Raw genomic sequence first — 60,948 nt, forward strand, 5'->3', positions numbered from 1 at the left:
TAAAAAAACATGAATTTGTTACAAAGGAACAAATGTAAGTAATATCTACTGAAGGCAAGTTTGAAGAACCCAAGTGAAGTATTTATTCAGAACAAGATCAAATATAAAAAAAAGGCATGCCGTGGCCTGGATCTCAAAAAAAAAAAAGTGAACATAGACTTACAAACAGTGAATACAGGAACAATACTTGACAAAGACACACGGCTAACATGAGGGCTTAGATACACAAGACTAATTACTAGACAAGGGTCACCTGTAGACATAATCAAGACAATCAATCAAGGACAACATGACACATTCACATGAGGAACACATGGCAGGATCACATGACTATAACAGGACTGTAACAGACATGAAACAAAACCAAAACATGACAGGAACTCAGATAAAATACAAAACTTGTCTACAAAAAAATAAAACATTTACTGGAAACCAAACTGGTCTGAACAGCCAATCCCTGTTTCCATTGCACTTTTAAACTCCCTATAGGTATTCTTGACTGGAATTCTTAAAATAAGTAAACATGTGTTTGCAGTGGGGTACATTGCCAGTCGTTCATCACCCTCATGGAGGAAGGACAGCTCTGGCTGGGGTTGAAACCCCATTGCTGGAACCCTCTCCAATCCTGTGGCAAATATTAAAATATCAGGTAGAGAAATTGGAGCTGCATCTCCACCTGTCAAGTGATGAGAAATATGTATGATTATAAACTCTTTCGTTTAAGTACTTAGTAGAGCTGCACGATTCTGAAATCACGTTTTTTTTTCTTTTAAATAGATCACAATTCTCACACAATTCTGAAAAGACAATAAAAAAAATAAAAATAAAAGTAATTTACTCAAGGTTCTGACAAACTGTTTATTGCTGCAGTCAATTTAATAAAGTTTAAAAATTAAAAAAGAAAAAGTTTGAATGAATGATTCAATGACTCTCTTATTAAGACTTCACTTGTTTAATCACTGGATGAATCATCATTTTTGAACAATCTCTTGCATTAATGATACAATGACAAATACATTAAAGGTGCTATCAGTGATGTCACGCGTTTTTTAGGCTAAAACATTTTTTTCACATACCGCAAACATCTCATCACTATCCGCTAGCTGCCTGTCCTCTGAACACACTGTAAAGAAACGTGGTCTCTGTAGACAGCCCAGGCTCCACAAACACAGCTCAAACAAACTGAGCAACAAACAGTTCGACCTGTATCACGAAACATAACAGACTGTTCCAGCCAATAACCGACAAGAATGATGTGGGGTGGGGTTTAGGGGGTTATTGCACGGATGAGGAGGAGGGAGGGTCTAGCTAGCTTATGTTTGATAATAATTCAAACATCAACAAGAGGTTATGCCAACCGAGATCACTGATAGCACCTTTAAACAGTTGCTTGTCTGCTGTTGTAACAACGTAATTGATACAATCTTTATTTGAAGCACTTTTATTTGAAGTTACTTTCAAAAAGTGATTTACTCTATTATTTTTATCACTGTTATCCAAACTAAAAACTTGTATCGCAGTTCTTCGATTATCTATGATCATTTGAATTATTTTAACAAAAATAATTATACGGTGTGGTTGAAAAATACAATTTGTGAATTTCTGAGTTTGAAAACGGTCTTACCCTCCACCTCCAGAAGCCAGTCCCGCCAGAATGCAATGGTCCTGGTCTCTTGTCTCCTTTTATGGGAGCCTCTTGTTGAGCTGAATTGTGGCTTGAACAGCTCCACAATGTCAGCAGCAGTAATTTGGGCATCAGTTTTCAGAAATTGTTCTTGAAAAACTGTTGGGTGAGCCACAAGCTCATCTAGGAGCCCAAGGGCATTTAGACCTTCTTTGAACCTAAAGTAAAGATGGTAGTAGGAAAAATATTTTGTGTAAATACTAAATATATCACAGAGTAAACATTTTTAAACCTATTTGACCACTCAATGACATCTGGGTTCCAGAAAGTACAATGTGCAATTCTTTGAGAATAATTTAATATTAACACAATTGAAGAAATTTTCATGTATTTTCATAGAATTGCATGTACTATAAAAACAGTTAGTCCATTTCACAAGCACTACACTTATTAAAATCACACTACTGCTGTACGAAATTAAGAAATCTTATCATGGTAAAAACAAGCTCCACACACCCTGAATCTGAATGCTTTACAAGCTTCATTACGTCTCTTAGTTGGAATAAAGACTTATTGATGCATCTGCCACACAAAAGAATTCCTCTTCATCATTTTTCTTCATTCCTTAAACCATAACTTACTGCTGGAGTGCGGCATGAATACGGCCCTCTGTGTAAAACTCCAGGATTGCTGTCATCAGTTCGTCTCTCTGGGCCATGGAGTTTAGGTAGCATAAAGCTCCCATAAGAGACAGCTCATCTGTGGCTCCAGTGATTGCCTCTCTGGCCTCCTCTAATGTACCAGCACTTGCTATCTAGTATGAGAAGGAAGGAAGGAAAGGAATGTAAAGCACAACTGGAAGGCAGATATCTACATTTTCTGGAGAAAATGTGAGTGGTGCTTGCTGTGGCAAAACTCAGCAATCGTTTGTTAGGGTGCTTTACATGATTGCATACGAGCCAACAACCATGTCTGTACGATATTGTAGGGCTGAAATATGTTGCAATATGGTTTCTAGGTGGCTCTAAATGGTTGCTGGGGGGTGCTAGACAGTTTGTAGTTGACACAAATGGTTATTATGGAGTTTTTATAGACTTCTTAATATGTTATTAACATGTTAACAATAGAGGAGAATTTGATGCTTCACTAATGGGAAATTTCTGAAGTTATAACAAACTCTCAAATCCATTTGTCCTTTATAGACAATGGATATATATCTATTAAAACTACATATTTAATTAGTAATTACTACTATTAAAATAAATGCATGGAAACACTTTAACCTCTTTACATGTGTGATGTGAGAGTTACAGGTCCAGTTCATAAAAAGAGTCATATCTACAAACCAGTACATTGCCGCTTGACTGTTCTAACATTCTAATGATATTACAGTATAAAGTAATTTACAAACTTGCCTTGCGCAATTTGTCCTTCAACTCTGGGTCTGCCACCTCTTCTATGGAAGGGGCAAGCGGTGGAAGGCCACAGACTTGCCTGAAGAGCCGATCGGAGAAGAAGTGTGGAGAAACCCCTCCCTGAATTAGGCAAACTGCTACCATTTGGCCCACAAGCCTATATATCCCGTTGTGCAGAGCTATAGAGGAAAATTGTTTAAAATGTAAGGTCTTGATGCATTACCATTTATTAGTGTTTAGTGTAGGATACCCAGTGACTAATGTTATAATATAATAATATTAATATATTAATATAATAGTATTAAAGTGACATTTAAGATGATTGTGTGGAAAGCAAACATACCAACACTGTCTAGAGCCAAAGCTCGTGATTCGGAAGGCCCTTCAAAAATATGGTGCTCCTGGAGCTGGACCATGAGGAGACGACAGAACTCCCTTGTTGGCCCACCTTCATCAACAGCCCCTTCACCCACTCCACTCTCATCCACAAACACCACATCCAGCCTGGACTGAGGATCAAATGTGGACCGACTGAAAGCTCTCACCGCACAATCAAATTCCTCCCCACGGAGGACATTAACTTGATTGGCAGTGATAGCCCTCTGCCTCACCCTCGACCGCAGGCAAAGCATAATGTGAGTAATGTCCAAATGTCTGTATTGTAGATAAAAAATACATTGACATAAAGAAGGAATTAAATTACATATCTTTAAAATGCTCATATTCTGATACACAAGCTTAAACATGTTGTATAACACTTGGATGCTACTTTTCACCAGAATAAAGACTGGTAGATCTACAAAACAAGAGAATTTCACTTCATTGTTTTTTTCTTTTCTTGCAAGTTAGTTACTTGGCAGAATAAATATTGACCTACAAATGCAAGCATGTTGTGTTTTTAATTGCTTAAGAGCAGTATTGTCTGTGAAAGCATTAGAATTAGTAAGCATTCACTACTCACTCTTCAGGTATGCCAGGTGACAAGAGAGACATGTCGGAGCTCGGGGGTGAAATGGCGGGCCGTGGAGGTGAAATGACGTATAGTGGGGGAGAAATGGCGGGCCGTGGAGGTGAAATGACGTATAGTGGGGGAGAAATGGCGGGGCGTGGAGGTGAAATGGTGGGGCGTGGGGGTGAAATGGTGGGGCGTGGGGGTGAAATGACGTATAGTGGAGGAGAAATGGCGGGGCGTGGAGGTGAAATGGCGGGGCGTGGGGGTGAAATGATGTACCGTGGAGGTGAAATGGCGGGGCGTGGAGGTGAAATGGCGGGGCTTGGGGGTGAAATGATGTACCGTGGAGGTGAAATGGCGGGGCGTGGAGGTGAAATGGTGGGGCGTGGGGGTGAAATGATGTACCGTGGAGGTGAAATGGCGGGGCGTGGAGGTGAAATGGCGGGGCGTGGGGGTGAAATGATGTACCGTGGAGGTGAAATGGCGGGGCGTGGAGGTGAAATGGTGGGGCGTGGGGGTGAAATGATGTACCGTGGAGGTGAAATGGCGGGGCGTGGAGGTGAAATTGCGGGTCGTGGGGTTGAAATGATGGACTGTGGGGTTGAAATGGTGGGGCGTGGGGTTGAAATGGCGGACTGTGGGGTTGAAATGGTGGGGCGTGGGGTTGAAATGGCGGACTGTGGGGTTGAAATGGTGGGGCGTGGGGTTGAAATGGCGGACTGTGGGGTTGAAATGGCGGACCGTGGAGGTGAAATGGTGGGGCGTGGGGTTGAAATGGTGGACTGTGGGGTTGAAATGGCGGGCCGTGGAGGTGAAATGGTGGGGCGTGGGGTTGAAATGGTGGGGCGTGGGGTTGAAATGGCGGACTGTGGGGTTGAAATGGTGGGGCGTGGGGTTGAAATGGTGGGGCGTGGGGTTGAAATGGCGGACCGTGGGGGTGAAATGGCGGGTGAAAATCCAGTCGATGAGATGTCTGTATTTGTAAGCAATTCCTGAAATGATAACACATTCATCACATATATTGTACACTTATACATATATATACTTATACAATATTATATATATATATATAGTTGAGGGAGTGAAACCTGCCAATGAATGAAAAATATCTGTAGTTATTCAATAAAGAAAATAATAATGATAATGCACAGATAATTACTATTTGTAGTAATCACATAATAACACACATGTATCACATGTTCTTACCTGTACCTCATCCGAAGATAACCACAACACATAAAGAGTGGAAGGCCCATCTATGCCATGATCTTCTAGGGTACCTACTAGATTGCTATATAACGGAGTTGGTGAGAGTGGCAACTGCACTGAGAACACTTCACTTGCCATGTCATCAACACCAGCAAATGCAACCAGGTCCTGTCAGAAGCAAAATAAATTATCAGTAATTGAAACAACTTTCTTCAACAAATTAAAAAGTAGATAATAAAATAGCAATTAACCTGAAATGACTGAGAGACATTGAATCTCCTCTTCAGGATTCTCCCATCTGGGTATTTAAATTGTATCATAAGACCATCGGCCGGCTCAGGAATTGCTGATATATGCCTCCGGCGATCATCTATTGCCTTTTTAAAAAGTTAAACATTTTTAGTTACATACACAGAAAAAAATATTGTGGCCAAATTTTTGACGACATCATATTTGAATATACCTTTCTGCGTCGCCTTTCACACTCTTCCATCTGTCTCCTTCTTATCTCCTGTTACATTTGAAAATGTACAAACACAAAATAACATATTTTGAAGAACAGTTTCTTGTCGACATTGACTTCCATAGTATTTATTTTCCACTGTGGAAGTCAATAGCTACAACCAAGTGTCTGGTCACCAACATTCACAAAATATCTTATTTTGTGTTCAACAGATTTTTTTTATTTTTTTTTTATCATACAGGCACCAAACAACTAGTATTATTTGTATTATTATAGGCCTACTTACCCTTGCTCTGTCAATTTCCAGGGAGTTTTTGTACTCTATATCTTGTTGTTGCCTTAGGGCCCTCCATGCCCTTAAATCCTGCACAGATCCATATAAACACATGCTTATTTAAGAAAAAATAATATAAATGTTGATTTTGAGGTAGTAGTGCAGCATATAACACAATAAGAAATACTACTCAATTCTGTTTGTAAATAGAATGAATCCATGAATAATGAATGGAACTGATCTAGCGAACAACAGCTTGGTGTAACTCTGGTCTATTAACCTACTAATTGTAGTGAAACACTTTTTCATTTACATTTTTCCCCAATCACATTTTCAATCATAAAAAATTAGGTCACTCAAAAGCTTAAACACTCAAATTTCATCCTGTGAAAATCGCCAGAAGCTGTTCTTAGAAAAGAGTTTACAGTACACAAATATTACTTGCTGAACAAAAGTTTCCTTTTAATATCTTAAACAAATTGTTACATTGTCATCTTGCACTATAGCTTCATCCTCAGCTGGCTCCAAAACCTGAAAAAGATCAAAAAGCTGTTCTTAGAAAAAAACATATCCCTTGCTGTAAACTGCCACACATGTTAATCATGTATTGCTTTCAATATCTTAAAATTAAAAAATTGTTACATTGTCATCTTGCACTATAGCTTCATCCTCAGCTGGCTCCAAAACCTGAAAAAGATCAAAAAGCTGTTCTTAGAAAAAACCCATATCCCTTGCTGTAAACTGTCACACATGTTAATCATGGATTGCTTTACATTTTAACAATTGATAAATTTACATTGTCATCTTGCACTAAATCTTCATCTCCAGCTCGCTCCAGAACCTAAAAAAAAAAAATATATATTCTATCAAAACAAATTACTTGCTGAAGAAGTGTCATTTAATCACATAAATGATCTACTACAGTTTTTCTTCACTGCTTTTGAGCATTTCTCAGATCAGATAGGAAATTCTCAAAACTGATTGGTCAGATGCCACATCACGTTGACACTTGTGCAAAATGCACATAAAAGGAGCTGAGCTGAAAAAACATTTAGATAGAATCATACCCTTGGTCTAATGTACACAGCAGAACGTGAGTTCCTGAGTTCTTGGCAGGACTTTATGGTAGCGGGGCAAACTGTGGGGAGGATTAATGGGATAATCTGCCTGTGCCGATTTAATCGGCAGAGTGTGAATTCACACTGCTGCACTTCAGGAAATTCCTCCCTTATTTTTGCCACAAATTCCCTCTCAGACATGGAATGTGGGACAACCAATAGTTTTTGTGTTGTTCCAGCTGTAAAGAGGGGTAAAAAAAGGTTTAGGCAGAGCATGAGAAAGAACAATTTGATTGGTTACAAGATCCACTTTTAACAGCTGTTTTCAGAAATAGCTTACTGCACATTTAAAGGCCCCATATTGTTCACCTTTCTAAAGTTTTATTTTAGGTTTTGATGTCCTTAAGAATATATATTTGCTGTATAAGCACCAAAAAGCATCTCAATATTTATTTTACAGCTCCTTTCTCAGGAGCTCTGCCAAGAACAAGTCGATTTTGGTCTGTCTACTTAATATTCATGAGCCTCTCTTCTGATTGGCCCGTTGTTTTCTGAGTGAGCCACCATTGGTAGGGGTGGAGACTGAAGGCGGAGACTGAGTAGTTCTGACATCACATTTATACAGAAGTCACAATGGCTCCTGAAATGGCACAGCTATTTTAAAACAGTCGTCTGTGGATCGACTGTTTTGAAACTTATATTATAGTTTTACAGACCCTAGAGCTCTGTTATCATGAAGAAAGCCAAGGGATTTCAGTTTTGACAATATGGGACCTTTAAAATAATCTTGTCATGTACAAGTTATGTGAAATTTTACTTTACACTGTAAAAAATTTGTAACCCTCCCAAATCAAAAATTTCAATTGACCGATAACATCTAAATTTTTCAATTGGCCCAAGTGAAAATCTGTACATTTAATTTTAGAATTTACAGAATTTCACTTGGTCCAATTGAAAAATTTAGATGTTATCGGTCAATTGAAATTTTTGATTTGGGAGGGTTACAAATTTTTTACAGTGTAATAGTTACATATTTTAGCATAAAATATGCACTTACGCCTTGGCATATATATTGTGTCATTCCCATTTTGAATCAAACCCATTCTTATTCTTGCCAGGCGCACTCTCGGTGGTCGTTGTGTCGCAGATGTTCCCTGTCCCCTTTGGAACATCCTCAGTCTTATTCAACACAAAATACAGAACACATTACTTAAAAAATGAACAGGTATAACTTATCAAGAGCCCAACTAAAGCAGTCACTAATCACCATCATGGTAACTAAAACAATAAATCAACAACATCTAAACCTCTGTTAATTCTCAAACAGAACTGTAGCAGAACAGAAGTTAAGTCAGTCTGGTTAGTAATAAGTGAAGCTGGTAATGCTGTTTGTGAGTGTTGTTTAATCCTCCTTTGCTGAGATCTTGAGGGATTTTATGTTTTTTATGTTAATTTGATTTCATCAAGGCTGTGTCTGAAGTAAGATGTAGTTATTGTGTTTCTGCTCGTCGCTTCTCTCTTCTTTCTGTTCTTGTTATTTCTCTAAATTGACATTCCCAAAATTCCCTGCGTGAGACTTCACATTTAATGTTATTTCATTTAAATAATTATGTTTCTTCTTAGTTTTTGTTTTCAGTTATGTACATTTGGGGTTTATATTACATATAATTTGTTTAATTAATGTCTATGGCATTATTTGGAGTCATGCGTGTCACTATGATGTTGTTTTGCATTTGTAGACTGTACACCATCTTTACATTATCATGTACAATCAACTTATGGAAAACGAATGGTGGTGATCTTTGAATCATCACAATCTATTAAAGTTACTGCATTGTTATAGGCAGAGAAAGTTTGGGGGTTTTTTCTTGGAGTGTGCGGGTTTTAAGTATAGCAGAGGTTTTAAGGTGGAAATCATCAATATAGACTAGGCCTATTTATTAGCCTATTTAAATTATTGTTCATCCATAGGTAATTTTGATCAACGGCGAAGGTTTTACTGCAAATAATGTGGTAAAACCATGGTTAATTTTCATAAGGGTACAAATTACTAGTCACATTGGATAAAAGAATCTGATAAATGCAATGCAAATGTATCTGGGTCATTATACGAAAACGTGCCATTTCCCACTTTTAATGTTTGATTTTCAAAGTACTGTTTTGAAAATCTTTAAGCCCCTTTTTGGATGGAGTAGATCCTGCTTTTCTGATGTATCAAATACTTATGTCATGCAATAAAATGCAAATTAATTACTTAAAAAATCATACAATGTTATTTTCTGGATTTTTGTTTTAGATTCCGTCACTCACAGTTGAAGAGTACCTATGATAAAAATGACAGACTTCTACATGCTTTGTAAGTGGGAAAACCTGCAAAATCGGCAGTGTATCAAATACTTTTTCTCCCCACTGTATATTATGTAAATACTATTAGTAAGAAAAGTACGTCTGTGAAAATTCTCAGTCACCCAGGTCATAGTTATCCAAGAAGGGTTGGCTCAGGGGTGACAACCCCACAGAGGTTAAATACCTGGCACTCCCCATCAGTCATTTAGAACTGAAGAAACCCCTTGGATGAGAGGCAAAGCAAAGTCCAGTTGCCCTTGATTTAACCCTTCTTGGGTTTACAACATGGGTAAGACACACAAAAGCATACTTTCATCAACCCTGTTACCCTGGAATGATAACAGGGTTGACGGTAACAGGGTTGACGAAAAATGTTATTGGCTGCCATTACTAGCCATGAGGTATAGGTAATGACACCACATTATGTGCCTTATTGAGAGGCTTAAATGTTGTAATATATGTACATTTTTAAATATGTACAAATAACTTTTTAACCTATGCTTTTCTGGTAACAGGGCTGACACAATGAGCGTGTCCCTGTCTTTCAGACATTACATAAACATAAAGAAAATTCATTAAAAGAAGATAACACTTACTTGTTTTCTACCATCAACATCATGAAAGGCAGATGATGGCACTTCCTGGAACTGATGCAACTTTTGGAACAGTCTATTATCTTTAAAGAGGTGTTTTCATAAAAAGTAACAGGGTTGACGAGAACCTAGGGACCCGACTAAATTGTGTTTTTTTTCTAAATTTGACACATGTTAAGAATAAAATCCATTCATGACTAATGAACTGACACTTAATGCTTTATACAAGTATATGGTTTTTTATGATATTTTGACTTTTTTGGCCTCAATAGCAAGTAGAAGTAGAAAAATCATACTGAGGGACAGGCCATTTTCAACATTTCTGCAAGATGCTTTGCACAAAAATGTGATTAAAATCCTTTAAAAACAAAAGAAACAGAAATTAATTTATTCTTATATTATGAGACATATTATGGAAACTAAATTATAAAATATTTTATTTGTTTTATGGTTTATTAAGATTTACAGAGCTTTTTTTTCTGAGGGACACAAAATGGCACGTTTTCGTATAATGACCCATCTATTTCATCTGTTAACTGAAAATTAATGTAATAAAAATAAATTTGCAACTGCCATTGAGATTGGTGTACATTGCTTTTTTTTTTATCCATTATAGTGAATTTTGGTTAGCATGAGTAACTGATTATAAATCGTGGACCAACCGTGGTCCGCCAGAAAACACTTATTATAAACCAGCGGCACGATAGCGGACCACCGTCGGGAAAGCGTCGGTGATCCGCCGGTGGGCCGCCACTGGCCCGCTGGACTCATGTTAGCTGGGTAGGCTTTTTAGAACGTATGCATAATAATAATAACAACAATAATAATAATACCGTAATAAGAAAAAGAAGAATAAGAACCCATTCTACCATGCGAACCTACAAGTTAAGCAAGCATTACTAGGCTTACCTGTCGATTAGTCCTTCTCCTGCAGAATTTTCTCCGTCTTCTGCCAGTCTGTTTTGAATCAAAGAACTGAACCTATCTGCCAGAGAATTCAGCCTTCTGTGTCGCTCCATCAGCTCTCAAAGTCTCAATATCTTGATTGTCGAAAACGAAGACCTCAAATCACAAAATGGAGTTTAAATAATGCGCGGGCAGATTCCTAACCAATGGACGGCGGCGGCGTTTCTTAGTGCGAAATTTTGAATTCGAATTCTACCCATAATTCTTCTCAACGGGGCTATATGGCCTATTATTATTAATAATATTAATACTAATTGTTATTAATAATAATATTAATACTAATTGTTATTAATAATAATATTAATACTAATTGTTATTAATAATAATATTAATACTAATTGTTATTAATAATAATAATAATAATACAGGGCTTTTCTTGGGTCAAATTATAGTCTTCGGTGGTGGTCTTTTTTTAAGATGTGATTTTACCACTGGATTTCATAGCTTTTCATAGCTTTTCTATTTTGTTGACCTGATAATTATGTTGGTATATAATCATTAATATTAAAAAAGTAGATGGAAAAGAAGCAATGAAAAAGTTTATTTTGTAATTTAACTTTTTTTATTGTTCAACAGTCAAAACTTGGAGTCCTCACCATTATTCAGTAATCATCTTTGCAATTACACATTCAGCCAGTAGGCTAGCCACCATCAGTCAAACAAAACAAAAGCACATAAGAAATAGCCTAGTTAAGGGACCCGCACTTCACAATTAAATTTTCAGAGCCTAATGCAAATGCAAAAATTAAAAATTAAAACCAGACATACTTTTTCTTGTTTTTTCCAGTATCAATGGATAGTTGCCTTTTCTCCCCCTTTTTAAATTAATTGTGCTAAATTGTGACTTCAGAAACAAACATTTGAATAAATGAAATATAACAGATTTTCTATTTTTTCGTATTAAATTTGCGCCGTGCACTAACTTTATCATTTCATTGATGCAACGGCTTTATTTACACTGCATGCACGTTGAGAAGTTTGAAAGACGGAACACAGGACGACATTTTTTACCCAAAGTAGCAGTTTTTATTGTTAATAACTGCACTGTTAAGTGTTAACCCTTGCGGTAGCCTAAATTAAGGCCATATTCTGACAATATCATTTTCCATTAAAACAGTGTTGCCAGTATTTTACTGTAAAAAAAAAAATGGTAAGGTCTAACAGTCTGTGCTAACAAAACATTGAATAAGCTTGGTTGAGATAATCTAACATAGCCAACAACAACTAGGCTATGCGGAAAAATAATTCGTATTCGTAAAGCATAACAAAACAAACATAACATAGAACAAAGACGCTGCTTCTCTGTCTGGAACGCATCTCTCTCTCGTTTCTTCTCCTCATTGCCGTCAACCTATGAGAAAGAGAGCTGCGCGCTCATAGAGGCAGAGCGACACAGAAGGGAAACAGAAAGAAACATAACATAAGACATGGACTATAACCACCGACCGTAATAGCCTATATCATAACCTATAACAAGAATATCGTTGTATGGGTCTAAAGACAAAACCTCAATAGCTAATAGCCTATATGACATAACAAAAATGACATTTACAGTCTAATGATCAGATGCCGTTCATAATTCCGGTAGTTAGTGTAGTTAGATGTTCCAAACATATTTTCATACATAGCCTATTATCCTTTCCACTCAATTGCCAAAATGGGGACATGCAGAAAATGCTTCTTTTTTTTCTTTTTTTGTAGTTTTTATTATCCTAATGTTTTTAATTATATATTTAAAATTTGTAGTTAGCTTAATGGACATTAGGCTTAATAATAAAATGTATTTTAGAGTTATTTTTTCATGCAATTTTATTGCTGTTTTATTTTATTTTATTCCTGGGGACAGAAGAAAAGACATTCCCTTTCGGTGGAATGACTCATAGGCTATAGGCCTATAGGCCATCTGCGCATCTATACTTTACAGCTATTATATGGAGATAAATTTGCTGCCAACACTGATTAAGAATACACTATTAATAAACAATTAAAATGCTATGTAATTTTTTCAGACACATTTATTATCATTAGCCCACTTTTGCCGGTGCTTTGCGGCAATATGCATGCGCTTTGCACTCAGGATTGAATATAAACATGCGATTAGTCCGTGCTTAAATGAATGACCCTAGGAAAAATATTTAGTCTATGGCAACTCTAATCAATAGCCCATTAAATAGCTGACATGATTTAATTAGTAGCCTAATTAGTTCCCAGCTCTTACATTAAACTGAGTTAGCATAATTAGTTAATTAACTAATAAAATCACAAAATAAATTTTCATAAGATGCTAACATATAGCATTGCTTATTCCACCACACAAATGACTGTTTATAAGGTGACAATCCGTTATACGATTGTAGGCTGTATCTTGAAGATTTTTGTATTTTATTGTATCTTCGATCTGTTATAAACACGAAGATTGACATTTCGTTAATAAAATAAATAATAACACAATGTTGTAAAAAAATAAACAACTCTAAGTTCTGGCTATTGTCACAACGCGCTGAGTGGAAGACAGACTAGAACAGGATGATGAAGAAAGTTTCTTTAATACTCAAAATAATTTCCAGAACAGAGAGATACTCACACACATGTAGCCAGGGCCGTTTCTAGGCATAGGCAAACTAGGCAGTTGCTTAGGGCGCAAACAGCCGGGGGCGCCAGTAAGAGCCCTAGTCACACCAAGAGATTTTTTTCTCGCCCAAGCAAGTGGAAGAATTTTTTTTTTACATTTCCAATAACAGACAGTATATTTGCACAAAATTCCTGTGTTTATGACAAAAAGACACCTGCCACTAAATATCTACAGTGGGTAGGTCGTTGGGCGCGAGGTGATTGAAAGTAGCTTTTTTTACACATTATAATGTATAATGTGCAAAGTGTGTGTTGATATATATACGATATATATCAATCAGATTCACAAGGCTTAATGTGTTATCAGAAGGGGCTCTCTAACAAATAATGCATAGTAGTTAAATTATAAAAAGATGCTTTAGAAATATGCTACAGTAGGAGTGTAGGCTACATGAAAATACAATTTGAAGGAAATGTGTAATATTATCCTAACACAACTTCTATTGTGATTGTAAAAATGGTCATGACTTTCAGAGGCCAATTTAAAATATGCTGTAATTATATGTAGGCCTAGTTGTAACCTATATTCTGAAAAGTCATTGTTGAACATGTATTTTCACCTTAAAAACTGCTATTTACAAGCTTAAGGTTCTCTGTGTTTGAGCAAGAGCAGCACCAAACCAGTAGGTGGTGCTAATGTCCCAAATTTAGGTACGCGTTAACACGCCATTTACGCGTTAACACGTAAATACGCGTTAACGCGTAATGACGTGTTAACGCGTAAATTGCGTGTTAACACGTAAATACGCGTTAACGCGACAGTTTCACACGTTTTGGCCCTTTTGGCCTTCCATAGAACTGTAGCGAATGGCGATCAAAATCTTTAAATGAGATGACGTCTTAATCTGACGGTTAGGAGACGCTGCTCCTTTAATGTAAGACACTTCATGATGATGAAGGGACGTTTTCTGCTCTAGCTAGCTAAATATTAGCCTAACTATGATCATTCTCATGTGTTTGTTGACTTACAAAGATACAATCTCGTTCCGAGTCATTTAACATTTAGTCGTGTGTTTTGGTGACTGGTGCAGTCTGATTTAATATATGTAACGTTAACTGTTAACGTTATACTCGTGCTGTAGCCCAAGATAAAGTCATCTGACATTGATTCAGCACCAGTGTCTGGTCAGTGATCATTAGGTTATTTTGATGTGGTGGTTTGTAAATGGCTCCTTGTTTGAAAATGTACGAATGTTGTATAGTCTCTTTTACATTATGTGGTTGTGGACCGTTTTGGGTAAATTTGCAGTGTGTGTGTGTTTGTTTGTGTGTACTATTTGTGCATGATTTCATTTGTACTTAATGGGTGTTTCTTAGTCTGTATTAAATGTGGAATATACTGCAAATGTAAAGAATTGTTCTTGTAAGTTGGTGCTTAAAACGCTAGACTAATGAAACTGCTTCAGGCAGTGAATTGTCTTGTCAACTTTTTGTTTAACAAGGCAGCTATTGTTTTTTTAGGACTGTTAAATGCACAGCTGTCTAAAGAATGTTTACGTGGTGTTGGTCTCTTTTTAGTGTTTTCCTTAAACCCGGTAAACCTGCCTTGAGTTGTAACTACATTAAGGTTTTTCATATGCATATTGAGTGTGTTGGCTTTGTTGAGGCAGATTAGTGTAGTTACAGCTGAAGTTAAATTGGTTGTATGTCCTTCTTGCTTACCTGGTGTCTTCTTTCTACACAGTGGTGTCATCTCTGAAAACTGCTGTGACTACGCTGAGGAGAGCCCAGTCTCTGCTGTTTTGCAGCCACATTTAATGTGTTTGAGCCCTGACACTCAAAAGACAAATAACTTTTGAAGTAAAAGTAGACGTTATTTTATGGCACAGCTGTGACTGTGGACCAGTGAGAACAAATCGCACAGCAGGTGAGACTAAGTCTTTTAAACTCATGCTTCTCAACAGTTAATGTAGGAAAAACATATGCAAAATGTTTATTCATTAGTGGATTCACTTATTTTTGTAATAAGCTAGTATTGGTGTTCTCAGTATAGCTGGAGGTTTCATGTTAGCAAAGAACATGACTGATATAGTCGGCAGATGGTTAAATCTAGGCCAGTTCTGTTTAAAATTGGAACTTTTAGCCCAGAGGGCTGCAGCTTCTCATTATATGTTTAATTGAACTGCTTGAGGTTGTCTTACACATGGGTCATGGCATGACAGGCACACTTAATTAATACAAATTTTAGTATTTGGTTTAGTTTTTTAACAAAATAAGTTTTATAAATGCTGTTCTTCAGCTTAAAAAAAAAAGTTCCTTACAGCAACAGTAAATGGCAAGAGAATGTTCTGGTGTAACATGCCTCATCTTCTGGACCTTAAATAAAAACAGAGAATAGTAACTGTTCTCATCCACTGTGTCATTTATTCGCTTAACAGTGTAAAATGATGGACAGTACCACACCTGAAACAGAAAACTTAATAAATACATTAATATTCCCTCCGCACTTCAGAAATTGTGGGCTTGGATGCGCACACACATCAAGGAATCGGATCTCCTGCATGAGAAGAGTTTCTTTGAGGGGGTGGGGGGAGGACATGGCCTTAAAATTAAGGATGAATGGCACAACCTAACAGCAGGGGTCACTCATAATCCATTAAAAAAATTACTGATTTTTAAAAGGGATAGATTACCCAAAAATTATCATTCATTCCACCATTCACTGCCAATATAAAGCTTGGACAAGCCTGGACTCCAACTGTATTTGTCTGAAAGAAGGTCACATCTACAGTGACTTGAGAGTAAGTATATCATGGGATAATTTTCATTTTTGTGTGAATTATCCCTTTAATTTTGCTTAAATATATAAAACATGGAATAGTTTTGATGCTGTATTATTGATGTTGCTAAGGTTGTTGCACACTGATACACTGAACTGTTGGGTGAAGCGGTCTTAGCCATGCTTTATCATGAGGAAAAAAAGCTGCTGACCAATCGTGTAAGAGCACACCAAACCAGTATTATGTAAGATTAATAAAAAGACTGAAAGTCATGTGGTGCAATGAGGAAGCGATTTATAGAGCACATGTAAAGGTCAGTAAGCCTCTTCAAATATCAGATAATTTGACCTTTGGATGGTAAAGTAAAGCTAGTTCAGGATTAAACGAACTCATTTACTGTGCTAGAAGCTGACATGTAGGACTCCTTAAACACCATTTTTGGTAAATGTGAATCAGCAGTTGTGGTGTGAGCTGGTGCAATGGAAGCTTCTGAGATTGAAGGGCGCACCTTCATGCAAGCGATCAGTGAGAAGTACAGCCCAGAAAACTTCCCTTGCCGTCGGGGTCCAGGCTTGGGGGTCGTGGTTGTGCCATCTAGACAGCAGGGATCACCTATGAAAGGTGAGGCTTGGATTAGTTAAAAACAAGTCATGTTAGGTTCCTTGCTGATTTTAGTGTTTGCTTTGGCAGCTGTATCCTGTTGCTGTGTTTCATTATTCATTAGTTATGTGGTCATTCTGCCTTCAGACCGTCTGAACCTGCCCAGCATTCTGGTTTTGAATGGCTCTGGAATCAGCCATGCAGGAGAAGAGGGAGAAATTGCTGCCTTCTGTACTCATGTAGTTGAACTTGATCTGTCCCACAACAAGCTCCAAGACTGGCTTGAGGTGAGTTAGTTAGTAGGGCTGCACGATTAATCTTATGCAATATTTATTGCGCATCTTGTCAGCAGTGTTGGGGAAAGTTACTTTTAAAAGTAATGCCTTTCAATATTGCGTTACTCCCTAAAAAAGTAACTAAATACGTTACTTAGTTACTTTTTATGGAAAGTAATGTGTTACATTACTTTTGCGTTACTTTCACATTACTTTTTATTTGTTTTTAATATAAGAAGTTCTATTTATAGCAAATGTAAAAGCCCTTTCACACCAAAAAGTGTAATGAATAAACCTCAGGCTGAAGGAAAAGTAAATTCACGTCTGTACAGTAGAACACAGGAGAAGAAGGTTCAACACTCTTCAGCAATAAAAAAAAACAATGAAGCACAATTGTTAGTTTGTCTAAAGTCATTTTTTAATTATTAGTATGGTTGAACTGGATCATTAAAGGTCAGCAGCAAAGACACTGTTAATAAAATGGGAATAGATACATTTGTGTTATTTAATATATTTAGTTATTGCAGGTTTGCGTCATATTCTGAGTTTGCATTTCACTGTTTTGATTAATTTTGATGAATATTAAATCTGTTTTGTTTTTTGTTTTTTTGTGAGTGGGATGAATTAATGCACATTCACATTTAGTCTAGAACTACAGTAACATGTTTACACAGCGCACACAACGCCTCCATACTTCCGATTTCTCCCAATATGGGAACAGGAGGCTTGTCAGTCAAAAAATGGAAATACAAAGTAACTGGCGTTACTTTTTTGAAAAAGTAACTCAGATATTTTCTTGTAAATTAAAAAGTAATGCGTTACTTTACTAGTTACTTGAAAAAAGTAATCTGATTACGTAACTCGTGTTACTTGTAATGCATTACCCCCAACACTGCTTGTCAGTAAAGGCGGTTCTGTAATCAGCGGTAAATCTCCATCACCTGCGCGCATTCACATGGAGCAGCATTAACTACACAGAGCCGTTGTTCACTGACAAGCACCGACGATCATATTTTGCACATGTTTTGCGCTGCTTGTCCGTGAACAATGGCTCTGTGTGAATGTGTGTGTGTTATAAATTTCTATATATATATAACATCTGTATCTTAATTCTTTAATCTGATCTAGATCAGCAAGATTGTTTCTAACATCCCTAACCTGGAGTTTCTGAACCTCAGCTCTAATCAGCTGAGTGATGCAGTCTTGGAGCCAGACTGCGCAAAGACCTTCTCTAGCATCCGCCGCCTCGTTCTTAACAATACCCAGGTGTCCTGGGATACAGTGCACACATTCACACGAGAGATGCCTGAGTGAGTCACACAAACTGTTTTTGTCGTTTTAACATTTTTTGACAATTATCGGTGGTATACATTTTTGGTGTTGATTACTGTGGTTAGTTTGACTTCTTGAGACATTATGGTAATCTTATATCTTTTTTTTCACATAGAAAGTATTTTAATGGCTGTGTACATGCAATGCTGCATATGTCTTGTTATTGTTTATTTTCACTGTTCCATCTTAATAGTGATTCTCAATGGATCATCCACTTTACCATGTTACTTTATTGAACTATAAATGATGTTTGAGAAAATTCATTCAATGGCTTTCAGGTAACATTATGGCCAATGAACAGTTCTTTTCATGCTTTAAATTGAACCATCAGATTTCATGAAGGTGTCTGTGGTATGAAAGCTCTCCACTAATATTGATCTGTTTTGTCTAGACTAGAGGAGCTGTTCCTGTGCCTTAATGAGTACACCACTGTGACACCGGCCACCATGCCCTGCCCCACACTGCATCTGCTCCACATCACAGATAATAGTCTCCAGGAGTGGAGCGAAGTACGAAAATTCGGCTCCATGTTCCCTGCACTGGACACTCTGGTCATGGCCAACAACAACCTAAACTCCATTCAAGACTCGGGTGAAATCCTTCAGCGGCTCTTCCCTAACCTTCGAAGCATCAATTTGCATAACGCAGGTATCATCGTGTTAGTGACACTTGCTTGTGAAAGAGTCTAAATAATCATAGCATGTGTGTAATTGTCTAATTATAACTATTTTAGTACAGTGTAATTACATAAACCCAATAAAAACATGTTTTTCTTATAACTTTGTGTGATTCAGGACTTAATAGATGGGAGGACATTGAGAAGCTAAACTTTCTGCCCAAACTGGAAGAAGTGAGGTTGCAAGGCATTCCTCTACTTCAGGCTTTCACGAGCATGGAGCGTCGCAGTCTAATGATAGCCCAGTAAGTAAAATGTATCTTACAGGGATGAAAATTCTTTCATTATTTTCTCGCCCTTTTGTCATTCCAAATGTTGTTACCCAAACAGTTTTGGTGACCACTGACTTTCAATGTATGGACAAAATATCTTCTTTTACATTCCACAGAGGAAAGAAAGTCCATACAGGTTTGGAATGACATGATGAGTAAATAATGACCAAATATTTATTTTTGGATGAAACTGATTGTAATAATGTAGAAATGTCGATGAGATGATCTCATTGCTCCCACCTGCAGCCTGCCATCAGTGAACTCTCTCAATGGGAGTGTCGTAACAGATTGTGAGAGAGAAGATGCTGAGAGATTCTTCATCCGTTATCACTTGGATCATTCAGAGGAAGAGCTGCCTCACAGGTATCTTTAGGCATGAACACGGCAGTGTAGGCCATTTAGAACCTTATTGAATAGTTCTTGGACTCACACTGTGTCTACACTGGATGTGAGCGATACAACGCAACTACAAACAATAGAACCCATCATAATCAGACATTCTGTCTGTACTTGATGCGATGTGGTGTGCCGTGGCGTAATGTGTTTCAACGAATTCCTAACAGTAAACTGGTTCCATGTTCTATCCCTGATGTATTTGAAGCTCTTATGCTGCTTGAAACATGTAGACAAAGGACAAATTGATTTGCAATGCTAGACAACAACGGACGCACCTGGCATAGATTAGGGGTGTGCACAAATGGTTAAATATTCTAAAAATAAAAATACTATTCAGATTTTGTTCTGCAGGCCATAAATGCAGGAAATCCTTGATAAATCCTAAGCATGCAAAATGAAAGTTATAACAAAATGCATTGGCGCTGTGGAGTGTGTTAACAAGTTGATTGTATTTGATCACAGAATTTCACTGTCTGCCTCGCAAAGTTTGAAATTACTTTGATCAAAATGAACTTACGAATTTTCTTTTGATCAAATTAATCAGTTAAATGAGTTATCGCAATATCACCACCACAATGAGAAATCACATCGAATCCAAACACCAGTCGACTGAGAAAAGACAGCCATCTTTATTCTTTACTGCATTATATTCATTATATATATTTTGAAATATATATCATTACGTTGTAGAACATTGTAGACGGTTTCATCGGGCGCACGCGCCTGACTCTAAGTTAACTTCCGGTCTATGTTGTGTATATTGGTCTGGCTGCGGTGCCTTCTACAAACGCAGTTAAAGTCAAGGTGATGAGTAGACTGAAGTTGGGCTCAGGTGGTTGTGCTGTGGGATGTGTTTCCCATACATTTATTTATTTGTGGAGACTCGCCACGATTTTAAAACTGATCGATTTTCAAAAAGGCTTCGCTGAATAAACATGAGTAACGTTACGTCATGCACGTTTACTACTACTACTAATAATTCCTTACATTTATATGTTTAAATATCAAAACGAGGCACGGGTGTTTTTATATCACTATTTCTGAAGGAAGACTTGCATGTTATATACCTGATAACGCAGCGTTTGTGATCATAGCTCTGCTTTGTTTACAGCTGTTACTGTGGAAACCTCTATTTCTCGCCCTTAAAAGCATCTCCTGCTGGCAAAGAATTAATTTGCATTTTCTTTAAGTCCACCAGATTTACACAGCAAACATATTTTGTTTGTTTTCAAAAAAATATCTACAACCCGAATTCCGGAAAAGTTGGGACGTTTTTTAAATTTTAATAAAATTAAAACTAAAGGAATTTCAAATCACATGAGCCAATATTTTATTCACAATAGAACATAGATAATGTAGCAAATGTTTAAACTGAGAAATTTTACACTTTTATCCACTTAATTAGCTCATTTAAAATTTAATGCCTGCTACAGGTCTCAAAAAAGTTGGCACGGGGGCAACAAATGGCTAAAAAAGCAAGCAGTTTTGAAAAGATTCAGCTGGGAGAACATCTAGTGATTAATTAAGTTAATTGATATCAGGTCTGTAACATGATTAGCTATAAAAGCTTTGTCTTAGAGAAGCAGAGTCTCTCAGAAGTAAAGATGGGCAGAGGCTCTCCAATCTGTGAAAGACTGCGTAAAAAAATTGTGGAAAACTTTAGAAACAATGTTCCTCAACGTCAAATTGCAAAGGCTTTGCAAATCTCATAATCTACAGTGCATAACATCATCAAAAGATTCAGAGAAACTGGAGAAATCTCTGTGCGTAAGGGACAAGGCCGGAGACCTTTATTGGATGCCCGTGGTCTTCGGGCTCTCGACGACACTGCATCACTCATCGGCATGATTGTGTCAATGACATTACTAAATGGGCCCAGGAATACTTTCAGAAACCACTGTCGGTAAACACAATCCGCCGTGCCATCAGCAGATGCCAACTAAAGCTTTATCATGCAAAAAGGAAGCCATATGTGAACATGGTCCAGAAGCGTCGTCGTGTCCTGTGGGCCAAGGCTCATTTAAAATGGACTATTTCAAAGTGGAATAGTGTTTTATGGTCAGACGAGTCCAAATTTGACATTCTTGTTGGAAATCATGGACGCGGTGTCCTCCGGGCTAAAGAGGAGGGAGACCTTCCAGCATGTTATCAGCGTTCAGTTCAAAAGCCAGCATCTCTGATGGTATGGGGGTGCATAAGTGCATACGGTATGGGCAGCTTGCATGTTTTGGAAGGCTCTGTGAATGCTGAAAGGTGTATAAAGGTTTTAGAGCAACATATGCTTCCCTCCAAACAACGTCTATTTCAGGGAAGGCCTTGTTTATTTCAGCAGGACAATGCAAAACCACATACTGCAGCTATAACAACAGCATGGCTTTGTCGTAGAAGAGTCCAGGTGCTAACCTGGCCTGCCTGCAGTCCAGATCTTTCACCTATAGAGAACATTTGGCGCATCATTAAATGAAAAATACGTCAAAGACGACCACGAACTCTTCAGCAGCTGGAAATCTATATAAGGCAAGAATGGGACCAAATTCCAACAGCAAAACTCCAGCAACTCATAGCCTCAATGCCCAGACGTCTTCAAGCTGTTTTGAAAAGAAAAGGAGATGCTACACCATGGTAAACATGCCCCGTCCCAACTATTTTGAGACCTGTAGCAGAAATCAAAATTGAAATGAGCTCATTTTGTGCATAAAATTGTAAACTTTCTCAGTTTAAACATTTGCTATGTTATCTATGTTCTATTGTGAATAAAATATTGGCTCATGTGATTTGAAAGTCTTTTAGTTTTCATTTTATTAAAATTTAAAAAACGTCCCAACTTTTCCGGAATTCGGGTTGTACTCTAGAGGGACTTGGCTGTTGTTATTGATTCTATTTAGAAGTCTACCGGAAGTTAAGTTAGGGCCACAAAAGCGAGCATGCGCAGTAAGTTACTGCCAGTAACATTTGTTGTTGCTGTTGAAACCGTCTATAATGTCTAATTATAAGCTTGTTTAAAAATGGTGACACAACTTGACTATTAAAAAATTACGTTTTACTTTAAATAAACAAATATTCCAGAAAAAAAGAAATAATTATGAGCCCAAATATTCGAATACAATATTTTTTGAACCATGCCCATCCCCTGTAGACACGGTATCAGGCAGCTGTTTTTTATAACTGTTGATCTGCTTATACATAAAGACAGCTGCATGGTTTTGCCAAAAGTTTTAAAACTTTGTCTTGAGATCTATGCATTTTGTTCCATTATCTTGTGGTCTGTTCAGCTTTTTTTAAACACATTCATCATAAAAATGATCTAGAAACATATTTATAGACACTATAGATCACTTAAGACTTTACTTTGATTATTTCTTTATTGCACAATGCACATTTCTTAATATCATCAAATATGCAATTGAGCTTGCATGCACTGTAAAACACTATTTTTGTAGGTGTGAATAAAACAAATATCAGTTTACATTTTACAAGTAAAAACCATTTCAGTCTTATAAAATTTGACATTTACTTCAATGTGTTACTTGCGGTTTCTTTGTAATTATTTGTGAAATTTAAAATTGAAAAAAGTGAAATTGTTTCAAAGCCGGTGTTTTTTATTTTATTTTTTTTCTTTCTCAGTGTAGCTGAAAGTGCTTGCTTTATAGTATTTTTGGTTTAAACATGTAGTTCAAGGCTGAATATAGTTTAAGTATTTGCATTTTGCTTTGGAGATATCACTGCTTGGTGACCAAATATGGGAAACTGGCTCCTCTGGCTGAGATTGACCTGAGACCACGTTGCCACGCCAAAGTGGAGGTGCGCTATGAAGACAAAGTACAGCAGGTGAGCATCCGTTTGAACCAGACTGTCGGAGAGCTGAAGAAGCAGCTGAGGACTGTTGTGCAGCTCTCCACCAGCAACATGCGCATTTACTACATCGACAAGGATTCTGCTTTCGGCCCTGATGAGTTGAAGTACAGCACACGGGCCTTGCACTCCTACAGCATTCAAGATGGGGATGAGATCCTGGTAGTTCCCAAAACAAAATAAGGTTCTTTCTCCAGGATCACAAAAAGCTATATTTAAATAACCAAATCAACTAGCACCATCTAAGCTCCATAGAGTGAATGGGACTGTCTTTTCAGGGAAAAACTCCTTAGATTTGCTGGAGCTTCAGTTGTATTCAGTCGGCACATAACGTATCATGTCACTAAGAAAAACCATGACTTGTGTGCACCTTAGGTTTTTGTTGCTGTTGTTAAGGATTAACTTTTTGTTTTCAGACTTCACAAGCACCCCTGTATTTTCAAACACCTGTTTCTCCAAAAAATTAAGCACAGCGGAGGGCTCTGGCAGCCCAGGATGTGCAGATTTTAAGACAATCACCCACAGCTGAAAGAAAATGTTGCACTGCACTGATGTCTTAAAGAAGAAATCATGGATATCCATTGCCTGCTGATCTGTGTCGTATGCTGTCAGCCATTAATTACATGCAAAAGACTCTCAGGCCTTATATATTGTATGGGCAGTGCTAGATTCACATGAGGAAAGATTTGTGGAACATCTTATTCATAAATGTTTTTAAATGTCCAGTTCATTTTTATAATCTGATTGAAGAATCCAGAAAGGAATTGCTGAGCCGCATGCATGTGCTGTTTAATTGTGGATTATAAATGTTCTTTTTTTTTCCTTCAAAAAAAATTTGTTCGTACTTTCTCTGCTGGTTTGTAAGTAGGCCCCTCAAAATTGTATCTCCAATACAAAGCATCCGCTTGGAAAAATGCTTATCCTCATTTCACTTGTATCTTACAGATACTTGTAGATTACAGAGTGTGTTGATTTGGGTATTTAACTCTCAGAATAATGAGATCTGTTAAGTGACAGAACATAAGTCCACCAAAGATTGTCACAATAATCCACAAGTAATCAGCTGCGTGTTTGAAGAAATTGCCTTCTCCAGTGAAAAAGTCATCTCTTCTGTATCAGGAGAGATGTGCATATTTCTCCTGATTCAGGCAAGATTGTTTTTCAAGCACCATTTACAAATGAAAAGAGTCCAAAAAAGTTCTGAACTATATTTTAATGTGAGAGGACAACAGGGAATGGATGTCTTGAGTCATGTGGATTACTTGTAGATTATTGTAATGTTTTATCAGCTGTTTAAACTGTCATTATGGCGGGCACCCACAGAAGATCAATTAGTAAGCAGTTGCTGTGATGCAAATTTTTTCCAAATCTGTTATTTTATTAAATTAAAAATTTAATTAAATGTATGCATTTAGCAGACACTTTTATCCAAAGCAACTTACAGTGCATTCAGGCTAAAAAAAATTTACCTAACGTGTTCCCTGGGAATCAAACCCACAACCTTTTGCACTGCTAACGCAATGCTCTACCACCGAGTCACTATGTGACTATATTTATTTATTCATTATTGATTTATAGCATAAAATAAAGTATTTTGAGATTTCTTTTTTTTTTTCATTCCAAAATGAAAGTCGATTACAGAAACAGTTTGGTTACCAGCATTCTTTAGAACAACATCTTTTGTTTTCTGTAGAAGAAAGAAAAACAAAGATTTGATGTGACATGAGGGTAAGTATAAATTAAGTTTTCATTTCTGTGTGATTTAACCTTTTTAAAATCACTGCATCTATATGTTGAAATGTGCAATGCAAGACTGTTATCTTATAGGATCCAAACTGTCAAATGATTTATTTATAGCTGGTACATTGATCAAACCAGTGCATGAACCTCATTTCCTTGTCATACTTAATTCAGCAAAAAAAAACATGTTTGGCAACTGAAATTGGTGAAAACAGTTTGTTGCATTTCTTTTTTTCATGTAAAATATGATAGTAACTTGAAGGATGGACTGAATGGAAAAGCACTGAGATCCTTTGGGCGTAACTGTCAGAGTGCCATGCATTGACACTCACAAATGCTTGGGTTAGTAGTACATGTTTAATGTTGAAGGCTAGAAGCATTTCTCATTAAACATTTCAGGTTTCTCATCAGTAAGACGTGATTTAAACCATGTTGCTTAAATTAAGTTGTAATTCAGAATTTGTAATCTGCTTCTTGATCATTTTATAACCAAAAAGTGAAATGAGTAGATAGATTTCATGACTTATATGTGTATAACTTAAATGGAAGTGAAGTGTAAAATGTTTAAATAAGCTCCTAAAGTAAAAATAATTGAAGTGTTGTTTGGTCAGGGGAAGAACAATGATGGATATCATATAGCAGCATTCTAGCATCCGCTATGCCTTTAACACTCTTTATGCCTTTATCTGCAGCCCTTAATCAAACATTAAAGCAGAATGAAACATTGTTTTTTTTTTCTCCAGAGAATTCACTTTTAGAGTATCAATATTTGATGTTCTTTACCCACACAAGACATGCTATTGACATTAGGGTATAATTTTTGCATATATATATACATATATACACACACACATATACACAGAGCCATTGTTCACGGACAAGCTGCGCAAAACGTGCAAAATATAATCTTTTTTTTCTATATGAATGCATTATTAATATTGCAGTGTGACCTTGAAGGTAATGATATTAATCTTTTGAAATAACATTTATTTTCAGTTATTTTATTTATTTCAATTTCAAGTAATTTCAATACTTTAATACTTCAACTTCAATACATTTTTTAAGTTGTTCATAAAATATAGTATTTTATTTCAGATGTATTTCAATTTATTAAAACGGTTAATATTTTTGCTTCTACAAAATGTGTATTTATTTGTATATTATATTTTATTTTATTTATATATTTGTTTGTTTGTATAAACCATCCCTTTAAATCGCATCAATCGCTGCTAAAAGTGTTTATTCCCGTCGCCAGGGTGACATTGTGGGCGGCGGCATTGTGATGACGTTCGAGAGCAGGATTAACCAATTAGATGAAAGAAACACTCGCCGACGTCACTGTTAAAGTTTTTTTTTTGGAAGTCAAGAGCTTGGTATATTACAAGGACAGAAACAACCAAAATGACTCAGTTGTTATTTATACTGTCTTGAAGAGCACCAGAGAACTATCGTGTATCGGCTGCAAAGAATTCAAAGTGTCTGGGGTGGAGGTCTCGCTCGCGGTGGGCTCTTCTCGAAAGGAGCGGAGGATGGTCTCGCTCACTACGGTGAGTAATGCCATAAATGGTCGCGCTGCACATTTTATCACGATTTGGAAACTTCCAGATGTTTCACTAATTACATAACATGGACCGACCAGTAGTCTTGTTCAAATGTATGAAATTACATTGTTCTGCAGCGGTAAATCGCGTGTTAGGTATTTAATTATTCAGACCCAGTCCTTCAGATTGAATGTAACAGTCATATGAATACAAAGTATTTTCGTTTTAAATTACTGCAAAGTATCGTGTTATTGTATGTAAGTCTGGTACAGTCTCTCTTTTTTCAAGATGATACTAATATAAACTTGACATTTAATCAAAGTGTTCGGGTTATGCTTTGCTTATCTAGTACTTGGTGAAGTTTAGTGATGTAGTCATGGATGTAGTGCTGTAACGATACTGCATCCATCAACGCGCTCCTGATCGCGTGACACGATTCTGAAGTACGGGGGACTGGGCAGTGTGTAACATTTTGTTACCCCGCTCTTTTATCTTAAACCTTGGTTTTCCCTTATTTGTCTGCTTCTGATTATAGTAGTTTATAAATATACGACTTTATTCATAAAATGTGTCAATTAGTGTCACGTTGTGTTGTTACAACTTTACCCCACCTTCAAGATGAGTTCAGTAACAAAAACATTGACGTTTAATAATTTGAACAAAGTCAAACAAAATGGAACGGTAAATATTCTGGCATTTGCCACAATTATGAGATTATAGGTCTTATAATTATAGGTCATATTTTACACATATATGGAGGTTAAACAGATGGCATTACAATACATTAATTAATGTTACAACCCCCTGTCTCCCTTATTAAATTCATGTCAGACTTGTTCAAAGCCACATTTTCAGAGGTATTTCTTTTTTCTTAAAACTTACAAGTAGCCTGCATAATTTTGTTACATAAGTTATCAAACCTTTATGTTTGTTTTAGTAGTATTAAAGTAAGTCATGTGGGTGTGGATTGTTACTTATGTAAGTTACAATCTCCCATAATTACTGAATTATTAAACTGTCTGATAATAACTTAACTGTTACCCTCCCATATTTATCCTGACTGGCTTATTTACCATTGCCATGTAGTTATAGTACTTTTAGAACATCTGTTCCTCTATTATTCGGATATTAAGGCCAGCTAAACAAGCCATAACATTTTTTATATTACATTGCTGTACCTAATTGAAGTATTAATATATTTTAAGAAGCAGCTTCTTAATTTAATATTTTAATTATTAACTATATTTTATTGTATTTATATTTATATATTTATTTATTTATTTATGTGGCCCTAATGCAAGTCTGTTACAAAATGTTAGTACAACTACTACATAAATATAAAACATTTTATATAAAATTTAGTTAATTATATAAATATAGAAGTACATTTGTTAAAAATTATTAAAGTATTATTTAAAATAATATTAATTAAAAATATTAAAAACAAAACAAAAAATAACTCTATAAATAACTAAAAACTCTAAATATTTAATGTATTTATATAAATACATTTTAACTGTAAATAATTATTTATAATCATATTGTAAAACCAGTTCTGCCCATAAAAAGTCTTAATGCGATTCCTTTAAGTACAAATTGGAATGCAGGAGTGTTGAATGACCAAGGGAGAACATAGACAATTGCTATATTTACCAGCTCAGTAATAAGATCTCTAGCATTCTGGATCACTCTGCTCATGCAATCCTTCCCTTGTTTTCTCACTCTGGAGCTACAGCCCCCAAAGCAACACGCTGTCCATGGAAAATGCTACTGGTGAGACTCTTCTCCAAATGACTCGCTCTTTTCTTTAACTTAAAGCTGTTTTGACTGCTTTCCAGTGCTGTGAGGTCTGTGGGGGAGAGCGCGTGACATTCTCAAAGTCATCAGTTGTTATGTTCACTATTGTTAGCCATTCAGCGTAACCAGGACCTGGATTGTAATGGAAGTGTGACATTTAAACTGATGCGCATAGGAATACAGATAATTTGTAAGCGTAGTTTTAAAAGATGCTCTCATATACCTCTTTATTAACCTAGGAATGTGCTGTCATATCTGATTTTATTTTTCATGATCATTTTTAAAAGAATAATTTTTTTAATTAAGCTATATTATATAAATTCTGCCTTCACCAAATATTCCCCTAACTCCCACCCCCCTCCCTCTGTTGTCTTTTTAGGTTTGAGCAGTGAACGGTGTATGTGAGGTATAATGAACCAACATCTCTGTTTTTCCGTCCACTAGAACCGAGAACGGCTCTACTTACAGTAGGTACCCCTGAACCTAACACCCACCTGCTAGTGCACTTTGCACACATGATACCGAGAGAGAGCCATGGCACTTACAAACAGGGTTGCAGTTTGTCTCTGGAGATTTTTAGGGTGTGCTAACCAATGCAAGTTATTGGATTCATATTTTGAAAAAAAATAAAAAGCTCCAAAGATTTGCAATTTTAGTTGCAAGTGTTAAATCCCATGTTTTCAATTCATTGTCTCCTTTTCATAAACAGTGGCCCTAATGTCAGTCTGTTACAAAATCGGTGTTCCACATTCCTTATTAAGGTTGTCTACGCTCACTGTAAATGATTTAAAAACATACTACTAAAAAGATTAGTTTGGTTAAATATGGAAGTTTCTTTATTATTAGTAAATTATATTTCTCACAGAAGATGACTACAGACAACAGAGCCTGCTTTGATTTGGCTAAGTAGATGAAGTGTTTTTATATTTATTGAATGATGTACAATTTTGTTCAAATGTTGTTGTTTTTTTATGAAAACTTTTATTCAGCAATAGTGCATGAAATTGATCAAAAGTGGGATTGGGGAAGTCAAATAAATCGTCTTTTGAACTTTCATAATAAAAATAAAAAAATCCTAAAAAATATGTACAAAAATGTTTTCACAAAATATTAAGCAGCACAACTGTTTTTAGCATTGATAATACATTACATTTTAAATTTGTATTACACTTTAAAAAAAATATTTAAAAAATATTTTAATAATATAATATTTTACAATATTGCTGTTTTTATTGTATTTTATTTATACAAATACAGCCTTGTTGAGTATAAGAAACTTTTTTTTTATATTTAAAAAGTCTTTCTGACCCCAGGGTTTTAAACGGTATTGTATGTTAAATCCCTTGTCTGTGTTTTGTAATGATCCTGTAGTAACAAGAAACTTTCTAGTGATCTCATATCAAAAGCTTTTTTCTAGAATATAGCTTATTCACAAGGTTCTTACTTGTAACGTTAGTCAATGTTAATGTGCAAAAGAAAAGGCACGAGAGTCAAATATTTCTGTCAGTGGAGAGTTTCTATTTAAAATGTTTGTGATAGCCTACTTTTAACGTAAGAAAAGTAGGCTATGTACTGTGTTTAAATGTGTTGCCACTTGTTTGAGCAACTTATTATACAAACCTAGAAGTCAAATACATGAATAATAGGCTAAGTTGTTTATATTTATTATGTTTAAACTTCTGTGTATTAAAGATTGTCACTGTACTGTGATCAAAGAGGATCACAATACTAAAAAAGCTTTTTCAGTAAGAACATTTGGATTTGAAATCCAAATAATGGATAAATGTAGTGTTTGTGGGAAGCAGCCACGGATCAGTAGTGGACTGCAAATGTGTCCTGTGTGAAAGCACAATGATTCTGCACCGTATATGTATCGCACATGGACTACATACGCATTGCAGACAGTGTATGTGTGAAACAGGCATAAGCTTAGATTAGCTCTGTGTCTCTGACAGCACACCATTACAGAACTCAGGTCAAAATGCAAAGTAGTTGAAGGATTTAATTCTATGAATGCATAAGGGAGTACTGACTGTCTACAGAAAAGTTTCTATGATATTTGCTTTTCATCTTCCCTCCGTGTGAAGCCTAATAAAGTGTTTAAAAAGGGCAGTGTTGCTTTGTTTACAGAGGTTACCGGAGAAACTGCTCTATTGCTGCTGTTCCATAGGCGCCACCTGCTGTCAGACAGTGGAGTAATATTTTCATTCAGTCTGTCTGCCTTTTAGTTCAATCTGATGTGAAAATTGTGCACGTATGACAGGATTTTTCAGAAAAATGAATACAAGATGTAGTCAGTCTTCAGTCTGGAAACCTGTGTCAAGTCTGAGGAGGAGGGGCCAGGTGAAAAAAACCCTCTCCAATATTTTAAATTTGGACTGCAATACCTAGTTCAACCACTTGGTGCCATTCCTACATACAGCACCTTTAACCCCTGTAATCAGTTTCCCCCTCATCTGTTAATGAAGTACAACACAAACTAAATGTCTTCTACTACCACTTTTTTTTAGACTTTTTATTTATTTATTTATTGGTAATACAGCAGTTTGAATATTAAGGATCTTTCTCAATACCATATGGTAGGGTTATTTTGACTTGTGGGCAAAGAGAGTGAACACAGTGTGAAAGCAGTTAAGAGTTCTCGTCTGGTGAAAGCATGTTAGTGTCAGTCTGCCATGTGCTTGGGACTGCCTCCAATGTGCTGCCTACCCTAGATCTACTTGTTGAAATATTGATGCATCTGTAAATGCTGCACTAAGAGAGGGAGAAAGAGAAAGAGTGCGCAGAGAGACAGATTAAAGAAATAAGAGCCATCACACTGAACTCAGCACGGATCAACAACACCAGATACTTTTATTTATTCAGATGCTGCACTGCCTTGTGAACAAGAGCCCATCTCTAAAAAAAAAAAAAAAAAAACTGTGCCACGTAAACACATGGCCAGGCTCTGGGTCTCTGTTGTGTCATTCAAACAGCGGGGTCCTCAGTGCTGCGCTCGGGCTGTATCACCAATCCAGGCCTCTCTTAAAACAATGGCACTCATTTTGTTCAGTGTGTTCTTCATTCAGAGTCCCGTGCTTGCAGCGAAGCCCCCGTAGGTTGCATAATATGTGCCCCTTGCAGTGTGTGTGCTGTGTTTGGACAAGAGTCACATGCACGAAACACAACAGACCTCAGGGCATGACACAGCGTCATTCAAAATTCATAACCGGTAGTGTTTATGCCCTAAAATCTTTGACTGGAATTGCCAAACTGAAGAGAGAATTTATTTCCCTATGGCTGAAATACACACGTAATGAAACCGCCGACCTGAGTGTGTGGGATTTTGAGGTGTTTTGGAGTGTTGGTAGATATGAGCTAAAATGATTAATCTCATTCATTTCATCATTTGGGGTCACTTTGACAAAGTTTTTTTCTCACTTTCACATAGAATGTACATAAAAATTATTTATATCTATACATAGCTGCTATGAATGCACAATATTTATTTTAGTTTAGTATTCAAAACAATTAAGATTTAATTTGTGTTTCCGTTTTATTAATCTAGACACATTAGTGTAGAATTTTTATATCTGATATTTAACAGTTATTTAATGTATTGTGACCTATATCAGAGTAAAATTGGTTATCGAAAATAAAATTAAACATTTTTTAGGCGGGACTTGGTTCAATCTACTGGTTGTTGCTTATATGTTGGCACGTTTCCAAGTCAATCAAACATCACCAGTGAAGTCTGTCATTTCACTGGAAGATCCTGTTATGGCATTTTGATCGAAAACTACAAGGTCAAAAAAAGTACAAAATGAAGCATGCATGGATGAATTGTTCACAGTAAGATCAACAACATACATTAAACAGATTTTAATTTCATGCCAACTTTAAACAGAAAATAATAACTGGTTTATCTGTATTGGCCAGAATTGTAATATCACTGAATGGCACTTTTTCTCCTTTCATTCACAGATTCCATGCAGCCTGAAATCGCCTCACGCCCAGCTGAGCTCCCAGCATGTCTCGTGTCTCCTCTACGGCGAAGCGCTATACTGGCTCTTCTTATACCAGTCACTACAGCTCATATGGCTCCTCCCTGACTCCATCGCTGGGCTCCTATGATCGGGAAAAGCTGCCCTATAAGAGCTCCTCCTCAGGCTATTCCTCAAGCTACCTGAGCTCAAGCGCCAGCCGCTCCCACAACTACAGCTCTTCGTCCGAGCTGGACCGGGGTCGGCCTATCCCTCGCACTGATTTGCTGGGTGGCCAGCGCAGCGAGAGCCTGAGCCGCACACCGACAAAGGGCTATGGCTCGGGCCTCAATGGAGGCTTGGGATACAGCAGCTACAGCTACTCTCCGGCCCCCACCAGCTACCTCTCCACCTCATCTGTGTCCTCCAGCATCTCCCTCAGTCGCAGGAAGTCAGTGAGTCAGAGTGATTTGACGCACCATTTATCAGCTCTGGGCCTGAGGGATACATCCAACAGCAGTGGCCTGAAGCAGTCCTACCAGAGCAGAGGCACTGACGTTTCTGACACATACGGCCAGCTACGCTCCAGCTACGGCTTCTCACGGAGCTCCACACAGGACAGTCTTGGCAGCAGCAGTCTGAAGAGCAGCAGTAGCCGATTCTCCTCCAGCTGTCGCTCCACCTCACCAGTCAGAGAGTCTGTGGTAAGAGCATTAATGATTTCTCGTAGGACAGCACACATATATATTTACATAACACACTTCTGCTAAGTTTGTTTTTCACCAATCCTCATATTTGTATCGCTCTCCCTTCTCAAGTGTCACACAAGAGCCCTTCGGCTCAGAGAGTTTGTCCAAAGAGGTGTAAGGAATGTGTAATATTCAGCTGTTTCAAGTGTCTCTTGTGATTATAAGTAGGGGTGTGCACGGATAGTCGAACATTCGAATATTCGTTCTGCTCTAATTATTCGATAAATAAAATGATATTCGAATTTCGCAAAAAAAAAAATTCCCAATAAAACCTAATTCGGTCACTTTCTGTGATTCTTCACGGCATATTTGAAGATGTATGCAAGCTAAAAATAATTAATGAATGAAGAACTGCGGTCTTCTACAGTACTTCAGATATGCTGTGGAGAATCACAGAAAGTGACCGAATTGAAGAACATTGTTGCGGCATCTCAAGCAACGAATAAACACTGCTAACTTGGAGAATGCAGTGAAAACTCCTCTTCTCGCGTCTGCCCTAGACCCTCGGCACAAACATCTCCGGTTTCTCAAGAAAACATGAGAATTAAGAAAAAAAAACTTTTTGAATATTATCAGAACATTTTCCTTGATGCGAGTGGTGCGGATGCAGCCGCCGTCACCAACGATGAAGAAGATGCAATGCCCACTCGTCGGAAAAGGCTGAGCCAGTTCTTCAGCGATGATTACAGAGAGTCCAGCCGAGACGAGTGGGAACAGTTCCTGATGGAGCCATGTATTCCACCAGATGAGGATCCCATTCAGTGGTGAAACGAAAACACGAATCGCTTCACAAAACTTATTCGCTTAGCATACCGTTATTTGTGTATCCCGGCAACGTCTGTGCCGTCAGAGCACGTTTTCTCCGCGGCCGGCCTTATTGTTAACAGACTATAGGAGCCGACTTTCCCCCGATCATGTTTACATGCCCGTGTTTCTTAACAAGAACATGTAAAACAATAGAAAAAAAAGCAAAAAAGATTTGCTGACAGTTTAAAAGTTTCAGAGTTAAGTGTAGGCTACGTTCTACAATAGCCTAATTGCTGCAGGCTGCTTTACGGTTTTTCTTTGTTCACGTTTTTTTTTTTTTTTTTTCGCTTTTTTTTTTTTTTTTTCATCTGTACTTTTGTTTGTTTGCATGCATTGTTAAAGGTTTTCAACTACAAAACACGACTTGTAATGTTCAAGCTTATTTTGTGTAAGCTTGTTCAAAAATGACGGAAACAATAAATGTTGCTGAAAAATAGCGCCTGTCTCATTAAACTTAAATTTAAATAAACGAATATTCGAATATTAATTTTTTGTGAGCTCAAATGTTCGAATGTGATATTTGCGGAAAACGCCCATCCCTTATTATAAGTGAACTCATCTTAGGCAGTTGCAGATAAAATGATTTGGTTACATATACTGTATAGCATACTAACATAAAAACCCTACTACTAGATAGGGACATATGGCTTTGTGTAATTATCAGTAACCGCAATATACAGTCAAACCAAAAATTACTAAGTTACTGAAAATTTTTTGTAATTAATTAAACCATGAAACATGGCCTTGTTGGTATACTGCAGTTTCCCCAAAATAAAAGCCTGATAATTTAATGTTTGAGAATGAATAAAGACAGAAGTAAGCGTTATTATTGATTTTTACAGTTAAATAAAACAAATAAAATTATCATCATCATGGTTATATTTACTTAAGATTTGTACAGTGAAATATTACATTATTTAATTTTGTTTAATATTTTTATTTAGTAATACTACTCCTACTAATTATTATCAATACTTTCTTACTGAAATATAATCACAACATTTTGAAACCCCACAAACAAGCACAGCAAACCTGGAGCTTTTTTATCACACTAACAGTTTGTATCTTAATTAGGTTTTCCCCCCAAATCCTGCAGAATGCAGAAATAATGCAGAGTGAAAAAATCTCAGCTGTAATTTGTAACATCTCTTTAATTTATGATAATAGTACTCAAAAATATATTAAAACTTCAGAATAATATGTTTTAGGCAAAGAAAAAAAAAAACCTCTGTGGAATACAGTCTGTGGCTATTCTTTTAAATTAATCGCTGTTTATGTCATTAATTAATCTATTTCTCAACTAGGGAGCCCAGGCTAAATGAGCAGCGCTGAGTAGTAAGGTCTGTCTGACTTTAAAATGATTAGTCTAGACTACATTAGTTTACACCTGAGAATTTCAGAAACTAATCAGCTCAACGAGTGTAAGTCTGAGTGCTTTTGTCAACTCATTTTATTTATCACACTAATGCTCCATATACCAAGGCCATTCATGCTGTGCTAAACCAGGCTACTGTGGATGAATGCAAGAATAAGATATGCACTATAATTCTTTCAGCGTTACCCTAAAGGGTTCAAGATTTCCAGATTGGAGATTTATTACTGTTGTAATGCAGCAGAGTATTATTTATTTATTTATTTTTGGCTGCTGTGAATTATAAAATATAGGAAAGCACCCCCAACTGCTCCCCGGGCGCCGCAGCATAAATGGCTGCCCACTGCTCCGGGTGTGTGCTCACAGTGTGTGTGTGTGTGTTCACTGCTCTGTGTGTGTGCATTTCGGATGGGTTAAAACGCAGAGCACAAATTCTGAGTATGGGTCACCATACTTGGCTGAATGTCACGTCACGTCACGTCGTCATTTAAGTGGTGCATTCACAGTGTTACCACAAGGGGTGCTATAGCGAACATTAGTGTAAACTATGTTTTCCTTTTTCAGATCTTAAATTTAACAGTTGGTTCTTTTTCAGTTTATTAGTCAATTAATGAGAATGACAGGAAGTGGAGTTTACTCAATTGCATTTAATATATATATATATATATATATATATATATATATATATATATATATATATATATATATTTCCAAGAAATTTAAAGTTCTTTATGGTCAATAAAAACTTCAAAATTAAATATTTTGTTTTTTTCTGCGTGCATTCAAATGTAAATTATAGTTCCTTTCTACTACCTCAACAAAAAAATCTGTTCTAATTGAGGAATTTAATTTGATACAGTTGGCCCTGCCTCTGACTACCATTAAACTTTTGTGGTTTCCCATCCGATGGTAGGTTAGTGTTACTGAGAGCTTTGCATGGCTGGGCCATCATTAACACACTTTCCCTGCCACAGTCTTACTCTTTCCATTCAGCGGTTTTATTAATGATGCCATTCTTGTCTCAAACAGAGGGACTTTGTACTTCCATAGTCCAGGAGTAAACAATTCCTGTCACGTTTTCTACTACTTCTAGTACTCATTGCGCCAAGATTTTTTATGTAACCTATCCAGAACATTAACCTAAATACAATCTTTTTCAAAAACCTTTGAAAATGTTTCACGTCTGTTTTGATGAGGCTCGCCTCAAATCTACTGGATACAGCCGCCTCCTATTTTGGCCACTTTTTGGCACTTGGCTGTTGGCAGTGTATCTCAGAAACCGCTGAGAGCTCAGGACTTCTTATTCTCTTCACGTGAGGTCCTTAAAGAGGAAACCCAGTGAAGACTAAATTCTTCTGAGAACAAAGTGTCCCTCTGGTGTTTTCCTGTGTTTAAAGTTTTGTGTTGATGTTGACAACAGATTTGCAGTGTTACATTTCTCACTTGTCACATACTACTTTACTATTAGAGCATCCAAAATTTGTGCTGCTGTTTACATAGCATTTTAGAACAGGTCACCTGCATTTTTAAAGAGCCTTCAAACTTTTCAGCACTTGCATTTTGTATGAAATTCAACTATAGTGGTGTTCAGGTGCACATCAGTTAGTTTGGCTGAAAGCTAAGATGGATCTCTGGCACCCATTCAAAGTGTCTAATTACACATTTCAAGAAACGCATTAATCCATCCTGTTTCCTTCAGCTTTTCACCCTTGTTGTGTTCTGTAGCATGTCGAGGAAGTGTTTTCATTTGCTGTTTGTTGTGTACATAGACTGATCTTAGTCATAAAACTGAAAGGGTCAGAGTGATTCTTCTCACTCTCTGAAATGTCACTTCAATAACCGGTCACCCAACTTCCAGTTTCTATATAAACATGGATCAACGTGGTCACCATTCTGTCGTTTTCTTTACAATTAAATCAACTTTGGTGAAATATGATATGAATAAGATGTACTGTAGTCAGAAATAAAAACTTTTCTGCATCATGAAAATAGATTTTTTTGTATTGTAGTCTATCTTTCTCAACATTGTTTTCAGTTGCTTGAAATGCAATGTTGTGTCTGCATTTACTAAAGTATATAGAACTGTGTTCTTCAAATTGACTTTGCTCTCATTTAGGTAACTTTAATGCTACATAACGTGTTTCCAGTATATCCAAAACTGGGTTGCAGCTGATGACATTTGACCCACCATCTCATAAGAGCATAACGGCCTCAGTCTGGCGTTCTCTTTTGGGGTTAAGTGTGTTTCATACCCTGTTCTAATTTCTCTGCCACTTTTACAGGCAAAGTTTAATGCTTCTCTCTAATACTGTAGTGAGGGAGAAAGCTGAGCTGAGTTCAACATGGAGCTCAGGCCAAAAAATGTCTCCAGTTTCTATCGTAACCTCGGTTCCCTGAGAGGGGCAGTTGGCCAATTGACGCGAAGCATGCAAATACTGACAGGTCAGCGGGCAGTATAAAATGCATGGGCGTGAAAATTACGTCAGAATCACGACTGAACGCTAGCACAGCTGATCAAACAGCGACCACGGCGGCTAACATAATGTCTCGTTCCCGCCTCTCAGGGAACCGAGGTTACGATAGTAACCGGAGACGTTCCCTCTCGAGGCGGTAACTCATCATTACGTCAGCTAAGACGTATATGGGAACTGTATAAAATCCCACTATGAGAGCAGTGAAGATAAGCCCTGAACCGAGTCAACCACCCCCACACATAAGCAGGACAGTTCTAGCCAATGGCCGTGTCGCTAAGAGTGCTTGCATCTGATAGGCGGAACTAGACCAATGAGACATCTGCTCCGACCCTAACAAAATTTGCATAACTTCAAGCAATAAATCGAAGTCTGCACTAACCAGGGCAGACACAACGCAATAAGCACTCAAGATGAGAGTTAAACAGAGTCGATGGCATTTGCGGTGACTACTGCATAAACCATATAAACCATAACACAGAGTTAGCAGCCATGGTAACTACTGTATAGCTGGTTATAACAGAATGAATAAAACTTAACTCACCGAAAGTACATGTGACGCTACAGAGGGTACATCCAGCTTGTAAAACCTGGCGATTGTGTTCTGGGAAGACCAGACAGCAGCAAAACATAAAAACTGGACGGACGTACCTCTAGACCAGGCCCATCAGGAAACATTTATATTGTCCTCACAGAATGAGCTCTGAAGTTGAGGGGATAATCCTTCCCCTGGCATTCGATAGCGTCCACGATCCAGTGAGAAAGTCTCTGTTTAGAAAGCACGTCCCTTATTACATCCACCAAGCACACGAACAGCTGGTCTGACTGACGAAAAGGCGGCCGAGCGATCCATATACATCCGTAAAACCCTAACAGGGTCCTGGCGCTCTGAGCATCAGCGTCACGCGAGGCTGACGGCTCAACAGATAAGGCGGGCAGGGAAACAAAATGGTGTATTGAGTGACTTCGGAACGAAACCCGGTCTTGGCCGGAGAGTGACATTACAGTCGCCAGGTCCGAAACCGATGCAATATCGTTCGCTAAAAACTCATGAAAGTCTCCAAGGTGCTTCGCTGAGGCGAGAGCAAGAAGCAAAGCAGACTTCAGGGAAGCTCCTTAACCGCAATCGAAGCTAAGGGCTCGAACGGTAGTAAGAGATAGAGCCCTCAAAACTAGAGCTAAATCCCACGGCGGCACGGAGGGCGGCCATGAAGTACACAATCTCCCTGCTCCCCTGAGAAAACTGATTACCAGAGCGTGCTTACCGATCGTTTGCCCGTCAACCGGGGAACGAAAAGCGGCAATAGCGGTCACATACACCTTCAGCATGGATGGTTTCAAACTCCCGCTATCCATACTGTGCTGTAGAAAGTGCAAAACATCCGACACGGAACAGGTCCCCGGGTCAATATAAATGTCCTCGCACCATTTTGTGAAAAATCGGCTCGGTGTTCATCTTCAGTTCTCTCTTCACAGCAGTTCAGTCGGTGTACTGTTTGAGTGCATGCATTATTCCGGGATATTGGTTTGTTTGAACTCAGAGGGAGTGTCAGCCACATTAAAAAAGTTAACAGCTTAAGTCATTTGTGGATTAATGCGTATTAGAGATGCGAACCGTTTAAAACGATTCAATTAGATTTGGTGAACTGAATGGTTCGTTCGCGAACCGGATATCCAGACTGCTTTGTTTTGAACTCTCTCTCACAACAGACACGGAAGAGAAGACAATGCTGAATAAAGTCATCGTTTTTGCTATTTTTGGACCAAAATGTATTTTTGATGCTTCAAAAAATTCTAACTGACCATCTGATGTCACATGGACTACTTTGATGATGTTTTTCTTACCTTTCTGGACATGGACAGTATACCGTACACACAGCTTCAATGGAGGGACTGAGAGCTCTCGGACTAAATCTAAAATATCTTAAACTGTGTTCCAAAGATAAACGGAGATAAACGTCTTATGGGTTTGAAACAACATGAGGGTAAGTTATTAATTACATAATTTTGCTATCTGGGTGAACTAACCCTTTAAGTGTCGGTCCGCCCACAACAGGAGACTCGCTGCCTGTTTGAATAGTGCTCTGGAGTGCACGCCACCCTGACGATTTATGTACGAGACCACAGACATGTTGTCGGTTTGAATCAGTACATGTTGCCACTCCAATTTAGACCAAAAGGCTTGCAGGGCTAAGGACACCGCTTCCAATTCCAAACGGTTTATGTGCCACCTTCTCTATGACTCCAACCACAGGCCTGACGCAGGTATGCCCAGACGCACTGCTCCCCAGCCTGAAGTAGACGCATTTGTAGAGAAAAGAACTCCTGGGCTGAACATATCCGGGCTGTTCCACGGTCTCAGAGTGCTGACGCAACTGTGAATGACCGTATGTGCTTGTGGACCGAAGACCACGCCCTCTGCGGAACTCGAGTTACAGCCAAAACTGTAGCGGCTGCAATGTAGCAGACCCAGATGGCACACTGAAGAAGCCGCCGCCATCAGTCCCAGAAGCCTCTGAAATTTCCTCAGTGAAAACGACCTGCCCGGTCTGAAACAGCACAGAGTCGATGAAATGCTCTGGAGAGAGATGGACTCGCATGACCATCGAGTCCAAACATATTCCCAGATATGTTACAGTCCATCTTGTAAAAACACGCTCTTCTGCATATTCACACGCAGTCCCAGCGTATCCAAACGGCGAAGAATTGTTTCCACGTGACTGATAGCACATCTCTTGAGTGGGCTAAAATCAGCCAATCATCCAGATAATTCAACATGCGCATTCTGCTCGATCTGAGGGTAAATTTTGCTCTATCGCTCCCTCTCGAGCAGACTGAGAACTTCTTGTTTCAGATCAGGACGGTTTTGGGGCAAAGTCAGTTACGGGACCACGCCATTGAAGCGGGGAGGTCTGCGTTTGAATTGGAGAGAATATCCGTCGTGAATTATTCCCAGTATGCACGGTAAAACGCCCGGGATAGCCCTCCTACCATCCATGAAATGACACCGCGGACGCGTTAGGTCTACAGCCACTGATGACTTGTTTTGACCAGGGCCCCGCCCCCGCGAGGCTTGAAGCACTGGCGGGAGGGCGGTTCGCGTCGGCTATATAATGGTGTGACACTCTTGCACCCTCGAGAGGCCATTATAACCATGGGTTGTGGCTCTGCGCTGTTTGAGACAGGGCTAGTGACACAGTGTTGGGTGCAAGAATTTGGATACATGCTTCTATAGTAAAATTTTACTCACACAAACATCATTTAAACACATATAGCAATCGTCACCCATAGTGACATGGGGGACATGATGCATGATGCATGTGTTTATGTGGTGTTGGCACTCTCGCGCCCTCGCGAGGCCATTATAATCATAGGTTGTGGCTCTGCACTGTTCTGAGACAGGGCGAGTGACACAGTGTTGAGTGTAAGAGAAAGAAAAAGCTCTTTTGTTGATTGTGTACATGCTTCTATTGTGGCACTCACACAAACAGCATTTAAACACACATAGCAATCGTCGCACGAAGGAACATGGGGGACATGATGCATTTGAACATGGTGCTTGGGGGCGGGGCCTCCCGCGCACTCACTCTTTCACTTTATCGGTCAGTCAGGGAGACGGCTTGGTGGCCAAGGATGGTGCGCTGGCTCTCTCGCGGCGCGGGGTCCTCAACTGACACTGACGTTTCCTCCCAGGCTCTTACCACTGCTGGTTTCGGCCAAAACGAGCGTCCGGTTCAGAGCGGGGTGCCACGGCGGGCTGTTTTAGCTGGTCTTAGAGCCTGACGAGGTGCAGAAGAGCGGAACCTCGCAGATGATGACTAGAGTGAGCGACGGGGCATCACGTGGCTCATCGTCTAGGCGCGCTTTCTGCGTCTCTGAGAAACGCTCCATGACTCCATGCCGTCACTAAAGAGACCGGAGGGAGCAACTGGAACATTTAGGAGCGTCCTATGGTCCGCGTCTTCCAGGTCAGCTAGGGTAAGCCATAGGTGCCTGTAAGGACGACCATGAGCCCCATGAAACCGCTGAGCAGAGCGCTTAGTAGCCATCAGCGCGAGATCAGTTGCCGCGCGCAGATCCCTGATGACGTCAGCGCTACTGTGCCGCCGTCTGCCTGAAACACCTTGAGTATTGCCCTGGCATGAAGAGCAGAAGCTGCCTTCCCTCAGAAGTATAGGCTTTGTCCGTCTATGGGCCGTGAACCGCACGGCTTGGAGGCAGGCTGTGGTCTGAACCCAATGCAGAGGGAGACAGGCACAGGTGTGCGGTAACAGTCTCCTCAACGGGGGGGAGGATTTCTGCCCCGTCCACGTGCGTGAACATGGCTTGCGTGGCAGAGTGGGTGCGCTCCGATTGGGGTGCAGCCCACGACTTCACCACTAGCTCTTGCATGCCTCAATGCCGTTTGGCAGCAGCTCGACTGGAGGAGCCACGAGTCCAGCTACCTTTCACAGGCTCATCATGTGCGTTGCAAGCGAGACCCAGCTCCGTGACGGCCTTTCCGAAGACCCTGACGAGCTCCTCCTGGAGGTCTGCAGGGCCCTCTTGGTCGGGGCGGTCCCACTGAGAGGCCCAAACCTTTTCCGATGTCGAAAGCGACATGGAGTCGTTTTCCTTGCCAGCTCCGAAGAGGACGAAGTTCGCGGGGTGGAAGCTATCGTCCACCACGCCGACGTCAAACTCGTCTTCGGGCAGGGGAGGGCCCACCAGCGGCTCGCTGGCGGCAGTGGGCCTCATTCCCGCTGTTTTCCGAGCCACTCTGGCTCTGAGAACACACTCTGGCAGCTCGGCACAGTGGGCGCATGTGTGGTCCGTGTGAGGCTCCCAGGCAGGTCACACAGAACTGGTGAAGGTCCGAATCTAGCATTAGCAGCCATCAGATGCGGAGAGGAAAAACAGGGTGAGTAGTCCTCTATTAGAACTTCCACGATGACTTAGATAAGACTTCTAGCGTGAAGAAAGAGATTCTGACATAATTGTCGTGCCCATGCATTTTATACTGCCCGCTGACCTGTCAGTATTTGCATTCTTCACATCAATTGGCCAGCTGCCACCAGCTGGCGTTAGCCAATAAGATTTCAGCGAAAGTGGAGAAGGGAGGAGTTCCCATATACGTCTTAGCTGACGTAATGTTGAGTTACCGCCACGAGAGGGAACTAGACATGTTGTCCCACTTTTTGTTGCTTTTACCACTGTTGACAGTTCTATTTTCCATCTGATTATAAGCTTTTCTCCTCTCAAAGAACTGTAGCTGTGTTTTGTGTTTCAAATGTGTTTTGATATAGACGGTTTAATCGGGCACACTCGCCTGGCCCTAAGTTAACTTCCGGTCTGTGTTGTGTATATTGGTCTGGCTGCGGTGCCTTCTACAAACGCAGTTAAAGTCAAGGTGATGAGTAGACTGAAGTTGGGCTCAGGTGGTTGTGCTGTGGGATGTGTTTCCCATACATTTATTTATTTTTGGAGACTCGCCACAATTTTAAAACTGATCGATTTTCAAAAAGGCTTCGCTGAATAAACATGAGTAACGTTACGTCATGCACGTTTACTACTATTAATAATAATTCCTTACATTTATATGTTTAAATATCAAAACGAGGCACGGGTGTTTTTATATCACTATTTCTGAAGGAAGACTTGCATGTTATATACCTGATAACGCAGCATTTGTGATCATAGCTCTGCTTTGTTTACAGCTGTTACTGGGGAAACCTCTATTTCTCGCGCTTAAAAGCATCTCCTGCTGGCAAAGAATTAATTTGCATTTTCATTAAGTCCACCAGATTTACGCAGCAAACATATTTTCTTTGTTATCAAAAAAATATCTACTCTAGAGGGACTTGGCTGTTGTTATTGATTCTATTTAGAAGTCTATCGGAAGTTAAGTAACGTTTGTTTATGTTGTTGCCGTTGAAACAGTCTATAGCACTTTTTAACAATACACATTATAAAATTATAATGTTAATCTTTATATAATATCTTAATATTTCAATAATTTGTAGTCACATTTAGCAAATTAGAGCTAGGTGATAATGTAGTTTGCAATGATAAAAACAATCTTGCAGCTGAGTCTGCTATATTTATATATATTTTCCAACAATATAATCAAAATGTAAGTACATTTGTTCATATATTAACAGCAATTTGTCTTATTTGTTTACCTTGTTGGTAAGGATGAAAGATTTAAGTGTGTTGAGGTTCATCTTGTGCCAAATTTAATCTATAATTAAAGATCATAAATATTACTATCACGAATATTACTGATAATAAATAATGACAGTAGGCCAATTTATATTTTATCAGTGATACTGATGTCAAGTGTCCGAGGACCTTCCACTGTTGCTATGGTTACTTCCTCAGGCGAACGCTACTTCTGTGTGTTAGCATCTGTCTGTTGGCAACACTTGTCACAAAAACATTTGAAATACTGATTTTATATGTTTATGTGAAAAGAATATTAACTTTTTAAAGACCTCTTAGCTTTAATTAAAAGGGTGGGGCTGGAAACTCAGAGCCCAACCAACACTTTGCGGTGTATTTTAGATGCAAGGAAAGTTGAAACTGATTTAGGGTGTTCCATTAGAGTTGTTAAAGTTTGTTTGAAAGTGGTCCATTTAAAATGAGTAATAAGTCCTTGAAGGCCACACGATTATTGTAAAATAAATATCTGTCACTGTAGCGTGTTTTTAACCCACTGGCCTCGGTGACGTCGGATGCGCGCGGCAGTGGCAGTGCTCTTGTGGGCGGGACTGTCAGTAGTGAAAAGACATGGGTCCGCGTGCTGCTGCCTTTCTGTCAGCTTCGGTTTGCTGCCGTCAATTTTCTTTGAGAACTCGTCTACTTTGACGCGTGAGAAAATTTCTCTTTGCGTTTGGGAGCAACTTCCTTCGTATATTGTTTGGTGAACAGTGCTTTGGTTGCGAGTCGGTCAGCGCGCGATGTTTTTATTTTTATTTTTTTATTTTTATTCGACCCATTGCTGTCTAGCACAGCTGTAGAGATCGTTTCCTGATCAAGTCGTTTACCTGAAGGATCCTGGAATATTTGATGAGAGAACATCGATAGTGTCGGTTTCTTAAAGTTGGTGTTTATACACCACAGAAAGATTTTATTGATTATGCCCAGCATGCGACATTCACATACAGTTACAATACCAGAGGAGCCACCTGCGACTGCGTTCCCTCTTCTAAAACAGGACATGAGAAGGAAAAACTCTGTGTCCGGCTCCGTGCTGGTCTCCACATTCGTTGGACTTCTGATTAATCATGCCAAGGTATGAATACGCTTCATAAGCCTATTACGACGATTCGTTTGAACATTTATTCATTAAATCCACTAGTATCTGTTTTTATTGTTTTACTATTTTCACTACTGCTTGTTTATTACATACAAGTAACAATTATGTTACTATATAAAAAAAAATCAAATTTCTTTTGCCATAATCTGTTTGTAGTTCGTATTATAACTATCCACTTCTTACTTGCAGACATTCTTTTTATTTGTCTGGTTCATTCTAGTTTGAATAGCTTCTTCAGTTAACTAGCCAACACACTAAGTCCATCTTATTAATATTTGTAAAATTGAATTAGATAACTCAGAAATAGATAACCAATAACTATTAGAATACATACTAGCCATAATTGTTTATACCTAAACCACAGATCTTACTAGTACCAATGGAATAGCTACTTAAGACTAATGGGTTATCAAACAGTAGCAAAGCAAGTACTAGTATGCAATAAACAAATACTACAGACTAATTGAATACATTCATAGTTACTATTGGAGTAAGTATTAGTGTCTAACTAACTAGTGAAAACATTGGATTAGTAGCAATAAAAATAAGTACTAGTACCGTAAAATAGATGGTAGCTAATTTCAAGGGATGCATTTTAAAGCATGAATGGGATTATTGAGGCCCAGTGAATAATCTTTAAAAAGTAGTTCATGCTGTGATGTTAATTTTTCACTTACCGGTATCAGTAAATTCTCTCTTAAGACTGATGATACACAAGGCAACCTTTTGAGCAGTTTTGCCAAGCACATTTTTTGAGCAATGTTGCTTGGGTGCTTTCTCATTGAAAATGGGTTACCAATTTCAATCTGGATGCTTAAAATCAGTCTTGGGCACTGTGTCTCATCTGGTTGCCCATTTACGGCAACATTAGCCAAAGTTGCTCAGTAAGGCCATCCTTAAAAATATTCTTGTTTGCCGTAACCCGACCGACCCTGTCAATTTTGGACCGACTCAATTTATTTATTTTCTTTGCTTTTAGTCCGACCAACTTGCCGGTTGTACATTTGCTTTAAGACCGACTGACCAATTATTATTTTTTTACTCCTCAAACAACTAATACAAAAGCAATAAAATAATATAAATTATGTTTTAGTAAGTATTGTAAATATATAAGTTGCCTAGGCCTACATACAAACGAAGACTACGTTCTTTCTTAAAAAAAAAAAAAAAACCTGTGACGTCATCTATGTTTACACGGATGTCACACTGTGGTCTGTGCGTTCGCTTTGTCTCCTCTCATTCATTGTCAGAGTCAACGGTTCGCGCTTGGTAATGATGGCTGCGGCTGCAGTTAACAAAATGTTCACGGTCACTGTTCAAAGTCATACGGGTTCGGGCACCATAATACATCTAAAAAATTAATTAAAACAGCTCGACACTGCTTTTACTTGGCACAAAGTTCTGGAAAAAATGTGCACAGATCTTTTCCCATCCCTTCTGCCGTCTAGTCTAAAACTTTGAAAATCTATTGCATGAATCGATTGGACCAACCAACACTAGTTTCGAAAACGAAAATAGGAAATTGATTTTAACGGCCTTCTCTCGCAGCGCTTTTTTTTTTTTAACGTGTCACACAGCAACTGCAGCTTCGGACACACACGCATAACAGCAAATAATACTTCTGCACAATGTTTCTTCATTTACAACAGAAATGTGAATTCTGCCGGTATTCAGACAGTCTCATGTATACTAGGGCTGCAACTAACGATTATTTTGATAATCGATTAATCTGTCGATTATTTTTACGATTAATCGATTCATCGGTTTATGTACTTATATTTTAGTTTTTTCCATTTTTCCCCCAAGTAAATTATTAATAAATGGTCTTTATCCTTCAGCATAGATTTTTTAAGAGATTTTAACCATTTTGCACTGTCATATCCTCATCAAAAATATACCTGGAGTTGTTTTATTGTGTTCGTAATCCTTTGTCGAACTCTTCTGCAATCAGAACACTGACCCATACTCTAGCAAATTTCACAAGTAGATTTCAAATAATGTTTTCACCATGGCAGTCCTTAGAGCTCCTAAAGTAGTTTAACATCCCAAACAAAGCTTATTAAGGAATCTTTCAGAACATATTTTCACGAAGAATAAGGATAAAACAGAATAAAATTGCAGTGCATTGTATTTTATTATTTACTGGGAAACAGCTTTATAGCTTATGCTGTGAAATTGTAAACAATCCTTCGAATAAAGTGCCAGTGGCATGAAACCTGAATGGAACTCACAATTTAAAGTAAAATCCATCAGAAGGTTGTCCAGAAAAAAAAATTGGACACACACAAAAAACCTGCTGTGTGAAAAAGAGCGGTGAATACTTAGAAAAAAAGTGCATTTCAAATATCTTTAAACATTTACCTCTCTCATTCAGTCATAATTAGGCTGCACGACTGAATTTTGAACTGGTAAACGACAAACTGATCACAGAACATGTTTGTAAAGCATTAAATATTAACTGTTAAAAAGCAATGTTCTCAGCTTTTACGACTAAACATTTGCAAACAACATTGTACTGGAGAATCTGCACAAATGAAAGTCTTAGGGGCCGTTCACAAATCGCGCCTAAAAACGCGTGGAAAACGCTAGACGCACCGCTTTCTCCTTCTTTCCAATGGATTTGCAGCTCAAAAAGTCGCTTGCAGTAGCTCTGCTACTAAATTTATTTCAAAATGGAAATCCATATACAACTATGATCAGCTGTTCCTTTCATCTTGACTGAGCTTTTAACGTTGTTACGGGAAAGGATGAAGCTGATTGGTTAGTTCTTGTCACATGACCCGCGGTACGCTTGCCGCATTCTGAAAAGTTGAAATGTTTTTAACTCGATGCGGTGCGGTGTTGGAAATAACGAACTTGAGCGCGCAAAAGACGCGATATGTGAACGTCCCCTTAAACAGTTCAGTAGTGCAGAGTTTACAGGTTACTCTTCTTTTTTAAAGGCTCAAAGTAAAGTTCTCCCACATCACGCTGAATGCTGCAGAGACGCTGTTCGGGAAGCACGTGACATAAAACGAGGCCAGCTATTGGCTATTCGCTACTTCTCCTGCTGTACTGGCTGAGTAAAACCTCCGGTGGCTCATTACTGCCACACTTTGGTCACCGCAGATTTGAAATATGCGCGAAATGAGCCGCTTACGGCAAATAAAAGTTATTTAGCAACGAATCGATGACTAAATTAGTTGACAACTATTTTAATAATCGATTTTAAGCGATTAAATCGATTCGTTGTTTCAGCTCTAATGTATACAGATACAGATTCGAGCTAGAATTGCATTTTTTGTTGTTGTTGACATTTCTAATCATAAACACCGCCATGTTGAAGCCCTCAGTAAATGTTTTGCATTATGGCAGTCCACTCTGCTTATTGTTTTTCGAGAATGTTGCACTCCTGTTTATCATTGTGCACGTAACTTCAAGCCAATAAATCATCAGAAATATTGGTCTTTACCAATATATTGAATCTTTACATTCGTCTAGTGTTGGCTGTGGATTTACCTATATTTGGTGTTATTTGCTGTATAAAATGCATCTAGACATGCAAAATCGATTTTACAATCGATTCAATGAACAGTTGTCTCTCAGATCAAACAGATATTTTTTCAAAGCGACAACCCAAGAAAGCAAAGTAAACGGTCTCTCATTTGTAGGTTGCATTGACACCTAGCGGTGGATGCAAGTAAAACAGTATAACAGTACCTAATTTTTTTTCTTCTCTCCTGAAATTCATGCAATAAACATGTTTTTGACAAAGATTTCAATTTGGTCTAAATAGCCTGCATCGAAATGAGGTTTGCAATGATGCGCCCGAAGGCACGGGTTGAAGACCCAGTCAGTGACGTCACGATATGCTAATTTGTTTAAATTCATACCTACAAAATCACCATCACCAAAATTTTACTTTTTTTTTTTTACATTGAAACTTGAAAAAATAAAAAATAATCCTACCTACTGACCCTTTTTAAATTTTTTTTTACTGTTACTGCTAACCAAAATATTTTTAAGGATGGCCTAACATTGCTCAAAATTTGCCCTGTGTATCATCAGCCTATGTCTTTATAAGGGATCAGTATTCTGAAAGGTCACTGCTTATATAATGCAAATTAATCTTTTTTTTATTTGCTGTTTCAGTGCATTTGCAGTATTCAATTCTAAAAACCAACTGCTAAATTATGTCTATGCCAGTGTGCCACTTTGGGATAAATTGATCCTTTAATAAAAGTTTAGGTTTCGATGAGAGCACCTTACATTGGGTTTAACAGCATACTTCATTATTTCTTTAAAGTGAAGCAACAGAGCAATATAAATCAACAGCAGCCTGCATGCAGCTGATGAATGACGCATGAGGCAGTCCAGAATGGCTGTTCATTGTTACGTAATGAGCAGAAATCCCATTAGAGCTCACTCCTGTACCCGGCAGAGCTCTCAGTCCCGCCCAGTGCCACCCGGGTCAGGACTAAGGCTTGGTGTGTCAGCTTTTCTGCTGAGCCTCCATTATCTACCTCGTGATTAGTTCTAGTGTCACAGAATGTGCTTTGAAATTCATCAGGACACTTACATATTAAATGACCCATATATTTAGCACCTTAGCACCATATATTTAGCATGTGTAAACCGGATTCTCTCCATGCACTTTTCGTGAGTCACTTCCCCTGGTCACACCTTTTTGAGCTGGAGGTGTGACAAGTATAATGTGCTTGTGAAGGACATGGAGTACCAGTAGTGCCTTTATCTTGGTTTTCTGAAACAGGATAGTCCAAATGAAGTGTTTAGTACTAGTTTTACACATTTGTACATGGGACAGAATGCTGTGCTCCCATCCATATTACAAGCACTTGTTAAAGTCATGCAGATTCTCTCCTCTGAAACCATAGTGGTAAAAAAATTGGCATAGGAGCCTGAGTATTCATGGGAAATTCAGTTCTTCAAACTGTGTCCGAGTTCAGTAGTCTTTTTTTTAAAACAGTTACAAGGAAAACCTCAACCAGCAAACAGCTAAGATGTGTGTAATTATTTAGCTGGGAGTGTAGGACAGGAGACAAAATTGACATAAACGCATGGTATAAACTCTAAACAGTATCTGATGGGTTCATCTCACAGTTTAAACCAGCTAACAGAGCTCTTTAACTAATATTAATGTGGGTCAGTGTATACTGATGACTGAAGGCCGCCAGTCTGGATTTTTTTATCTGGATATTTGCTCCACAGTTTCCTCTCACAGCGAGCTGTTATAAAAGCAGGATTAGTCTTCCCTCACCTCTGTAATTGGGAAAACGCCAAACAGAACACCAGAGAACTAGAGGAAAAAGAGTGTTGTAGAGGAGGATTTGACACATTAAAATCCCTCTGTATCAACAACGTACATGGCAAAAACCCATATCAAGTCATTATATTATATTCTTTGTTAGACATGAAAATCGTAAAACTGTTTAAAGTATACATTTGAGTTCTTCACACAGAGAGCTTTGCCTTGCTGGAGTAATTTCAATAGGGACTTTCATCATGCTCAATATGACTCTCATATCATTTGGGCAGGTGTTCATAACCTTTAACAGGTTTCTCCAGAGTTTGCGAAGGCACTTTTCACCCTGAGACCAAGTGATGCGAATGTTGTATACTCATTAGAAAGTTATTAGCTGCTGGTTATGTACCGCTATATTGAGAAACAACCACAAGCTGTTTTGGAAACAACAACAGCATTGTCTCATTTCACACCCCAGTGGACATCTGCTTCAGAGTGAATCACAAGAAGCTAAAATAGACCTTCTTGCAGGACATGTTTTCCTCATCTGGCATTCATATTGATTTCTCAGTTTTAATACAGTATGAAGTAGGATGTTAGTATTTGCAGATTTTCATATGATGTCTTGGTTTAGTGCCTGTAAAAATCCTGGCTGTCAGAGATGGCTGCCGGGATCAGTGTTGCCGTGATGATGACAAATCAGCCAATGAACGGACATCCCATGTGAAAGAATGCTATTTTTGGCAGCGTTGATATTAGGCAAGGCAAGTTTATTTTTAAAGCATATTTCATACACCGTGGTAATTCAGAGTGCTTTACATAAAAGGAAATAAAATGATCATTAAAAATTATCAGAACAATAAAACAAGGAGTTGAAAAACTTTTAAAATGATTTAAAAATGTATTTAAAATGAATTTAAAACGGTTAAAAATAGGAAATTATTATACATAAAATACAGTGCAGTCAGTTCGGACATAGCACAGTTTTGAGTCTAGATTTAAATGTGGCTAATGTTTAGCACATCTGATCTCATCTAGAAGCTGATTCCGACTGCGAGCAGCATAATAGCTAAAAGCGGACTCCCCTTGTTTTGTGTGAACCCTTGGTATTTCTAGCTGACTCAATCCTAGTGATCTGAGTGCTTTTAGGTTTATATTCAGTGAGCATATCTGTATTGTATTTAGGTCCTAGGCCAATGAGTTATTTATAAATGAGTAAAAGTACTTTAAAATCAATCCTAAATGTAACAGGAAGCCAGTGTAAACACCTGAGGACTGGTGTGATATGCTCAGATTTTCTGTCAGTTTTAGTCAGAATTCTGACAGCAGCATTCTGGATGAGCTGCAGCTGTCTAATGATCTTTTTTTGGGAAGGCCAGTGAGGAGATAATTAGAATAGTCCACCCTGCTGTTGATGAAAGCATGAACAAGTTTCTCCAAGACTTGACTGGAAACAAAACATCTAATTCTTGCAATTTTTGTTGAGATGATAGTATCTTTTTTTATTCACTGCTTTGACATGACTATTGAAACTAAGGTCTGTCTCCAGAATCACACCAAATTTCTTGACTTGATTTTTAGTTGTTTGACCCCTAGAGTCAAGGTATGCATTCACCTTGAGATCTTCATCTTTGCTTCCAAATGCAATGACTTTTTACTCAGTAGTGTAGGACAAATTGGTGGGCCTGTTGCCATGAAATGGGTGTTCAGCAAGCATTTTCCATGGAAGCATGTATTTAGACAATACCCAGTTTATGAGTTTGTTAAACACTTCTGGTATGATATATACTGCCATGAACTGTATGTTCCTCAAATATTGATTGCTTTGCTACTGAGGTGGTCGGGACAAATGTGGTCAGTGTGAACATCCTGGCCAGCACCAGGTAAGTTCGTCAGAGTTCCAGCACAGGGAGGATCACGTTTCCCTCCCGTGCTTTGGCATGACAGAAAACAACATAGTGTCAGATTACTGGCCAGTCTGCTTCAGCACTCTAGCACCTCTACCAAAAAAAACTGATTGTATGGAAACATAGACCTCCGTTTCCTGGAACGATTTAACTTGAGGTGTGGTCACATTTAATGATGCTGGCTGGAATTTCGAAATGCAGTAAATTCAGTTTTGCATGAGGGCAAAAAAAGTTCGCCTCATAGATTTCATTAGTGTTAAAGTTGGTCACCTAAATTAGCCACACTGACCTACAGAAAGGTGTCAATGTCAAATATGTGTGAGCTACTATTGAAAAGACTAGACTATAACCTGTGCTAACATTTCATCTCCTCTCTGTTTTCCAGAACTCAAAGAGTGCCCAGGGCCTGGTGGGTCTTCGTAATCTGGGAAATACAGTAAGTGTTTTTAATGGGATAAAAGTGTGTACTTGTATTCAGTAGGATTTTTATGCCAATTTTTGGCTCAAACTTTCAAGCTGGACTGCCTGTTTCTCCAACAGTGGAAGATGTGGTGGTTCTGCTTATAATGCAGTAATGACACTTCTCCTCTAGAATGTAATATCTGTAATTCCCATATTCACACATACCAGGCAAATATATTAAAAATCATACAACATACCTTCAGTTAAGTGTGTAAGGTCTCCGCTGTTGACCAGTGTATTCATTCACACATATTTTTTGTCATATATTACACATAGACTGCATACAGCACATCCAGTATGCTAGAAATAGATCAAAACTGTCAGATCTCACAGAATCTGGTTGACACAACTAAGCAGCAAGCAGCACAAATGTTTTTATATCACTTTCACATTGCTCTGTCTATTTCCATTTGGCAGAATAATTTTTCAATGATGTCTCTTCACTCTTGCACTCACTTAACTTGCCAAGCAACTGTATGTGTATAGTCTAAAAATAAACTCTCACACATCTCAGTCAAGTCTGCTGCGGTGAAACTTTAGATTATAATGCTTCACTTGTTCTCTACCTTTGCTTTTCTAATTTCTGTTTAGTAAGCATACACACAGTGTAATTTTTGTAGATAAATATCTATATACATTTTAAATACATATATAATTATTAAATACATTTGGTAAAAAAAATAAAATTGTTTTTAATCCTGCTCTTTGCTGTTTTGTCTATTTAGTATTTAATTTGGGATCTTAGAAAATGTATATGTTATTAAATAATTAGTATGTCATGTAATTTATTAATTTTTTTTATTTAAATGAATTTAATTTATACATTTTTTAATCAGTTACAAACCAAATATAAACTAAATGTTTCTCCTCCTTTGTCTCTTTCCCTCGCCAGTGTTTTATGAACTCCATCCTCCAGTGTCTTAGCAACACACAGAGCCTGCGAGACTACTGTCTTCACAACTCCCACCACAGAGACCTCAACAACAACAGCCGCACAAACACTGCTCTCATGGAAGGTGAGTGCGCTGGGCAGGTTTCACAGCGGTCACTGCTTCTCTCTGATAAACAACGAACCTTACTGAAAGCCTCTCTTTGTCATGACTTCAGAGTTTGCCAAGCTTATCCAGACAATGTGGACTTCTTCAAGCAGTGAAGCTGTCAGCCCCTCTGAGTTCAAAACACAGATTCAGAGATACGCCCCCAGATTTGTGGGCTACAAGTAAGTCTCAGCCTACACAGTTTTATTCTGTTCAAAGTGGCCATCCTAGTATCATAGCATCTTATGGTTATAGCATCTTATATCTTAAGGTTCCAAAGCAAAATCACAGAGCAGTGTTGCATCTTTTCCTCCAGTTCTTTTCTTTCCGACTCAGGTTATCGATCAATACATAAATATAATTGCCTGATTATCAGTAGCTGGCTGTGGTTGTGTTATGTATTGAGATGTTTATGTTATCTCTCAAGTCAACAGGATGCTCAGGAGTTTCTACGTTTCCTGCTAGACGGCCTGCACAACGAAGTGAACAGGGTCACAGTCCGGCCTCGGGGAAACATGGAAGACTTTGATCACTTGCCGTAAGTGTACTGTCCTTATTTCCTCAGTGTGGGCAGTCCTTAAATGGCATGTTGTAAGTGTGATTTCATGATTTATATGTCTGATTAATTTTCTTTAGTGATGAGGAAAAAGGGAAAAAGATGTGGGCTAAGTACTTAGAGAGAGAAGACAGCAAAATCGTAGGTAAGTACACACTACACCTGTTATTTTATTATTATTTGTACGTCAAAGATATTATTTTGATTTTGTTTTATTTTATCGCAAGTAATTTTGTTATTATATATATAGTTTATATAAGTTTAGTATTTAAACTTAAACCAAGGCAACACACAAAACAACGTTTTTTACGGTTTTTATTTTTTTTGTTCAATATTTATATTTTATTTCAGTATTATTACGAATGAGAAAAATAATTTTGAATGGTTTCATCTAACAATATACACTGCAATATACACAGATCCAAGAGCTTTGGGTTACCATTGTGCTCCATAACTAAACAAACTTCTCCCGTGGCTCTGTCTGTCCTCAGATCTGTTTGTAGGCCAGCTAAAGAGCTCTTTGACCTGCAGTGAATGTGGCTATTGCTCCACTGTGTTCGATCCCTTCTGGGATCTTTCCTTACCTATCGCCAAGGTCAGTTCATTGACATATGCATGTACATGCAGGCTTTATAATGCACACTTTGGACATTTGGAGAAATGAGTGGGTGTTAATGGTGTTCCTCTGCCTAGAAGGGCTATGGAGAGGTGAGCCTAATGGACTGCATGCGGCTGTTTACTAAAGAAGATGTGCTGGATGGGGACGAGAAGCCGGTAATTCATTTAATTAATTCCTGGCATTTTAATAATGTGGAAAATTAAATGTACCAAAACATGTAATTGTTCTGCTTGGTTTTCTTTCATCCAGACATGTTACAGGTGCAAAGCCAGAAGACGATGTACAAAGAAATTCACAGTTCAGAAGTTTCCTAAAATACTAGTTCTTCGTATCCTTTTCTAATGCCGTCTGATCTCTTGATGTCACTTGTGGGATTGGTGCGTTTGTTGACCGTAAGCACAGCTACGAATGGGAGGCTGTTTATGTGTGCAGGAATGTGCTGATGGGTTAGGTTGAAGCCTGAAGTGACGGGTCTCTCTAAGGTCAGCTGTGTGCCAAGTCTCCTTTCCTTAACTGCTTGACTTGTTCAGATCTGAAGCGCTTTTCGGAAGCCCGCATCAGAACCAGCAAACTATCCACTTTTGTCAACTTCCCAATGAAAGACCTGGACCTCAGGGAGTTCGCCTCTGACAGAAGCAGTGAGTAAAGACAGACCAAGAATCTGCCGTTTCAGTCCTAGAGTGAATGTGCAGCTGTCCTCTGCATGAAACCTAATAGCTCTTATTGTGAAAGATTCATCCATGTGTATGTTTTGTTTAAACAATGTTTGACCTTAGATTTTTAATTCAAATACCATAACTGGATCTTCTGGTGAAATGTCTCTCTGGTAAAGCCAGACTCAGTCCACTTAAACACCGCCCCTTTCTTACAATCAAATCTACCTTCATCCGATCAACAAGTATGTCACAGTAAAGAAAAAAAGATCTGTCACTACTTGAGTTTCATAGTGATTTTAACATTCATTATTAACATGTTCGAATCTGCACCACGAAACATTTTGACATAATGAAAGAAATAAATGCCAAGCGCTGTTTTCTAATAAAATCAAATTTATATCAAGGTCAGCTCAGTAGAGGCGTTTTGGTCCTACGGCGCCAAGGGTTACGGTGAACTATCCCTTTAACTGTTGCTATTGTACGTTCAGACGTGTGGTTGTGCGTGCAGTGAGGAGAGCAGAAAGCAAATACAAGCACAATGGCATTCTCAAAAATTTGGAAAGTTTAATTTCCTTAAAGTCTTAAATTTAGTTGTTTCAAAATTAAGGCTATAAAAAGTCTTAAATGGTACAAGAAACTTTTAATTTCAGCAGATCTTAAATTTGGGGATGGAAAGACAAGAATTGCAATACAGCTAATGTGATGATAAAACTTCAAAAGGCTGTGATTTTCATTAAATAAATATGAGAACTGCGCTTTTTTCAAATTCAGCTGTGACAGCCTTTCCCGGGGAGACAGTTATATTTCTGCTGTTCCAAAAGCGCCACCTCCTGGCAGAGACTGATTTTCTGTGCATATTCAATAAGATGTTTGCTGTTTTTGTTCAGAACCAAATTGAATTGACCCATGTTCTTAAGCAGCAAACACACAGAATTGTAAATGTGAACTGATGGATGAACAAGAAAATAATGCATTATAAAAAATTTAAACAATTAAGACAAGGAAATATGTTTGTTTTTAAAGTAATGTAAATGTAAATGATTAATATTTGTTTATATAAATTGATACTTTTCGACTCTTTTTTTTTAAATGGTTTAAAGGCTGAAAATTTAAGGTTTTTTGTTTTTGTGAAATAGTTCACAAATCTGAACTGTAAATCATGCTTTTTACAGTCATTTTAATTTTATTTGTGCAGGTCTTAAAAATTTGAGCTCAGATATCCTGCACATACACTGGTCTGACAAAAACCGAACCTTGGCTGGTGAGGAGGGTTCATTACCGGACCTCAAGCAATTTTAGTTGAAGACCCCTGGTCTAGAATGTGATGTCATATCCTGTAGCAGAAAGGGTCTCTGAGTTTTGTTTTAAACAAATTTTTAATTTTAATTTTAGAAATAGATAAAAAAAAAATTATATTAAATTCAATTGTACAGCAGAAGTTTTTAATGTAATTTTAGGTGGTTTTGAATTAGAGCAGTGGTTTCCAACCTTTTTCAACTCGTGGCCCACACAACCACACACATATGTTTTCGCGGCCCACTTAAAAGAAATTAACTGATCCCGCTATTGTTGGGTTAATAACTTAGTACTCAGAAGCTAGATTGTTAACAGTATTTATTGAATGAACTAGGGCTGTGCGATATGGACAAAAAAAAAAAACTATCGCGATTTCTTTGATCAATATTGCGATTGTGACACACACCAATATGCTTTTACAGTCATAAATGCATTCAGGATTAATTTTAAACATATTTCCAAAAGAAAACCAATTAGAGCTTTATCAAAAAGTTGTAACGTCTCTAGAACAGACATAAGTCAAAATTATCACTATAGTAAAGATGTAACAAAATGTATAGACTTATGGCAAAAAATAAATCCCGTGTACAGGGACTTTTTTTTTTTTTTTTTTGCCATGCGCATTGTTCATAGTGCTCATTAATTGTAGTGGTGCCTCAGGTGTTTGCAGTGTGTATACAGTATGTTTATGCGGTCAGCAGCGAGAGCGCATAAATATAACACAAAAGCACATTAAAATAATCTCTCTGTTCACACGCAGATTTCCTTTGCTCTGTCACAAAACCAGACGTGCTTGCTCAGATACACGCCGCTCTGCGCGGAGAAAGTGTGCGTACTTAAAACATGTCTCCTCTCACTTAAACTGCGTCCTGTGCACTCACAATTCTCTCTATGCTCATGTGTTAGATATTAATTATTTTCGCACGTTTTTATTTCTAGCCTTTTACCGCGTGCAGTGTGAATGCTCTGATCCGTTAACATGGGCTCAGAAAAAAGGCGCATCACAGACAGTGTGTGAACCTGGAGTTAGGCTTATGCCCAGTCTGTTCTGTTGTCGCGCTAGCCGCAATGCATTCTGATTGGATCAGATAGCATACTACGGGAGGTCAGGGCCATGGAAAATCGTACTATAAAGCGATTTAGAAATCGCGCACGCTCAAATCGTGAATTTATGATGATTTCTTTTAATCGCACAGCCCTAGAATGGACTGGAAATGAACCGAAAATAATTGGCGGCCCACCTGCAATACCACCGCGACCCACTAGGCGGACCACAGGTTGAAAACCACTGAATTAGGGGATAGAGACGCAGTCATTGTTGAGAATAATTGTTCTACATGCTTACAGTTTCAGGGGAGTTAACAGTCATATAACACCATGCATTTATACTGAGTGATTGCTTAGTCATGTACTGTTAATGAATTATGAAAAAGTTTACTTTATGGTGTTTACATAATGGGTGGTGATGTTGTAAAAGTCCATATTTATCTCCCTCAACTTTTTGAAAGACCAGCTTGAAGAAATAAAACATGCACTTTTCAAAATAAGAGTCCCGGTGTACGTTGGGCCTTGTTATAAAATAGGGGATATTATTGGTATTTTGGTTTCACAATAAACTACAATATCTTGTATTTAGTTCCAGCCTTACGATCTATGTGTTTCTCTGTTTCAGGTAATGCAGTATATAACTTGTATGCAGTGTCCAATCACTCAGGCACAACTATGGGAGGCCACTACACAGCGTACTGTTGCAATCCTAAAAATGGGGAATGGTACACATATAACGACTCTAGGTAGATACTTGCTTTACTTCCCCTCCTGCTCTTTCTTTTCTTTTGCATTACTGTATAGAGAGTACCAGTAGATTTCCCAAGGGTATATAGCATACATTAGCTTTCAGGGAAGTGAGCAGAGCTGCACTCCACCTGCTAGCTGCTGTGAATTTCCTGTATTGCTATCCTCCTCCACCTTCTACCTCACTCATGCTCCTTCACCTCCCTCCCACCCACGCTTCCTTAAAAATGCTTCAGTCGGAATCTTCAACACTGCTAATCTCTCACAAACACACACACACACACACACACACACACACCCACTCTACTTTATACTAAACTGGCTGAACAAGTTGGTGTTATTTCACCATTTTAATTATATGTAATAGTATTTATTATAAGTTATAATAAAAGCAACAAAATTTTAATTTGTTGAATAGAAAGTTAGCAGTATTTCTTCCGACATGATTTGAGAATGATCAAAAGATCATCTTGAGCTTCATAAAAACACCTGACTATCTGCCTCTAGAAATGCAGATGCTTTCATTATTTTTAATTCATCTTTTTTTTCATGTTACATTTTTGAAATGTTTAAACTATGTTTTCAGATAGATTTTTAATCCCAGATTTGATTGTCAACAAATTATGATTTTGGATTTCTTCTTCCAGAGTCATGCCAATGTCCGCCAGCCAAGTTTGCAGTAGTGACACCTATGTGTTGTTCTATGAGCGAGCGGGACTCTGAAGACGGATGGTGGACAGAGATAAAATGCAGGACTCAAAGCCTTTGGGCTGAAGACACATTACGCACTATGCTGCTCACTCTGGGCCGTAATGCAGGATGAACAACGCTCTCTGCTGGCCACCGGGAGAAGTGCACACAATGCCCTCTCACACTCCACTGTGTTAAAGAGGTCCTCTGCCTCTGTGTGTGCGTTCGTCATCAGATACAACCCAAGTGGCTCCGTCTCAGATGTCTGTCTATGCACTTGCAACCAAACTCTCATCACAATGCGCCTTCCTCTTGATCAAGAATGCCTCAATATTAAAATCTTTTTCACTTGATTTTTGTTTTGGATCTTCTTCATGTTTTTTAAGTATATGTCCTGATGATGAACCGGTTTGAGGTGCCCCCTAGCGGGCTGTTGAGGAGTTCAACAGTACACTTTGTTATTGTCATTACCTCTTCCACCAACTTTCGTCCCATTCACCTTCCTCCACTCATCATTTCCGTGCATGCTTTGTTCTCTCCTCCACTTCCTTCTCAACTACCTGAGGGAGTCACAGGCATTTGTTGTGAAAGTCTAGTGGTAAGAGAATGGCGTGTGGCGTGACTTTTATTCAGTGTGGCTGCTACTGATCTTTGAAATGCTGTGAATGGAAATGTGGTCGGAAGGATACGAGGATGGGAGGAGAGCTGATGCTGACTGTATGTGGATTCTTGATCTCATGCCATTGAACAATATGGAAAGAATGTTTTGCAAAAGAAATATATTTTTATATATGATGCAATATAGAGAATGTACTATATACAGTGGTGCTGAAAATGACCCATTACTGTTGTCCGCTAATTTAACAGAGGTAAGAAAATGGCATTTATTTATGCTTACAGGTCAGGAGACAATGTAATACGAGTCGCACAGTGGCAAGGTAAAAATCTATACGCATGTTACAGTCCTCTCATGAGTTTGTGTTTTGACTTTGTTTTTCAATTCATATGACCAGCGGCATATGAAAGAAAAGATTATAAAATAATAAGGCTTGAAAAATGTTTATTTGCTATTAAATATTACATAAAAACTGTTTTGTTTGCCTTTTTTTTTAACCGTGTTACCCAAACTTAGGACACCCTGTGTGTTTATATTTATATATATATATATATACACAGTACAGACCAAAAGTTTGGACACACCTTCCCATTCAAAGAGTTTTCTTTATTTTCATGACTATGAAAATTGTAGATTCACACTGAAGGCATCAAAACTATGAATTAACACATGTGGAATTATAT

At 38.2% G+C, this 60,948-nt stretch overlaps 2 protein-coding genes across 9 annotated transcripts; both read left to right on the forward strand.

Annotated features, from left to right (window-relative positions):
• The first annotated feature begins 14,339 nt into the window (after positions 1–14,339).
• LOC132122782 (tubulin-specific chaperone cofactor E-like protein) lies at positions 14,340–24,689 on the forward strand. Of its 3 annotated transcripts, none has more exons than XM_059533185.1 (9): positions 14,340–14,406; positions 15,216–15,398; positions 16,708–16,872; positions 16,999–17,138; positions 18,255–18,436; positions 18,850–19,106; positions 19,253–19,379; positions 19,653–19,769; positions 23,519–24,689. In XM_059533185.1, the coding sequence occupies exons 3-9, from the start codon at positions 16,731–16,733 to the stop codon at positions 23,835–23,837; spliced, it is 1,284 nt and encodes a 427-aa protein (XP_059389168.1). In that variant the 5' UTR covers positions 14,340–14,406; positions 15,216–15,398; positions 16,708–16,730; the 3' UTR covers positions 23,838–24,689. The 3 variants fall into 3 exon arrangements, with proteins under 3 accessions (XP_059389168.1, XP_059389169.1, XP_059389170.1); XM_059533186.1 differs by having other exon boundaries at positions 16,711–16,872; XM_059533187.1 differs by having other exon boundaries at positions 14,340–14,382.
• Positions 24,690–26,768: 2,079 nt separating this feature from the next.
• LOC132122783 (ubiquitin carboxyl-terminal hydrolase 2-like) lies at positions 26,769–60,738 on the forward strand. Of its 6 annotated transcripts, none has more exons than XM_059533189.1 (14): positions 26,769–26,941; positions 29,112–29,199; positions 32,696–33,398; positions 52,925–52,975; positions 53,894–54,017; positions 54,109–54,220; positions 54,466–54,576; positions 54,675–54,739; positions 55,086–55,189; positions 55,288–55,368; positions 55,463–55,541; positions 55,744–55,851; positions 58,838–58,958; positions 59,607–60,738. In XM_059533189.1, exons 3-14 carry the CDS (start codon positions 32,742–32,744, stop codon positions 59,680–59,682), a joined length of 1,689 nt encoding a protein of 562 aa, XP_059389172.1. In that variant the 5' UTR covers positions 26,769–26,941; positions 29,112–29,199; positions 32,696–32,741; the 3' UTR covers positions 59,683–60,738. The 6 variants fall into 6 exon arrangements, with proteins under 6 accessions (XP_059389172.1, XP_059389171.1, XP_059389174.1 ...); XM_059533188.1 differs by lacking the exon at positions 26,769–26,941 and adding an exon at positions 28,589–28,708; XM_059533191.1 differs by lacking the exon at positions 26,769–26,941 and adding an exon at positions 28,589–28,708 and having other exon boundaries at positions 55,291–55,368.
• Positions 60,739–60,948: the final 210 nt, after the last annotated feature.

The sequence above is a fragment of the Carassius carassius genome, chromosome 41, assembly GCF_963082965.1.
Source record: "Carassius carassius chromosome 41, fCarCar2.1, whole genome shotgun sequence".
Taxonomy (NCBI): domain Eukaryota; kingdom Metazoa; phylum Chordata; class Actinopteri; order Cypriniformes; family Cyprinidae; genus Carassius; species Carassius carassius.

Coding starts and splice junctions, on each gene's coding strand:
- LOC132122782 (XM_059533185.1), top strand. CDS start 16,731: ATGGAAGCTTCTGAGATTGAAGGGCGCACCTTCATGCAAGCGATCAGT. Junction 17,139..18,254: donor AGCTCCAAGACTGGCTTGAG/GTGAGTTAGTTA, acceptor AATCTGATCTAG/ATCAGCAAGATTGTTTCTAA. Junction 19,770..23,518: donor GAGGAAGAGCTGCCTCACAG/GTATCTTTAGGC, acceptor TTTGCTTTGGAG/ATATCACTGCTTGGTGACCA.
- LOC132122783 (XM_059533189.1), top strand. CDS start 32,742: ATGTCTCGTGTCTCCTCTACGGCGAAGCGCTATACTGGCTCTTCTTAT. Junction 54,018..54,108: donor AAACACTGCTCTCATGGAAG/GTGAGTGCGCTG, acceptor TCATGACTTCAG/AGTTTGCCAAGCTTATCCAG. Junction 55,852..58,837: donor GTTCGCCTCTGACAGAAGCA/GTGAGTAAAGAC, acceptor TCTCTGTTTCAG/GTAATGCAGTATATAACTTG.